We start from the raw sequence: 72,089 nt of genomic DNA on the forward strand, positions 1-72,089 counted from the left end.
GGAGCAGAGGCTCCTCGCCACCCTGCGGTACTTGGCGACGGGAGAAGCCTGCAGGACCTCAAGTTCTCGACAGGCATCTCCCCCCAGGCTCTGGGGATCATTATCCCGGAGACCTGTTCTGCCATCATACAGGTTCTGCAGAAGAAGTATATTAAGGTAAGATTTTTATCCTTTAACCTCACATTTTATTGTATTTAATGTTTGCTAATATATTGTATTTGTTTCCTCATTCCCTAATTACCATGATTCTAATATGCTGTGAATGTCCCCTTTGTCCTCATTCATGCTGGATTTTTATGTAATTATTTTTTTTCTCCTTCATACATATTTGCCTTCACTTACCTCCCCAGCATGCTCCCCTGGCCCTATATTCACCTCATGTAGTCAGATAACAATGTATTTTATCAGCTACATAGTAGTGCTTTACCCCAAACACCCCCTAAAATGTTTTTAAATGTGATTTGTGCTTTTAATTCAGGCAGAGTGCCAGAGGCTTTTTTGGGGGGTCTCCAAATCATTTGGAACCATCCCTCCCCCCAACTGCTAAGTCAGCTGATACCAATTCTCTATCTATCCTCAATCATCTATCTGCTGACTTTGCCAAACCCATACACACTATACCCATCTCTTTTGTGCTGATATTTATGGATGGATTCCCCAAAGCATGTAGTGAAAGGGCCTGCCTGTATACTTTAAAATGGTACTGTTTAAAGTTTTTTTTATCCTATTATTATCTTGATAGGTAATAGCAGAATGTCCAAATGTGCTCAAATGTGTACAATGTGTATTTATATCTTTGTATTATGACACTTCTTACCCGTCTAGTGGGCTGCCAATAGTGTAACTAAGGAGGGGCTGTTCAAAGTAATAACCATTATTTAGGCATTCATCTCTCAATGAAGTGGAGAGGGTTACTTGTCCAAGAGCTCCCCCTCTATTATGTTAGAAATGGCTCAGGAGAGGGGGGGATATGATAGGTGTACCTTATACTTTGGTGTTTAAAAATTCCCATAAATAAATGTTATCTTGATGTTGGCCAAGAATGTTTGTGTCTAATCTGCTTTCCATGTTTTTATGTGCAAAAAGACTAATTTTTTTTGTTTTCCTCAACAGTTTCCTTCCACGCCACAGGAATGGCAGACTGTTGTCTCCCACTTTGCCCAGCGGTGGGACTTTCCTAACTGCGGAGGGGCAATTGATGGGAAACATGTCCACATCATCCCACCACCCAACTCGGGGTCATACTATTGTAATTACAAGGGGTTCAATAGTATTGTGATGTTGGCGGTGGTGTTGGCTACTTATGAGTTCCTGTATGTGGACGTGGGGAAGAATGGCCGGATGTCCGATGGTGGAGTCATCGCCCAGACCGAGTTCTACAGGTGTCTCCAGAATGGCAGCTTGGACTTGCGACCTCCAGAAGACAATGTGGAAGGACTCCCATTCGTCTTCATTGTGGATGAAGCCTTTGCGCTGGGGGACCATCTTATGCGGGCATTCCCAATGAGGACCCTCACCCCGGACCAGAGGGTTTTTAATTACCGGCTGGCCAGAAGAGTGGTGGAAAACACGTTTGGAATCATGGCCAGCCGGTTCCACCTATTTCTTACACCCATACACATGGCAGAGTACAAACTGAATCATATTATCCTGGCGTCCTGTGTTCTACACAACTTTTTACGGCAACATTCTGCCAACTATGTTGGCTCAGTTGGGCCTGAGGCCGGAATTCAAAATGAAACAACCCTGATGGCGCTTGAAAGTGGCCGTCCTGACTTGCCCTCCCTGAGTGCTCATGATGTCCGGCTAAGATACCTTGAATTCTTTGTGGGTAGGGGGGCTATCAATATGCCAGACAATGTGTGAAACATTTATCAAAAAAAAAAAACATTAAGCAAATCTTTGGTGACATTTACTGCTTGTGTTTGTTTTAGCTGACCCTGACAGAAATGTGTTGAGTCCTGAAAATGGCGTGATTGTTTAACCTTATACAAAGCATTGTTGGGTGTTATTTACTAAAGGCAAAGACACTTTGCACTACAAGTGCAGTTGAAACTGCACTTGTAGTGCAAAGTGGATTTGCCCTTAGGAAATAACCCCCATTGTCACTGAAAACACCAATTAGAGCACAACAAAAGTGTTGTAACGTTGAGACAATAATCCACACATTCTTGATTAACAATCTTTTTAATACCTGCACAATCACATGTGCATTTAGAAAAGGTTTTTCAAACAAACCAACATGTTTGTTGTATAACAATTTTTGTGGTCACATTAGAAAAAGTAGAAATGTCCATTTAAGATAAAACAGGCATGTTTAACCCTTTCATGACTAAGCCTATTTTTGAAATGTGGTGTTTACAAGTTAAAATCTGTATTTTTTCCTAGAAAATTACTTAGTTCCCAAACATTATATATATTTTTTTAGCAGAGAATCTAGAGAATAAAATGCAGATTGTTGCAATATTTTATATCACACTGTATTTGTGTAGCGGTGTTTTAAACGCAAATATTTGGAAAAGGGACACTTTCATGAATTTAAAAAAATCCAAACAGTAAAGTTACCCCAATTTTTTTGTATAATGTGAAAGATGCTGAGTAAATAGATACCAAACATTTCACCCTTTATAATTGCACGCACTCGTGGAATGGCGACAAACTACAGAGGAGTTACAGAGGAGGTCTAGGGCTAGAATTATTGCTCTCGCTCTGACGATCGCGGCGATACCTCACATGTGTGATTTGAACACCATTTACATATGCGGGCGCGACTTCCGTATGCGTTTTCTTCGCTGTGCGAGCTCGCAGGGACGGGAGCGCTTTAAAATTTTTTTTTTTTTTTTTAATTTTATTTTTTTTAATATTCGTAAATTGTGTTAAAAAAAAACATTTTTTTTTTAAATTTTATTGCTGTCACAAGAAATGTAAACATCCCTTGTGACAGTAATAGGTGGTGACAGGTACTCTTTATGGAGGGATCGAGGGTCTAAAAGACTCCCGATCCCTCCTTTGCACTTCACAGTATTCAGATCACCAAAAATGGCGATTCTGAATACTGTAGATTTTTTTAAAACCGGCGCCATTGGCACCTGAGTAAACGGGAAGTGACGTCATGACGTCGCTTCCGCGTTTACAATGAGAAGACTGGAACGAAGCCACCCACAGCTTCGTTCCAGCCCGCCCCCAGCTGCTGAAGGAGGCCGATTGGACACCGGGCTTCCCGATAGCACGGGAGGCCCGGTAAGAGTGGCGGGAGGTGGCAGGAGGGGGGGTGTCCCATCCCGCTCCTCCGGTATAACAGCCGAGCGGCTTTTAGCCGCATTGGTTGTTAAAATCGGATAGCCGATCGTCCGCTCTAAACAACGGTACTGGGATGATGCCTGCAGCTGCGGGCATCATCCCGGTATAACCCCGGAAATCCGAGTACGCAGATGTGCGTACGGTCGGCGGGAAGGGGTTAAAACCAACAAGAAAGACACAAATCTTGAACTTACAAAGTTCACATTTGGTAGAACTTGAAGGCAATATCAGACATGAGTATTTAGGAACTGTGTTTGATATTGCATTCAGATGGGGTGAAGTCTCCCCCAGAAAAAGCCAAATTTTAAAGATGCAGACAAATAGCCGAATGACAACATGTGCTAGCTGCCATCATGGGGGATCAAGGGATGTGTTTTGGGGGAGCCACCCCTTCCTCACAGCTACTTTATTATTGGGGAAGGGGTTGCACCCCCAAAATGCACCCATTGATCTCCCGTGATGGCAGATAGCACATGTTGACACACTGTGTGCATCCTCAAAATTTGGCTTTTCTCCAATTAGACAAAAAATTTTAAAATTGTAGCACACGATAAGAGAAAGGACTTTGGAGGGGTTTTAAACTCTCCCCAAAACATCAATGATGTTCTTATTTTTTTGAAGAACATCATTGATGCTTTTCTTGATGTTTTCAAAGTCCCTATTACACCCCATGATCTCCCTGGTCAGGATCTGGGCACTTTCCGAGGTGAAATGCCCTGGATCCACAACATCACGATCACCTAAAAAGAGAGAAACCCCAAAAAAACATGTATTATAAATATGCAGGCATCCATCTCTTACCTGAGCCTGTGGTCGCAGACACTCACCTGTTGTGGTGCCAATTTCCAACACATCTTCCTCCTCCTGCTCTTCTTGTCTTTGGGGGATTTCCCCTTCTTCCAGAGGTGGGGGGTCTGTGGTCTCCTCAGATGAGGGGTGTCCTCCAAGTCTTTTCTCCCCTATGTAATAAAAAAATGGTATACTTAGCACACAGATATTTGATGGCAAAACTATAAATATGAAACATTGCTTGGAAGTGGGGTACAATTGTCTGTTTTGGGAGAGTTCCAAGATGTTGAATTTTTAGTGTCCTTTGTCAAGCTTCAATACTTTACCTGTTTTGTACAAGCTTCACAGATGGAGACACCCCTATAGTATAAACTGGAGCACCTGTGTGGGACCCCTAATAAAAAGGGTGTTCTTGTGTCCCACACTAGTGCTCCAGTGTCCAGATGTCTAAACAGCTGCTGAGTGTCCTCTCCTTACACAGAATCTAGTTTGCATTTCATTCTATTAACAAACACATCTACACAACCAAATTAGTTTCAGACAAGTAGGCCCTAAAAAATGTTGGCAAATGCATATGGCCCAAACAATGGTGTTTTATAGGCCGAAAGAAAAATGTTTGATACGAACGAATAATGTGCCCATGAACGTGAAAGTTGACATTTTAAACTGGATTAACAGTTAAGAAAAGCACATGGAGCAGCATGAACATAATAAAGACAAAAAGACGGGGGCGTGGCCTGACGCATGGAGGAGTAAGCCGCTCTCCTTAGGAGCTCCCGCACACGCCGGCACAAACGAGGCTCACAGCGCTCTCCAGCACCGCCATTCAGGTCTGTTATAGGGAGGAAGGGTGGGGGAGACAGGCACCGAACCCCCGATCCACATCCAGAAGGGGACATAGACCGGTTCTTCACACACTTGGGCCATAACCGCTCCGGCCCCCCCTCGTCCAAGATGGCGCCCGCCCGGACCTCAGGCTCACATGCTGCCTCACAAGGAGCTGCTTCACAGCGCTCCACACCACACATGAAAACCAGGCAAAGGGCTCGATCTCCCCCTGACTCTGAAGCTGGATCCACCCGCTCAGCCTGCCATTCCCCTGAATCCCACAGATCATACACAGGATGGGACATGGAAGCATATATCAAAGCTCTCCCCACAAGACATGATTTTGAGGCCTATGTGCAACGCTTAGAGCGCTCATATAAACAAGAGATGTCTGAGCTCCGCAGAGACATTACTCACAGAATAGAGGAGGTAGAACACACTATGGAGGAAACCGCATCCACTCTACAAACGCATGACATTATTCTACATGAGCACACTCTGCAGATACAGCAACTGATGTACCATCAGGACGACCAAGAGAACAGAGCCAGACGCAACAATATTCGCATACGCGGTCTGCCTGAGTCGGTTGAAACCAAAGACCTGGCGCCTGCTGTCACTGCCATCTTTAATGACCTTCTTCGGAAAGATAAAGATGACCCGCTGGAGCTAGACAGGGTCCATAGAGCCCTAGGCCCCAAAAATCCAAACCTGGAACACCCCAGAGATGTGATCTGCAGAGTGCACTTCTATGCAGTTAAAGATGCCATCATGCAAGCTGCACGTGCTCAAGCTGCCATCTACTTTAACGAAACCCCAGTGTCTCTCCTCCCTGATATATCCAAATTGACCCTGGACATGCGTCGAGCCCTGAAGCCTCTCACCGGGGCCCTTCAAGCCAAGCAGATTAAATATCGCTGGGGTTTCCCCTTCAACCTGTCTGCATCCCACGAAGGAAAATCTGCGACTTTCCGCACGCTAGGTGATTTACCTAAGTTTCTTGGAACTTTTGAACTGCCACAGATTTCCATCCCAGATTGGCCCCTTCATGCCGCCACTCCAGGTTTCAAAGCTGCGCCAGGTTGGCAGAAACGATCGAAGAAGAGCAAACGACCCAAGTCTGACTTCTCCTCGGCGACCGAAGGATGAACTCTCTCCTCGACTGTTCCATTTTTTCTTTACCATCTCTCCCACAGGTTCCTAATCGGTGGCGGCGTCCCCGATTACATTTGTATTGGAACATTTAAATAACCAACACAATATGTTTTTCTTCCTCACTACAGGTCTAACGTTACAGATTATGTTCCCTGTTATCTTTGAAGTGCGGTGCTCCGTTTCAAAGACACTGCCCTTCAAATCCTATGTAGTGTCCCATCCCCTTTCATCCCTCTCCCCCGAACCTCCCCCCCCTCCCTCCCCCTCATCCCTTGTTGCTGGAGTAATGGCCCTGTGTGCAATACATTTAATCTGAAACCTTTGGGGGATAATCTCTCCTATGAGGTCAGCAGTACAGTTTCTAACCTACCTAGACATACAGGGCCTTGAAATGTTATGTTCATTGTTACCAGTTTTTGTTAACATACAGAGCCATTATGTTACTCTTGTTATTGCAAACTTTATAGCCCGGCGTGTGTGGGCTCCCCCCTGTGTTGACCACTGTTCCCCCTTTTAGGTCACTCAGCGCCCTTCGGGGTATTAGCTGATTCGTTGTCGACAACACCATTAGTGGAGCCGTATTGGCTCTTTTTTCTTCTTCTCCTTTTTTCTCTCCCCTTCTTTTCTTCCTCTCTCAAGTATCTCAACTTCAATTCTTTCCTTTTTCTCACCACTAGATGTCCCCCCTCCCCTCCCCTAATCCCCTTTTATTTCTCTAGGGAGACAGCGAGCCTCCCTTCTACCTGTTTTTTTTTGTCCATTAGCACAATTTTTCTATGGCAACCGAAACCGCCTTGAAAATTTCTTCACTAAATTGTAGGGGTCTTAATGTTCCTGAGAAGAGACGACAAATTCTTTTTCATTTCCACAAAAGGCGGACTCAAATCCTGCTTCTACAGGAAACCCATTTCAGGTCAGACAAAATCCCGCAAATCCTCCATAAAAGATATCCTACTTGGTTCCATAGCTCCAATCCCTCAGCAAAATCCAAAGGGGTTTCTATAGCCTTTCATGCATCCTTTTCACCGGATGTGCTTGACTCTTATATCGACCCGCTAGGCAGATATATTTTTCTCAAATTGTCATATAAAAATGTCATATACACTGTTATTAACGTGTATTCTCCTAACCAGAACCAACAACAATTCCTCACCTCCGTCATCGCCCGTCTGAAAAAGTTTGGCACGGTCAACATGATCCTGGGAGGGGACCTGAATGCCACCTTGATACCCCGTCTTGACTCCTCAACCGGTAAGTCCTCGATCTCTCCAACCTCTCTGACCAAAATCAGAACCCTCTTTACTGACTTATCTTTGGTGGATGTGTGGCGTATGTTGCACCCTTCCACCAAAGATTACACCTTTTACTCACCCGTACACGCCACTTACGGGAGATTAGATTATCTCTTTATCTCACAATCCCTACTAGACTTCTCGCCGTCAGCATCTATCGGGATCTCTTTGTGGTCTGACCACGCCCCTATCCACATTAGCTTGGGATGCACACCAACACGCAACCGAAACTCTTCCTGGAGATTGAACGACAATCTCTTAAACGACCTGGTGTGCTCCCAGGATATATCACAGACTATTAAACACTTTGTGGCAGACCACACTCACGACCCTACGGACCCTTTCACGAAATGGGAGGCTCTTAAATGTGTGCTCAGGGGTAAATTTATGCAACACGGCTCCAGACTTAAACACGCGCGCATAGCAGACACGAAACGCCTTCTCACTACCATCGCCACCCTAGAAAATTCACACAAACAAAACCCCATCGACACGACACTCATTGACCTCACCAATGCCAGGAGAGACCTTCTGCGCATATATGCAGAGAAATCTCTTATAGCTAGGGACAAGGGCAGATTCACTTATTACTCTCAAGCCAATAAGTGCGGTAGACATCTCGCGTCCACCCTTCAACCCCGCCAAAAGAGAACACCTATCCCATTCATAAATTCTCCCACTAAAGGCAAAACCAGGCAGAACTCGGCCATTGCCGAAGAATTCCGCCAGTACTACTCAGCACTATATAACCTTACCCCCCAGACTCCGCTATCCTCATCCTCACCGCCTGACTTAGCCTCTTATATTCAAGAGACAGCCCTTCCACTTCTCCCTACATCAGATTCACAAGACTTAGAGGAGTCCTTATCCGATACGGAATTCCTCTCTGCCATTAAACACCTCAAGAATGGCAAGAGCCCTGGCCCTGATGGGTTCTCATCTCGTTTCTACAAACTTTTCGCAACGCAACTCTCTCCTTTATTAGCGAAAGCTTTTAACACTCTAGAGGATAATATTGCCCTCTCTACATCTAGTCTCCAAGCTCAAATAGTGGTCATCCCTAAGACTGGAAAAGACTCGTCCATATGTTCCAACTACAGACCGATATCTCTCTTAAACATAGATTTAAAATTATATGCCAAAATACTTGCTAACCGCCTCTCCCCCCTACTACCAAATCTAATACATAAAGATCAGGTTGGCTTTGTCCCAGGCCGAGAGGCCAGGGACAACACCACCAAGACCATACACTTAATCACCTTTGCCCAACGCCACCGTATACCAACCTGCCTTCTCTCTTGCGACGCGGAGAAAGCCTTTGATAGGGTCAGTTGGTCTTTTCTCCAGTCCACCCTTTCCCAAATAGGCCTTGGCCCGAAAATGTTGGCGCGCATTATGGCCCTTTACTCTAGACCCTCAGCCACCGTCCTGGTGAACGGCACCCAATCACAAAACTTTACGATCACTAACGGCACCAGGCAGGGCTGTCCTCTTTCCCCTCTCCTGTTTGCCCTAGTCATAGAACACCTCGCCCAAGCCATTAGATCGAACCCCAACATACAAGGCATCCAGACCCCTTCATCTCACTGTAAACTTTCTCTCTATGCTGATGACCTACTCCTGTACGTAACCAAACCCCACACATCCATACCCTCTATACTAGCAGAGATTGACAGATTCGGTCGCTTTAGTAACTATAAATTAAACATCTCTAAGACTGAGGCCCTAAACATATCTTTATCACAACCCACACTCTCAACCCTCCAATCAAACTTTTCATTTCAATGGAAACAGAACTCCATTTCCTATCTAGGCACAGCCATCCCGAAAAATTTTTCGGATATTTACGCCCTTAACTTTAGCCCCCTCCTCCTAAAGCTCAGACGTTTATCGGAAGAACGAACGGAATTAGCGGTATCCTGGATGGGCCGTATCAATACACTAAAAATGGACATTCTCCCCAAACTCCTATACTTGTTTCAAGCCCTCCCCATAGTCCTCCCCCCTGCCTTTTTCCGCTCCCTAAGATCAATGGCTATCCGTTTCGTTTGGAAGGGCAGACACCCGAGGCTGAAACATAAACTCCTGAGTTCCCCTATTACAAAAGGTGGGCTGGGTTTACCTGACTTTGAGCTATATCATACCTCTACAGTACTCTCTCGTATCCTTGAGTGGTTTCCCCGACCCATGACCAAAGCTACCACACTTGTGGAGCAAGATCTAGCAATACATGATCTCAGAGCCCTCCTATGGGGATACGACCACTCATTTAAATCGTTAGCGACATTGTCCCCCCTTACAAGAGACGCTTTGACTATCTGGTATCGTAGGAAACTCACCTACGCCCTATCCTCGGAACCCAGCCCACTCACCCCTTTGTTTGATAACCCTAAATTTCCGGAAGGTCATTCCATAAACTCCATTGACAAATACTCTAGAGAGCACTGGCCCACCGCACGACAATTTGTAGATCCCATCTTAGGTACATTTGCATCGGCCCCTCCAGATACAACCTCTAGGGTGACCTGGCTCACCCGTAGACATTTAAGCGAATACTGCAAACAACTACACAACTCTAACTTAACTCATAGACCTTTAACAGGATTTGAACAACTTTGCATCTTACCGGAAACCCCAAGACACCCTTTATCACTTATACACAAACAAATCTCAGAACACATACATGATGTCCCTCCTACCTACACAACAAAATGGTCAGCAGAGATCGGAATTGATATATCTGAGGCAGACTGGAAGAAGGCCTTTCTTTTCACAAGCAAGACCTCGATCTCGAGCTACATACAGGAGAAGAACTATAAAGTCCTTTCAAGGTGGTACCGGGTCCCCACAACACTCAGGATGATGTTCCCGGCCAATTCAGAAACGTGCTGGAGATGCAATTCCAAGAGAGGTACTTATTTGCACATCTGGTGGGAATGCGATAGGCTTTTACCATTTTGGACGCAGATTTTCCACATTTACTCAGAGATCTATGATAAACCCCTTATGCCTTCTCCCACCATTGCCCTCCTGTCTATTCTCCCCGGAGCCGTAAAATCACAGAAAAACAGTCTTTTGAAGTTTTTTATGAGTGCAGGGAGACAACTCATTCCCAGACATTGGAAATCTACCAACTCCCCCTCTATTGCAGAATGGGTCAATGAAATAAACAATGTAATGCTAATGGAGGAAATGCAGGCCAATGTCCTGGACAAACAAGCTAAATTTTCATACATCTGGAGTGTCTGGAGGCTTTACTCCACTTCAGACAAACTTAAACAGAGATTGAAGAACACAAACCCCCCCTAATGGTCACACACAGAACACCAGTAAAACGTGGGATGAATCCTATGTTTGGTTTGTTTTACAGAGTGGGGCTCGCTGTCTCCCCCCCCCCCCCCCTCTTTTCCTTATTCTTTTACTGACTGTATCTGTTCTTCCCACTTTCTCTTTTCTTTTCTTTTCTTACCTCTAATCTCATCATCCAGATTCCATAAGACCTATATAAATGCAATCTATCTCAATAACAGCTCCTCCATTAGTGGAGGTTTATTTTTGTCTTATACTTCTTACACTTTACAAGTATACGCACTTTATGGTAGATGATATATTTGCACAATCTTATTTTAGTTATTTTCCATAAGGCCCTGAGTCTGTGGAAGCAGAAGATCCCCATTGGGGCTTCCTAGACCAGGGTACCTAATGCCTTACAGACTCAAGTCTCATACTCAGTACCTACAGAAAATGAAACAATGTAAAGTATCTAAGTCTGGACGATTGATTGCACTAGTCTGAATTCTATAACTTAGTTCACTTGGGTATGCCAAGTGATTTCATGTCAGGTCTCTATTTTTGTTGTATTTCTTCTTTTGTTATAAACCTGTCTAAAATCAATAAAAACTAATTGAACCATAAAGACAAAAAGACTAGGAACACAGGACAACTACTTACTTTTTTGCAGCACTCTCCGGATCTTTCTGTACTGCTCATGCTCTCTTAATTTCAGGTCCGACCACCGCTTCCTGAGTTGATCTTTCGATCGACGTACCCCAAAATTCCAGTGCAGACTTTTGTCTACTTTCACCATGATCTTGGCCTTTCTGACATTGGGGTTTGGGTAAGGTCCATACTTCCCGTCATAGTCGGCCCTTTTCATTATGTCGACCATCTCCACCATCTCCCCAAAGGACATATTTGATGCCTTAAATCGTCTCCTTCTGGATCGGGACATTTCTGGCTCCGGGCTTTCCTCCTCTTCCTCCTCGTTGGTGTAATTATCAGACACCTGCTCTGACTTCGCCATGTGCTCTTCCCCACTGCGCTGAATGAGAAGGGGCGGGGAATAGACTAGAAAGAACATCAGGGGCGGGCGGAGTTTCACGCATGCGCAGTGTCTATAAAGCGTAACACGCGTGCGTAGTACATACGATCTGTGAGCGGAGGAAGGAGTAACGGAGGCGCCGATTGTGATAACGAAGGTAAGATTTAACATTGGGCCTATACTGCTTCTAGATTGAGGCCTGTATTTGCACAAGTTTAGAAGACTTTAGGCTGACATTAGGGTTTGTCTTGTGTTGTGTCTTGCAGTGAAAATGGATATCTTGAAAGATAATGACTTTATGCCAATCTTCATTGATATGTTCAGGGAGCTGCCTTGTCTATAAGAGATAAACCACCCTGAATATAAGAACCAAACAAAGAGGAAGGCAGCGCTGGATCAATTGCTGGAATTTGTGAAGATAGTGATCCCCACGGCAGACATCACCTATTTGAAGATCCTAATTGGTGGCCTGAGGAGCACTTATCTAAGGGAGCACAAGAAGGTCCAGGATTCCCAGAGATCCAGAGCTGCAGATGACATTTATGTACCCAGGCTGTGGTCCTATGACAGGCTGCATTTTCTGGCAGGTCAGACTGAACCCAGGTCATCACTCTCCAGTCTTCCTTCCAGGCTTCCTTCCCCCCCAGCTGAGGCTTCTGACGCCCAACCTGGGCCTTCCAGGCAGCAAGATGTGGAGGAGCACAGCTTGAGCCAGGTATAGCATTCCTCTAAATCTTCATGGTTGTCCAATCAATGATGTTAAATATATGTTAGTTTGGAGTACTAATTTATGATTGTGATTGATGATGCAAAAACTAAAACCATGTCCCTTTTTCAAACACAGGGAAATCTCAGCCAGGAGGTGGCCGGGCCAAGCAGGCTGCCTGATACCCAGGTCCCTCCCCTACACCTTCAAAGAAAAAGTGGCAGGAAGAGGAGTAACCTGAAGGAGGCTGCCATAGGCCTCTTTTAGAAGGCTACAGAGGCCCTGAGAACCCCCACACTGTGGAGAAGGACTTTGCTTGCATAACTGCCTGAAAAAAGCTGCAGATGGAGGAGGGCCAACGACTCCTGTGTGAGTCCTTAATTTTGGAAGCTCTCAATAAGGGGTTGAGGGGCCAAATAACATCTGCTACCCACATTTGTGACCTCACACATAGTCCTCCTCCTCCTCCAGGTCCTACTACTCCTCCTCCTCCTCCAGGTCCTACTCCTCCTCCTGCCACATCTCCATCACCAGAGCCACAGCCAGGAAGGAAGCGTGGAAAGAAGACCAGAAAGTGATGACCCTGGGTTCAGTCTGGTCTGGCAAAAGATGCAGCCTCTTGTAGTACCACAGCCTGGGGACACATATGTCATCTGCTGCTTTCTGGATCTTTGGGACTTCTGGACCAGACTGCACTCCTTTAGATATGGACTCCTCAGGCCACCAATTTTGATGTTAAATAATTGATGTCTGCCCTGGGGGTCCAAGGCTTCGCCAATTTCTGCTGTTTCTCTAACGTTGCCTCCCTCTTTGTTTGGTTCTGAGCCCTTAATAAAGGATTTTTTGTTTCAATTATACTCGCCTATGTGTGTTTTCCTTAAAAAAGGACAGTTTGTTTGTGAGGATTCAGGTACATTTCAAAAATACAATGTGAAATTAACAAGGGACACCAACACCAAGCAACCTTCTTGAGATTAAATAATATAAGATATCAATGGTGTTGTGGTAACTTGACACACAAAACACACACAAAAATATTAGGGAGTAGAACTAATAAAAAAATTAAACAAAGATCAGCCTTGAAAAAAATACAACCCCCCAAAAAAACAAAAAACAGCCTTTAAAAAAAAAAATAGAAAACAACCAAAAAATATTTTTGTCAGATGTGACAAATCAAAATATATGGAGGGAATCCCGATAAATAATAAAGAAAGAAGTTTGTGAGAAGTCTGTGTGAATATAAGCAGCAAAACTACTTCATTCTTCTCACATTATAAAGAAGAAGAGAGTGTGCTGTATTAAACCATTTTTTACATTGCAGCGTGATGAAAGTGCTCTATCCATTCCGAACGCTAATTTTACCAGACCGAGCTGTTCCGTCTCGGAATTTCTTCTGAGCATGCGTGGCACTTAATGCGTCGGAACTGGCCACACACGGTTGGAATTGACTCGATCGGATTTTGTTGTTGGAAAATTTTATAGTCTGCTCTCAAACTTTGTGTGTCAGAAAATCCGATGGAAAATGTCTGATGGAGCCCACACATGGTCGGAATATCCGACAACACACTCCGATCGGACATTTTCCATCGGAAAATCCGACCGTGTGTACGGAGCAATAGAGTGGTATGGACAAATATATCGGGGAGCTTCATAATGAAGCTACCTATAAAGGATTAGGTATATAAAACATGTACAAGTTTACAGTAGGGACGGAAAGTATTCAGACCCACTTAAATTTTTCACTCTTTGTTATATTGCAGGCATTTGCTAAAATCATTTAAGTTCATTTTTTTTCCTCATTAATGTACACACAGCACCCCATATTGACAGAAAAAAACAGAATTGTTGACATTTTTGCAGATTTATTAAAAAAGAAAAACTGAAATATCACAAGGTCCTAAGTATTCAGACCCTTTGCTCAGTATTTAGTAGACGCACCCTTTTGATCTAATACAGCCATGAGTCTTTTTGGGAAAGATGCAACAAGTTTTTCACACCTGGATTTGTGGAACCTCTGCCATTCCTCCTTGCAGATCCTCTCCAGTTCTGTCAGGTTGGATGGTAAACGTTGGTGGACAGCCATTTTTAGGTCTCTCCAGAGATGCTTAATTGGGTTTAAGTCAGGGCTCTGGCTGGACCATTCAAGAACAGTCACAGAGTTGTTGTGTAGCCACTCCTTCGTTATTTTAGCTGTGTGCTTAGGGTCATTGTCTTGTTGGAAGAAAAACCTTCAGCCCAGTCTGAGGTCCTGAGCACTCTGGAGAAGGTATTCGTCCAGGATATGCCTGTACTTTGGCCATATTCATCTATACCTCGATTGCAACCAGTCGTCCTGTCCCTGCAACTGAAAAACACCCCCACAGCATGATGCTGCCACCACCATGCTTCACTGTTGGGACTGTATTGGACAGGGGATGAGCAGTGCCTGGTTTTCTCCACACATACCACTTAGAATTAAGGCCAAAAAGTTCTATCTCGGTCTCATCAGACCAAAGAATCTTATTTCTCACCATCTTGGAGTCCTTCAGGTGTTTTTTACCAAACTACATGCCAGCTTTCATGTGTCTTGCACTGAGGAGACGCTTCAGTCGGGCCACTCTGCCAAAAAGCCGTGACTGGTGGAGGGCTGCAGTGATGGTTGACTTTCTACAACTTTCTCCCATTTCCGGACTGCATCTCTGGAGCTCAGTCACAGTGATCTTTGGGTTCTTCTTTTCCTCTCTCACCAAGGCTCTTCTACCCTATAGCTCAGTTTGGCCGGACTAGTTCTAGTCATCCCAAACGTCTTCCATTTAAGGATGATGGAGGCCACTGTGCTCTTAGGAACCTTAAGTGCAGCAGAAATTTTTTGTAACCTTGGCCAGCTCTGTGCCTTGCCACAATTCTGTCTCTGAGCTCTTCAGGCAGTTCCTTTGACCTCATAATTCTCATTTGCTCTGACATGCACTGTGAACTGTAAGGTCTTATATAGACAGGTGTGTGGCTTTCCTAATCAAGTCCAATCAGTATAATCAAACACAGCTGGACTCAAATGAAGGTGTAGAACCATATCAAGGATGATCAGAAGAAATGGACAGCACCTGAGTTAAATATATGATTGTCACAACAAAGGGTCTGAATACTTAGGACCATGTGATATTTCAGTTTTTCTTTTTTAATAAATCTGCAAAAATGTCAACAATTCTGTGTTTTTCTGTCAATATGGGGTGCTGTGTGTACATTAATGAGGAAAAAAATTGAACTTAAATGATTTTAGCAAGTGGCTGCCATATAACAAAGAGTGAAAAATGTAAGGGGGTCTGAATACTTTCCGTCCCCACTGTATATATATAAGAATCACACATTCCAAGAAAATGCAAATACGAAGGATGAAAAATTCCCTGAAGGCATGGATGAGAGGATTAAACTTGGGGACAGTCTCACCCCCAATGGGGGGCGGGATGTCGAAATAGTAAATAACAGAGGATGAATCAGAGGACAAGAACAATTTTTGGATACCTGAGCAGGTTTAAGCCAGGTTTCAACCAGGATGAACTCAAGAAAGAGGGAGGGAAGTGGGGAGAGGGGGTATGTGGGGGGAAGGAAGAGGAAGAAAAATGGGGGATTCTATCATGTACACTAGGGATGAGCCGAACACCCCCCGGTTCGGTTCGCACCAGAACCTGTGAACGGACCGAAAATTCACACAAACATTAGAACCCCATTGACGTCTATGGGACTCGAACGTTCGAAATCAAAAGTGCTAATTTTAAAGTCTAAATTTCATGGTATTGTCCTAAAAAGGTTTTGGGGACCCGGATCCTGCCCCAAGGGACATGTATCAATGCAAAAAAAACTTTTAAAAACAGCCGTTTTTTCGGGAGCAGTGATTTTAAAGATGCTTAAAGTAAAAAAAAAAAAAGAGTGAAATATTCCTTTAAATATCGTACCTGGGGGGTGTCTTTAGTATGCCTGTAAAGTAGCGCATGTTTCCCGTGCTTAGAACAGTCCCTGCACAAAATGACATTTTTAAAGGAAAAAAAGTCATTTAAAACTGCTTGCAGCTTTAATGTAATATCGTGTCCTGGCAATATGGATGAAAATCAGTGAGACAAACAGCATGGGTACCCACAAGTCCATTACCAGGGCCTTTGGGTCTTGTATGGGTATTAAGGGGAACCCCGCACCCAAATTAAAAACGGAAAGGTGTGTGGCCCCCAGGCCCTATATACTCTGAACAGCAGTATACAGGCAGTGCAAACAAGACAGGGACTGTAGGTTTGTTGTTAAGTAGAATCTGTTTGTAATTTTGAACTGGTACACTTTCAAAGTGTAGCTCCAGCCAAAAAATCTGTTTTTAAGCTTTTTGGAAAACATAGGGAAGGGTTATCACCCCTGTGACCTTTGATTTGCTGTCTGTGCTCCTCTTCAGAAGATTTCACCTCACTTTTTGTCCCAATGACAAATGTTTTTTGAAAATGTGGGGTTTTTAGTGAAACAAGGATTGGTGATAAAGCATCAGTGGAAAGGAGAAAAGTTTTTCCCATATTAACTCTTACAGGAGAGAATTTCCCTTCCTATGGGATAGATTTCATCTTACTTCCTGTTGTCTCCTTCCGTTTGCAAGTAGGAGTCGTTTGTAAGTTAGATGTTTGAAAGTAGGGGCCTGCCCTATACACTTAGCAGAAATTTGGACCTTAGGTGTTGTTGTGGCCACAACACTGTAAGCACTCACAGGGCCCTGCTGTGAAAATATTAGATCAAGAATTGTAATTACATGCCCCTGTTGAACAGGGTCAGAAAAAGTGGGCCTTTGGTGATGGTGGTAGTGGTGTTGGTGCCACAACACTGTAAATCCTCACAGTTACACTTGGTGGGTGCAGAAATGGGCCCTGCTGTGAAATATTAGATCAAGAATTGTAATTACATGCTCCTGTTGAACAGGGCTAGAATAATTGGGCCTTTGGAGGTGGTGGTGGTGCTGGTATCACAACACTGTAAGTCCTCACAGTTACTCTTGGTGGGCGCAGAAAAGGGCCCTGCTGTGAAATATTAGATCAAGAATTGTAATTACATGCCCCTGTTGAACAGGGCCAGAAAAATTGGGCCTTTGGTGGTGGTGGTGGTGGTGCTGGTGCCACAACACTGTAAGTCCTCACAGTTACTCTTGGTGGGTGCAGAAACGGGCCCTGCTGTGAAATATTAGATCAAGAATTCTAATTATATGTCCCTGTTGAACAGGGCCAAAAAAATTGGGCCTTTGGAGGTGGTGGTGGTGCTGGTGTCACAACACTGTAAGTCCTCACAGTTACTCTTGGTGGGCGCAGAAACGGGCCCTGCTGTGAAATATTAGATCAAGAATTGTAATTACATGCCCCTGTTGAACAGGGCCAGAAAAATTGGGCCTTTGGTGGTAGTGGTGGTGGTGCTGGTGGCACAACACTGTAAGTCCTCACAGTTACTCTTGGTGGGCGCAGAAACGGGCCCTGCTGTGAAATATTAGATCAAGAATTCTAATTATATGTCCCTGTTGAACAGGGGCTGAAAAATTGGACCTTAGGCACTGGTGCTGTTGCCACAACACTGCAACCCCTCACAGATACTCTAGTTGGAGCGCAGGAACTAGCCCTGCTGCAAAGAATTGCATCAAAAATTGTAATTACATGCCCCTGTTAACCTCCCTGGCGGTATGATTATTTCAGATTTTAGGTGCTGAAAGCGGTACAATTATTTTGCATGGAAATTTGGCGTTTTATATCGCAGGCCTGTAATTCTTAACAATAACACACTTAAATCTGTCCAAACAAGAGTCAAGTAGATATCCCGGGTATGATAAAGTTTGAAACACAAAAACATAAATTATAATATAATAAATAAATATAAATAATTTAAAAAAAAAATAATATAATAATAAAAAAAAATAATTTCTCCATAAATCACTATCGCTCAATTCTGCAAGTGTTATAATTTACTATACCTGTTTTCTAGCTGGTCTAAAGCCACTTTTGACGTAAAGGGACACTTTTTGGTTGCTATGGACAATCTCCAGTTTCCAGGCAGAAAGAACAGTATATATAACATAAAACTGCATGCAGGGCATGGGCCAAAGCACTGGGGACAAAAGGGATGTGAAATAATTTCATACAGTACGATTACAGTACTGTATGTGTTATGATTTTTACAATTTTTTGAATTTGCCTCCAGGCTCCGCCCCCATGCGTCGCGACGCTCGCAGGGAACGGAGCCTGGCACGGAGTGGCTTCGGAGGAGACAGAGCCCACGGACACTGCGGGGGACATCGCAGGATCCTGGGGACAAGGTAAGTAACGCGGCCAAGTGTGGCTCGGGGTTACCGTTAATGGGACTGAATTTTAACCCCGAGCCACAGTCTGGAAAACCGTCAGGGAGGCTACACAGGGGCTTAAAAATTGGGCCTTAGGCACTGGTGGCGGCACCCAGAACCAAAATTGTCCTTACAAGCTATCAGCATGATCATTGAGGAGGAAGAGGATAATTACTCAGCATAAAAGGATAGTCACTCAGCATCAGCATAGGCAGTCTTTGAAGGGATCTGACGTTTCCAAAAAAATTATTAAGTTACATCAGCATCAGGTGCTTGGTATCTGGTGGTGATCCAAGACTGATTCATTTTTATGAAGGTCAGTCGATCGACCGAGTCGGTGGACAGACGCACCCTGTGATCAGTTACAAAGTCTCCAGCAGCACTGAATGTGCGTTTCGAAAGCTCGCTGGATGCAGGACAGGCCAGTAGCTCAATTGCATACTGTGCAAGCTCTGGCCAGTGATCCATCCTCAAGAATCAGTAACCCAGAGGATTTTCGGTGGGAAAGGTGTCCAAGTCTGATCTTGCCCCTAGGTATTCCTGCACCATGTAAAACTGATGCTGGCGATGGTTGCTGGAACCGATCATACCTTGGGGCTGCGGACTAAAAAATTGTCTGAACGCATCGGTCAGACGGCCACCTTCTCCCCCGCTCCTTCTTTGACTGACCGAAGCCTCAGCAACACATTGTCCAGAAACAGGAGTTTAAAACCTCCCAGTCTCTGGGAACGCGTTGCACAGACCTTTCTGCAAGGCCTCCCGAAGATGTTTCATCCTCTGCTCCCTCTGCGACGCCAAGATAAGGTCCGCAACCTTACTATTGTAACGTGGATCAAGGAGGGTTGCCAGCCAGTATTGGTCCTTCTCCTTGATCCCACGAATACGAGGATCTTCCGCAGGCTTTGCAGGATCAGGAAGGCCATGCAGCGTAGGTTTGCTGAGGCATTCGGTCCGGAGTCCTCTGGGTCACTAAGGATGACATGATCCGCAGCCACCTCCTCCCAGCCACGTACAAGTCCATGTGTTTCTTGGGACTCTAAATGATCCCTTAAAGACTGCTGCTGATGCTGAGTGCCAGGCTCCACTCCATACTGACACAATCCTCCTCCTCCTCCTCCTCGTCCTCTTCCTGTGTGATCGGCGGCACGCAGGAACACTGTCTGGATAAAGGGGCCTTGAGAGCTAAGGAAGTCCTCCTCTTCCTGCCTCTGTTCTGCCTCAAGTGCCCTGTCCATTATTCCACGCAGAGTGTGCTCCAACAGGTGGACAAGGGGGACAGTGTCACTGATGCATGCACTGTCACTGCTCACCATCCTTGTGGCCTCCTCAAATGGTGACAGGACAGTGCATGCATCCCTGATCATGGCCCACTGGCGTGGGGAAAAAAAAAGGCTCCCCTGACCCTGTCCTGGTGCCATAGTCACACAGGTACTCATTGATGGCCCTCTGCTGCGTGTGCAGCCGCTGCAGCACGGCCAACGTTGAGTTCCACCTGGTGGGCATGTCACAGATTAGGCAGTTCTTGGGCAGGTTAAACTCCTTTTGGAGGTCTGCCAGCCGAGTACTGGCATTATATGACTGGCGGAAATGCACACAGACTTTCCTGCCCTACCTCAGCACATCCTGTAAGCCCTGGTACCTGCCCAAGAACCGCTGCACCACCAAGTTAAGGACGTGAGACAAACAGGGCACATGGGTCAGTTGTCCATGTCGGAGGGCGAAGAGGAGGTTGGTGCCATTGTCGCAAACCACCATTCCTGCCTTAAGTTGGCATGGCGTCAACCACCTCTGAACCTGCCCCTGCAGAGCTGACAGAACCTCTGCCCCAGTGTGGCTCCTGTCCCCCAAGCACACCAGCTTAAGCACCGCATGGCATCTTTTGGCCTGCATACTTGTGTAGCCCCTTGAACGGCTATGGAGCACCGCTGGTTCCAAGGACAAAGCACAGGAAGAGGCCATGGAGGAAGAAGAAGAAGAGGGAGTGGAGGAGAGAGGTGTGTCACAATCATTAGTAGTGGCATTTTGGAGGTGTGGTGGCAGAACAACCTCCAACACTACTGCACCTTGTCCTGCATCCTTCCCAGCTGCCAGCAGAGTGACCCAATGCGCCACGAAACTTAGGTAACATCCCTGTCCATGCCTGCTGGACCATGAGGCAGCGGTAATATGCACCTTACCACTGACCGCCCTGTCCAGCGAGGCCAAGACATTGCCTTCCACATGCTGGTAGAGAGCCGGAATCACCTTCCGTGAGAAAAAAATGGTGTTTGGGTACCTGCCACTGAGGAACCGCACATTCCACAAACTCACGGAAGGGGCAGAGTATACCAACTGAAAAGGTAGCAGTTGAAGTGCTAGCAATTTTGCCAAACTAGCATTTAACTGCTGGGCATGTGGATGGCTGGGAGTGAACTTCTTTCGGTGGTGCAGCAGCTGGGGCAGGGAAATTTGCTTGGTACAATCTGATGTCGGAGTACCGAAAGCAGATTGCCCACAAGTACTTGGCTGTGACACACCTAATTCTACACCTTCATTCCTCTCAGTGCAGGTCTCAGAGAGGACTGAAGGTATAGTGGGGTTAGAGATCTCAGCTGATGAGGAGCAAGGAGAGGTCCTCTTTGTTCTTTGGTGTGGGTCTTTTAGCTACACTTGCCAACTAACTGCATGGCAGGTCAACATATGTCTGGTCAAGCATGTGGTGCCCAAGCGGAAGATGTTTTGGCCATGCGAGATACGCTTGAGACATATGTTGCAAATAGCAGTGGTGCGATCTGGTGCACTCGTCTCAAAAAAGGCCCACACCAAAGAACTTTTGGAATAACGCGCAGAGACAGCAGCGCCCTGCACATGCGGAGCTTTGCGGTGTGATGCAGTCAGTGTGCTGCCCTTAGGCTGGCCCCTGGAGGGCATCCGGGCATCCTGCCTCATTGGTGATGTGCCTCCTCCTCCTCTCTCCTATCAGGCACCCACGTTGAGTCAGTGACCTCATCATCCCCTCCCTCCTCATCACTGGAGCAAACCTGGCAGTATGCTGTGGCAGGGGGAGCATGACTGCCAGATTGCTGTCCTTCTTGGTCACCCCCTCTGTACGTGCTCACGTTACTGCCTTCATCTAGCTCAGTATCATCATCAGAGCCTTCTAAACGCTGGGCATCCTCCTGGAGCATGTACCCAACACTGTGGTCAAACAGTTCGAGGGACTCCTCAGGAGGACATGGTGGGGCTAGGGAAGGAGTCACTGATGCCATTGAGCCGAGGGAAGAGGCCGCATTGGCAGCTGCTTTGCCAGACAAAGTACCCTGAGCATAGGTGAGGGAGGATGAGGAGGATGAGGACGGCTTGGTCACCCACTCAACCAAGTCTTCCGCATGTTGTGGCTCAACACGGCCAGCTGCCGATAAAAAGGCCAAGCGTGTCCCACGGCCACGTGCTGATGAGGATGCACCGTCTCCATGACCAGCACTGTTTCCTCTAGACACAGAGCCTGTTTGCCCTCTTATATTGGCTTGTGACTGTCTGCCTCTCCTTGTTGGCCTTCCAGACATACTAATGGCCTGTAGCTGCACTAAGCTGGAATATATATATATATATATATATATATATATATATATATATATATACTGATACTGCAGCTAGCAAAATCAACTGCCTGCCTACAATATCAGAACACCACCAACCTTCTACAGGTAGCTTTAGCTGAACACTGTGCAGAGGTTGCACTACACTAACGTGTAAATACTTTAGCTGCCTGCGGTAGTGATAGGATCAGGAAAACACCACCAACCGCTGAACACTGTGCAGAGGTCGCACTACACTAACGTGTAAATACTTTAGCTGCCTGCGGTAGTGATAGGATCAGGAAAACACCACCAACCTTCTACAGGTAGCTTTAGCTGAACAATGTGCAGAGGTCACACTACACTAACGTGTAAATACTTTAGCTGCCTACAGTAGTGATAGGATCAGGAAAACACCACCAACCTTCTACAGGTAGCTTTAGCTGAACACTGTGCAGAGGTCGCACTACACTAACGTGTAAATACTTTAGCTGCCTGCAGTAGTGATAGGATCAGGAAAACACCACCAACCTTCTACAGGTAGCTTTAGCTGAACACTGTGCAGAGGTCCCACTAAACTAACTTGTAGCTTTAGCTGAACACTGTGCAGAGGTCGCACTACACTAACTTGTAGTTTTAGCTGAACACTGTGAGGAGGACACACTACAATATCTTGTAGCTTTAGATGAACACTGTTCAGAGGACGCACTACACTAACTTGTAGCTATAGCTGAACACTGTGCAGAGGTCGCACTAAACTAACTTGTAGCTTTAGCTGAACACTGTGCAGAGGTCGCACTACACTAACTTGTAGTTTTAGCTGAACACTGTGAGGAGGACGCACTACACTAACTTGTAGCTTTAGCTGAACACTGTGCAGAGGTCACACTAAACTAACCTTTAGCTTTAGCTGAACACTGTGAGGAGGACACACTACACTAACTTGTAGCTTTAGCTGAACACTGTGCAGAGGTCACACTAAACTAACTTGTAGCTTTAGCTGAACACTGTGAGGAGGATGCACTACACTAACTTGTAGCTTTAGCTGAAAACTGTGCAGAGGTCACACTAAACTAACCTGTAAATTTAGCTGAACACTGTGAGGAGGACGCATTACACTAACTTGTAGCTTTAGCTGAACACTGTGCAGAGGTCACACTAAACTAACCTGTAGCTTTAGCTGAACACTGTGAGGAGCACGCACTACACTAACTTGTAGCTTTTGCTGAACACTGTGCAGAGGTCACACTAAACTAACTTGTAGTTTTAGCTGAACACTGTGAGGAGGACGCACTACACTAACTGTAAATAGTCTAGCTGCCTGACTGTGGTACTAATAGGATCAAAAGAACACCAGCAATTTTCTTCAGGTAGCTGTAAATACTGTAACAAGACAAGCCTGCCTGTCAGTAGGAAGATAACAGGAACGGATCTAGCTAAACTGAATACAGTATATATATATATATAAACATATATATATATATATATATATATATATATATATATATATATATATATATATATATATATATATATATATATATAATATATATATATATATATGTATATATATATATATATATATACAACACCTGGGATGCATATATATACAGAATACACTGTAAGTGCAGCTAACTGACTGAGTGTCCTGCCTAATCTAGCTAACTCAAATGAAATGACACTGTCTCTCTCTCCCTCGATCTCTCAGTACGCCGGAACACACTACACAGGGCCGCTGTGCAGGTGGCCTTATATAGTGTGGGGCGCGTTCTAAACCCCCTGAGCCATAATTGGCCAAAGCCACCCTGACTTTGGCAAATTACAGCTCTCTCTACTGACGGTGCTGTGATTGGCCAAGCATGCGGGTCATAGTGCATGCTTGGCCAATCATCAACCAGCAATGCACTGCAATGCCGCAGTGAATTATGGGCCGTGACACGCTGCATGAATTTGGCACGAACGGCCCATAGCGTTCACAATTCGACGAACGGTCGAACAGACGATGTTCACATCGAGCATGGGTTCGACTCGAACACGAAGCTCATCCCTAATGTACACACTGTATAATCAAGGAAGGGAGGAGGATAGGTGGAGGGGGCAGGGCACAAGTGAGGGGCATTGACGAGAAGGAAGTTGTATGCCCCCTGTTGGGGTGAAAGAGGGCTAATGACCAGATGCACCAGAATGGGCATCAAGTTCTTTCTGGTGGCCTTATGGTGCAGAATTAGAGACATTGAAGCATGGATGTTATTGATGCTTTCTCAGTAGATGAAGCAGTAGCATAAATGAAGGCTTGCCACTTGGAATGGAAGCGTTTGAGAGAGGAGTGTGGATTTCTGTCCAGGTCCAGCAGTTCCATGTACAGAAGTTGCATAAGACCTCTTTTAACAGCAGCTAATTGAGGAGGTGCTGGTGAGAGCCAAGTTTTCAGGATGGCTCTTCTCGCCAAAAGTAGACAAGTCAAATTCCAAGATGTATTTATCTGAGGTGCTGAGGTGCGTGTCCTCTGTGGCATTGTGTAATAGCTGTGATTTCCAAAGTAAGTAAGAAGAGTAAGAAGAGAGGTTCTCTTGGGATGGCATGATCAGTAACTATTTGGATGGATGTGCAAATATGGTCCCAGAAAGCAGAGATGGGTTGGCACATTCATAAATGATGAAAGAGGGTAGGACGAGAGGCATTGCACAGAGGGCAGAGATCTCCTTGAGCTGAGAACTTGGAGAACATGAAAGGAATGTAGGCTCTGTGCACGATCTTGAACTGAGACTCTTGCCAAACTTTGGAGGTAGCTATAGAGCAGGTTTTAATGTACCCCATAGAATATATCTTTTCCCCAGGATTGGACTGAGGGGGACTGAAGTGATTTAAAAAAAAAAAACGAGAGTTCAAGGGAAGGTAGATGTCAGAGATCTTGAACTGCTGTCGTTGGAGTAACATGTCAGTTAGTGAGGTTTGAAATTGTGAGGGTTTGTGTAGACAAACCTTGTTCACATAGTCTGCACATTTTTGCATGTGGAAAAAATGGTGCGAGGGCATCTTGTGGACCTTGGCTAAAGTTGCAAATTGGTTGCAAATTGGTTGAGAAGGCCTGAGAAGGTATCATACAGTGAGGCTGCACATGTCAGACCCAGGATTCACCATTTTTGAACCTTGTCTACTTCTCGCCAAAAGTAGACAAGTCAAATTCCAATGCCGCGTACACACGGTCGGACTTTACGGCGGACTTTGCCCGGCGGATTTTTCGACGTACTTTCCGACGGACTTTGTGAATGAACGGACTTGCCTACACACAATCCACCAAAGTCCGTCGAATTCGTACGTGATGACGTACGACCGGACTAAAACAAGGAAGTTCATAGCCAGTAGCCAATAGCTGCCCTAGCGTGCCTTTTTGTCCGTCGAACTAGCATACAGACGAGCGGACTTTTCGACCGGACTCGATTTCAACGGATAAATTTTAAACAAGTTTAAAATCTAAGTCCGTCCAACTTTTGAGAAAACAAAGTCCGCTGGAGCCCACACACATCGAATTGTCCGACGAAATCCAGTCCGCCGGGCAAAGTCCGCCGTAAAGTCCGCTCGTGTGTACGCGGCATAAGATGTATTTATCTGAGGTGCTGTGGTGCGTGTCCCTTGTAGCATTGTTTAATAGCTGTGATTTCCAAAGTAAGTAAAAAGAGTAAGAAGAGTAAGAAGAGAGGTTCTTTTGGCATGGCATGACCAGTTACTATTTGGATGAATGTGCAAATATGGTCCTAGAAAGCAGAGATGGGTTGGCACATCCAGAAATGATGAAAGAGGGTAGGACGAGAGGCATTGCACAGAGGGCAGAGATCTCCTTGAGCTGAGAACTTGGAGAACATGAAAGGAATGTAGACTCTGTGCATGATCTTGAACTGAGTCTCTTGCCAAACTTTGAAGGTAGCTATAGAGCAGGTTTTAATGTACCCCGTAGAATATATCTTTTCCCCAGGATTGGACTGAGGGGGACTGAAGTGATTTAAAAAAAAAAAAACACAAACAAGAGTTCAAGGGAAGGTAGATGTCAGAGATCTTGAACTGCTGTCATTGGAGTAACATGTCAATTAGTGAGGTTTGAAATTGTGAGGGTTTGTGTAGACAAACCTTGTTTTTTTGCATGTGGAAAAAATAGTGCGAGGGCAGCTTTTGGACCTTTTGCAAAGTTGCAAATTGGTTGAGAAGGCCTGAGAAGGTATCATACAGTGAGGCTGCACATGTCAGGCCCAGGGTTCACCATTTGTGTGTAAGGATGAGCCGAACGCCCCCGGTTCGGTTCGCACCAGAACATCCGAACAGGCAAAAAATTCTGAAGAACACACGAACACCGTTAAAGTCTATGGGACACAAACATGAAAGACCATATAAGGGGACCCCCTGATCCCGACCTCCCTATGTGAATTGGTAACAGGGTACCATTTCACAAAAAAAGTGTCAAAAGTGGTAAAAAAGACAAGAGACAGCTTGGGACAAGTCCTTTATTAAAAATAAAGAAATAAAAATGTTCAGCAATGTAAATCCACGCCGCCCAACGGACCTAAAAAGAAAAATAAAGCCGCAACAGTTACGCCTCATGGCATCAGAGGGGGCGGGGTCACCAGTTTCCATCACCGGGTGGCCCCACCTTCAGCTATATAACAGCTGTCACCCAGAAGAAGCATCACTCGACGGGAGCCTCCCATGGAACTGTTGCAGCTTTTTTTTTTTTGGTCCGTTGGGTGGTATAAATTTGGACATTTTTATTTTCTATTTTTTAATAAGGACTTGTCCAAAGCTGTCTCTTGTCTTTTTTACCATCCTTGATACTTTTTTGTGAAATGGTAGGGGTACTATGTACCCCGTTACCAATTCACACAGAGGGGCCGGGATCTGGGGGTTCCCTCCCACCCGCATACCCCCACAACCACCAGGCAAGGGTTGTGGGGATGAGGTCCTTGTCCCCATCAACATGGGGACAAGGTGCTTTGGGGTCAGACCGGTTCAGGTTCAGTTCAGGTGGGAGGCGCTCTCTCGTCCCCCCTCTTTTCCTGCGGCCTGCCATGTTGTGTGCTCGGATAAGGGTCTGGTATGGATTTTGGGGGGGACCCTATGCCATTTTTTTTATTTGGCTCAGGGTTCCCCTTAATTTCCATACCAGGCCTGAAGGTAATGGACTGGGGGGAACCCATGCCCTTTTTTTCAATTAGTTTTATCTATATTGCCGAGACCCGACAATTCATTACAGCCAAGATCAGTTTTAAATGACTTTTTTCCTTTAGAAATGTAATTTTGCTGTGGTACTGTTCTATACATGGGAAAAATGCGCCACTTTACAGGCATACTATAGACATCCCCCAGGCATGATATTAAGAGAAATATTTCATTCTTATTGTTTAAAATCACTGCTCCCGAAAAAACGTCCGTTTTTAAAACTATTTTTTGCATTGATACATGTTCCCTGACCCAGGTCCCCAAACACTTTTTACGACATTAAATTGCATATAAGCCTTTAAAATTAGCACTTTTGATTTTTCATGTTCGTGTCCCATAGGCTTTAACAGTGTTCGTGTGTCCTTCCGAATTTTTTGTTTGGATGTTCTGGTGCAAAGCGAACCGGGGGGGTGTTCAAGTCATCCTTAAACAAAAGTATCTGTGAGGGGTTACATTACAGTGTTGTGGCACCACCACCACCCAAGGCCCAATTTTTCTGCCCCTGTTTAACAGGAGCATGTCATTACAATTCGTGATATAATATTTCATAGCAGGGCTCATTCCTGCTCCCAACAAGAGTATCTGTGAGAGGTTACAGTGTTGTGGCACCACCACCCAATGCCCAATTTTTCTGCCCCTGTTTAACAGGGGCATGCAATTACAATTTTTGATATAGTATTTTGCAGCAGGGCCCGTTCCTGCGCTCACCAAGAGTAACTGTGAGGGCTTACAATGTTCTGGTACCACCAATATCTAAGGCCCAATTTTCTGCAGAGTATATAGGGCAGGCCGTATAGTATATATACTGCTGTTCAGAGTATATAGTGCCTGGGGGACCCTCATTTTTTTTTAAATTTGGGTGCATGGTTCCCCTTAATATCTATACCAGACCCAAAGGGCCTGGTAATGGACTTGGGCGGGAGGGGGGGACCCATGCCATTTTTTCAATGACTTCCATCTATATTGCCGGGACCCGACAATACATTACAGCCGCGAGCAGTTTTGAATGACTTTTTTTCTTTAGAAATGTCATTTTGCTGTTTCACTTTAAGCATTATTAAAAGCACTGCTTCCAAAAAAACGGCTGTTTTTAAAACTTTTCTTGCATTGATACATGTCCCCTGGGGCAGGACCCGGGTCCCCAAACACTTTTTATGGCAAAGAGTTGCATATACGCCTTTAAAATTAGCACTTTTGATTTTTCACGTTCGTGCCCCATAGACTTTAAAGGTGTTCGCACAAATTTTTTGCCTCTTCGCATGTTCTGCTGCGAACCGAACTGGTGGGTGTTTGTCTCATCCCTAATTTCCACCCATTGAAGTTCCCTATCCCTCCTGGACACTATCTGCAGTCTACTAGCAGACACCCGATGCTGCAATGACTAGGACAAAGAAAGATGAAACAGCAGCCCCAGAGCTCCAAAACAGCACCCAGCAGCCTCTTCCACAGTGTGTGCCTCCCAGGCTGCAGACTAGGCTAAGGATACAGTGAGTAAATTGGGTAAGTCCTCCCACCCAGCTGGGAAGGAGGCACTGCGGAATATACTCTACTATGCCCACAAGCTGCTGAGTTCTTCCGAGCAGCCACAGCCTGACAAACCTGGTTCTCTCCCTGATTAGAATGGCAGCCGAGTTATTAGACTCCCCCTAGAGAAAACTGAAGCCTTAGACTATGCAAATCACATGTTCGAGGGAGACACAGCTCAGCAGAATAATTCTGAACAGCCCACTCTTGGTGAGATACTCTCTCCTGTATACACTTGCACTGCTTCTGTACAAGTATGCTTGATCAACTAGGGGGCTTAAAGGAGGAAGTCTCCCTTATCAATCAGGACTTTAAAAAAAAAATCTGAGAGAGAACAACAGTTGTGGAAGGTTGGGTTAGTGATGTCGAGGACAGGCCTTTTCCCTTAATTCAAGATATGCGGTCTGCTATGCAAATGGAAAAGAGGTAATGATTTGCGCAATGAGGACAACTTTAGGATTGTGGGTGTTCCTGAACAATCGGAGGGTCAGGAGCTCTTTGGTAAGGACTCCTTTACTCTCTTTTCAGTGGAAAGAGCTCACTGGGGCCCCATACAGGATAGGGAAATTGTCTTATGTCTTGCTAGAAATCAGCCAGATATTCAGTATAATGGGGTGAAAGTGTCCTTTTTTTCCCGATTACTCCGCTGAGATGCAGCGTAAGCATGCCCAGTTTCAAGAAGTTAAGAAGTGTTTGCAGCGTCTCAAGATTTCCTATGCTGTGTTGTATCTAGCCTACCTACAGGTCATGGCCGGATGTCGGGCACATTTCTCTGAAACGGCTCGAGATGCTGCTGACTGGCTTGATGCCAATGAGGCCTGTCTTCGACCTCCCAACCAGGCTCCTGAGGACTGATGATTCATGGTTTGTTTACTAGCCGCCTTTCATGTTCTCAGGTTGCATCTTCAGAGGTATAATGTACCACCAGAGTCCTCATTTTTTCTACACCATTCAAATGCTTCCATTACTGTAATATCTCTTGCAGACTCTCAATACAAAACCTTCCCTCTACTGTTTGCAGTTCTACATTACAGAATCTCTTGGGGAGGTCCCTCTGTGAGGAAACCACCTGGTTACTTGTGAAGGCTCTAGTTGCCCAGCATTCCTGGAGCCCATAATATTTGCCACCCTGTTGGGAACTTTTTTTGGTGCACCGTTGTGCTTCTTTGTACTTTTGTTCATCTACCTGTCATCCTGGAGCTCAACAGTCTAAAATTATTTTCAGCTAATGCACTTACCTTGGCAGTGGAACCTGCTGGAGTCTTCTGACTTCACTGGCATAGTGTTTACCCTACTACTTTATCATCCTCTTACTGTGTGGCAGACATACCAGTAATCTCCTGGAATGTGTGAAGTATGCACAGTCCCTTAAAAAGAACCATGATAATGTTCACCCTCCGCAAATATCACCCTGCTATTTGTGGACTTCAAGAAACCCACCTTACAAAGGACACGCTGAATAGTCTGCAATATTGATGGCTGGGCTCCGTGTATCACTCAGCTCACACCTCCTATTCCAGGGTGGTGAGCATTTTGATTCACAGGTCCATTGACTTTCAAGAATATACCTCAGTTGTAGATTCTGAGGGTAGATATGTTTTTCTGTATTGTCAATTTTTATGCTTACCTGTGTGTTGGCTATGGTTTACATACCTCTGCCCTTCTCCACAATAATTCTGAGATGGCTCCTATCATTTTTGGTAGTAAAACCTGATGTCGCCCTGGTACTCATGGGTGACTTTAATGGCTATCTATGTCCCTAACTGGACAAACATCAATCTCCAACTGTGGGTCACACTACAGTGGTACTACCCTCTCAAAATGTATCCTGGAGGTTGGGTGGATGGACATATGGAGACATAGATACCCACAGGAGTGATCATTTTCATGCTTTTCCAAATCCTGCATGTAATTGTCTAGAAGTGATCTGTATTTGACAAACTCACCTTGCATTCCTGTACTTACTAAAGTGTTTTATGGTCCTAGAGGGGTCTCCGACCATCCCCCCGTGTAGCCTGGCTAACCGCTAAACCTCGCACTACACTATCTAAGGCTCCTTGGAAATGAAATGCCTTCTGGCTAAACCTTTTTACACCCATGAGATCATCCGAGCTTAAATTGCAGAATATTTTGCTCTGCATACCTACTCTCAGGATGTGCTGGGTACGAGGGAGGCCTTTAAATGTTTTTTAAAAGATATTTTTATTTCCGAGATAATAGCGGTCATGAGAGCCACTAGGGACTAGTAATCTCAACTGGCCTTCCAAGTGCAAAAACTGGAAAGGGATTATACTGTATCTCTGATCCCTCTGAGACTACCAAGGGAGAATGGTTGTCAACTCAACATGTTTATAACCTTGTTACCACCTCTACAGCAGAACGTAAGCAGTTTATTCAAAAGCAAGTGTTCTACGAGGAGGGAAAGCACCTTTGCAAAAGTTCAAAAAAGGCCAAAAGTTCCCGAACCCAAAATTCATCTTAGGTGATTGGGGCTTTAAAAACAGCTTCTGGTGCTTTGGTTAACTCTCCAGGATGAATTATGACTGAATTAGTCCAGTTCTATACAGATCTGTATCAATCTAAGGTGCACCCCTCTGAAGCCAGTCTGAGCCACATTGACCTGCCTACTCCTAAGCCTTCTCAGAAATGTTTATTAGACTCTCCTATCTCTCTGGAGGAGATACAGAAGGCAAGTAGCTCCTTTCCCACCTTCAAGGCTCCTGGGACAAATAATTACCCATAGAGGTTTATTAAAAATATGAGAAATGGGGTGTGGCTTGGCACCTGACTAGAATGGCTGCCTGAACCCCTGGCTCCCGCTGACCAAGGACTGTTCGAACACCAAAAAGAGGAACCGAAGCTAGCCATAATGGGCAAGGGAGACAGGAGCACCTCCGCAACAAGATCCCGCTGCCCGTGAGATGATGAGACTCAGCTGAGCCGTAACATTCCCATGATCTTCAAGACACAGCAGCGGGGCACTCAGCTCTCATCACAGGCCTCCTCCTGAACCATGAGGTTTGCTAGCTACAGCCCGGACCATGACAGGCACAACCTACCAGCCCGCTCTCCCTCAGCTAACCATACACGACCTTTATGTCTGGGGGACATGCAAACCATAGCATCAGACATAAAAAAACACACTGTCTGCTGCTATAGCTGATCTCTGATTTGACATACAGTTAGTGGCAACACGTCTAGAGGGAGTGGAAGCCATCACAAACGGACAGGAGGTCGCCATTACCCATATTCAGCAAGTGACTGACACTCATTCTTTTCAGCTATGAGAGATGCATAGGCACCTGAAGGATCTTGATAACAGGGGCCACAGACACAATATAAGAGTGAGAGGCCTTACTGAAAATATAGAACCTGGCAACCTTCATAAATGTGTTCAGGCTATATTTAATGGCTTGCTAGCAGACCACACGACTCCCCAATTGAAGTGGAACGCATGCACAGGGCTCTACCTCCCAGGGGCAGGGGTAATGCCCCCCCCCCCACGCAACGTGATCTGCTGTGTGGTGAACTTTCCTTTGAAAGAAGAAATTCTCAAACAGGCCAGGGAGAGATGCCAGCTCCTACATGAAGATACAGAACTCTTTCAGGAACTCTCACCCATCACTCTACAGCACAGGAAAGATCTTCACCCTCTCCTAGACCTCCTCTGTTCAAGGAACATAGCATACAGGTGAAAATTCCCCTTCTGCCTCTCTGCCTCTCTGACTCTACAATAGGCTGCTCTGCCTTGCTCCGAGTTCCGGAAGACCTACCACAATTCTGCGCAACCATGGATATCCCAATACCAGCTCTACCTAACTGGTACAGCAACCATTGCGTCACTGCAGATCACTGAGCAGACCCTATGGATTGGACCATCCAGAGTCCATGATGACAAAGATTTCCTCCGGCAACTCCTTTGCCTCCAGCGCACCACCATTCAGTGGGCGGGAGCCACTCACCCTCATCGGCACACAGGAGATCCTGCCGTGATCGGTATAAGCTGCACTCATCCTCCTCACCACGGGATTCCTCCTCTCCCAACACACTTCAAGGTCCTGTAAGTTCTAAGTTCTTTGTTTGCCTTGCACAGTTACGCTTAAGTTTTTGTTCCTGTCCAAACCGTTCTTTAAACCTAACTGAGTAAAACTCATGTATTTGATGATACATACTTCAGAGAAACCCTGGTCCATACTGTCTGTGGAACCCTAAATTTATCACCTATGTGCCACTACCTACTTGGGGTGATGTATATACTGCTACAACAAACCTTGACTGAGTTACATAGCTGTATACCTATATGGCCCGCCGATGTGTATGAGCCTAGTCCCATACCCACCATGTTAACCAATCTAACCAGGACCAACAAAATGCTTTTGAAATTAATTCCTGCCCCCTCATTCGCTTATGATCCTGTCTGACTGTTATGGGTCTTCTATTGACCAAGGGGAGCCGCCCAAAAGAAAAATATCCCCACTTGAAATACAATCCCACTTCTGGGCTGTGGAAACAAGTTCTTGCCTGACTTTCTCCCCGCCTGCTAACCCAAACTGCCTAGCTGAGAGACCACAACAACACCTACTCTATTAACCTGGCTGTGAACAATCTTGCACAACCTGTGGCCTGGAGAACCGATTTTCTAACAATGTGCTTAACCCCATTCAGGCTGCAGATAACATATTACAACGTCCAATATTATCTACATGAGACTTCTACAGGATACCATGGGTACTCCCGAATCTGATAACCCGATATCCTACAATGAAACAATTCCCATCTATGCAGCCAAATAATGAGCATCAACACACTCCCACCTTCCTCTTGGGAAACACATGGATTTGACACTGGACACACCTTCGACCCCTGAACTCATTAAGCCCACACAATCACTCTCCAATCATGCTCTATCCACCAAGGAACCTGCTCTACCAACTGTAGCTATGAAGTGAACCGACATCAAATGTCAATCGATGGCGACATTTGCGTTCAGATTAATGCTATATAGATTGTTTATGTTGCTATTAACACTGTTGCTAGCAATACAGGTATTGCACTAAAGGTGAAGCTCAATAGAAAATTCTAATTGGCCAAATGCTATCTGTAGATGTGATATTTCTCATTCTTATTATATTCGTCCAATCAAGATACGAGGGATGGAATAGGGAATCGATACCGCCCCACACCATATCTTAAACTATACCAATGACCGGGATAGCCTCCTATACATACACAGGTAACATGACCTAGCTGGAGGTTCAATTTTCACCCCCTACCATGGCACTCACTTCAGTAACTGCCAAATTGGATCATAATATCTCTTGCTGCTAATATTCCATCACATGACCTATATCCCTCATATCCTGCCTGGATCTCGAATATCTGAAAAAGATGATTGACAATATTGAACTTATTTACATGCTCACTATCTTTATGCCCATTAACTCTATACCCTTAATAATTATAATGATTCATGAAGCCACACATGTGAATTTGATAATGTATAAATAACCTCAAAAAAAGGAATTTTATGGGCAATAAAAATATACAAGAATATATGCAAAATATTGTATTTATTTATAGAAAATTGGTTAAAAAAATCTCTCATGTTGAAAATACAACACATCGTTGAAACACTGTAAACATGACACACTGAACTAATAAAAATTGCAGATATTGCACAAGACTATTTTGAACCATAAAGTGGTAGTCCCAGTCTACTTGCTACTCACTTTAATTGTGATTTCTAATAAGGAACGCTGCAGAGAGGTATATCCAACACGTTTCAAAATGATGTTATGAATCTTCTTCAGGGAATAATACCACTATCTGAAAAAACAGCCCATATTAGTAAAACATCAATGCAAGTTCATACCTATAAATGTGCAACCATTCATCATCAAACAAACTTGCAAAAAATATGCATGTTTGGCAGAAGCATTCCTCCATGGAAAATGCATATCCTGTCAAGGCCTTTGAAAGCCTGCCCCATGTGAATGCCCAATATGCCCATCCAAAGAAGACCAACCATGGATAACCTATAGGGCAAGGAAACCGTAGTGCTAGGGGCTACAAGAAAGCAAAAAGAAAAAAGGGTGCTAAATTCCCCGGGAAGAAAATGAGTCTCGTTCCTGAGGAGTGGGATCAGTCTGGGGTGTTATTCCCCATAAGGCTGGCCCCACATTAAATAAAAATTGTATATGCTTACTTCAGTTGTCTTGTGTATCAAAAACCCAAACAAGGTCCCATATTTAAAAGTTGGAAATCTCCCAAGGAAAATCCAAGGTCGGCAATTCAGGGGGAGTGAACGCGTGTCTTCACAGTACATCAACCCAGAAAAAATGGCGATGAGAGACGCGATGGCGTGCCTATTAAATGTGCATGCACAGGAGGAAGTGGCGCAATATGCATCATGGCGCGCAATCAGGTCAACGTCACTTCTGCGCAAAGGGTACACCCATGCGGAGGTAACGCAGCACACGTCATCCGGACATGGCTGCGCATCCTCCAAACCGACCGAACATCCGGTCCCATAGAAAACAACATCTGGGGATCGGAACGGCCATTGAATTTGGTGATTTTTGAAAAGAGTCAATTAACAGGGGGAGAACATCCATATTGAGTGGAAAGGAATGCATATGCCATTACAAGTTATACAATTTACAATACAATATGGACTAACAAAAGCCATAAGCAATATTTAAAATAAACTCAAAAAGATGAATCATCTCATCCAAAATACAAAGTCCATTACCAGGGGATCCTGATTATAGTACAGAATAGAAAAATAGAAATACCATTCCAGGATCCAGAATGCAAGTCATTTGTAGACAAAGACATTTGAGTTTGTAATAAAGACAAAGAGAAGAGAGAAAAGAGAGGAAAAGGGAATACCGCATAACAAAGGGGCCCCAAGAAAGATTTAATTATTAATTAATCAGCCTTTCCAGACGAAAAACCATCCAAGAAGGGTCTGTAGTAGGGATGAGCCGAACACCCCCCTGTTCGGTTCGCACCAGAACATGCGAACAGGAAAAAAGTTCGTTCGAACATGCGAACACCGTTAAAGTCTATGGGACACGAACATGAATAATCAAAAGTGCTAATTTTAAAGGCTAATATGCAAGTTATTGTCATAAAAAGTGTTTGGGGACCCGGGTCCTGCCCCAGGGAACATGGATCAATGCAAAAAAAAGTTTTAAAAACGGCCGTTTTTTCAGGAGCAGTGATTTTAATAATGCTTAAAGTCAAACAATAAAAGTGTAATATCCCTTTAAATTTCGTACCTGTGGGTGTCTATAGTATGCCTGTAAAGGGGCGCATGTTTCCTGTGTTTAAAACAGTCTGACAGCAAAATGACATTTTGAAGGAAAAAACTCATTTAAAACTACCCGCGGCTATTGCATTGCCGACAATACACATAGAAGTTCATTGATAAAAACGGCATGGGAATTCCCCAAAGGGGAACCCCGAACCAAAATTAAAAAAAAAAAATGACGTGGGAGTCCCCCTAAATTCCATACCAGACCCTTCAGGTCTGGTATGGATATTAAGGGGAACCCCGGCCAAAATTAAAAAAAAAAATGACGTGGGGTTCCCCCTAAATTCCATACCAGACCCTTCAGGTCTGGTATGGATTTTAAGGGGAACCCCGCGCCAAAAAAAAAAAAAAAAAACGGAGTGGGGTCCCCCCAAAAATCCATACCAGACCCTTATCCGAGCACGCAACCTGGCAGGCCGCAGGAAAAGAGGGGGGGACGAGAGTGCGGCCCCCCCCTCCTGAACCGTACCAGGCCACATGCCCTCAACATTGGGAGGGTGCTTTGGGGTAGCCCCTCAAAACACCTTGTCCCCATGTTGATGAGGACAAGGGCCTCATCCCCACAACCCTGGCCGGTGGTTGTGGGGGTCTGCGGGCGGGGGGCTTATCGGAATCTGGAAGCCCCCTTTAACAAGGGGACCCCCAGATCCCGGCCCCCCCCTGTGTGAAATGGTAAGGGGGTACAAAAGTACCCCTACCATTTCACTAAAAAACTGTCAAAAATGTTAAAAATGACAAGAGACAGTTTTTGACAATTCCTTTATTTAAATACTTCTTCTTTCTTCTATCTTCCTTCATCTTCTGGTTCTTCTGGTTCTTCTGGCTCTTCTGGTTCTTCCTCCGGCGTTCTCGTCCAGCATCTCCTCCGCGGCGTCTTCTATCTTCTTCTCCTCGGGCCGCTCCGCACCCATGGCATGGGGGGAGGCTCCCGCTCTTCTCTTCATCTTCTTCATCTTCTTCTCTTCTTCTTTTCTTCTCTTCTTCTCTTCTTCTCTTCTTCATTTTCTTCTCCGGGCCGCTCCGCACCCATGCTGGCATGGAGGGAGGCTCCCGCTGTGTGACGGCGCTCCTCGTCTGACAGTTCTTAAATAACGGGGGGCGGGGCCACCCTGTGACCCCGCCCCCTCTGACGCACGGGACATGACGGGACTTCCCTGTGGCATTCCCCGTGACATCACAGGGAAGTCCCGTCAAGTCACCGTGCGTCAGAGGGGGGCGGGGTCACCGGGTGGCCCCGCCCCCCGTTATTTAAGAACTGTCAGACGAGGAGCGCCGTCACACAGCGGGAGCCTCCCTCCATGCCAGCATGGGTGCGGAGTGGCCCGGAGAAGAAAATGAAGAAGAGAAGAAAAGAAGAAGAGAAGAAGAGAAGAGCGGGAGCCTCCCCCCATGCCATGGGTGCGGAGCGGCCCGAGGAGAAGAAGATAGAAGACGCCGCGGAGGAGATGCTGGATGAGAATGCCGGAGGAAGAACCAGAAGAGCCAGAAGAACCAGAAGAACCAGAAGATGAAGGAAGATAGAAGAAAGAAGAAGTATTTAAATAAAGGAATTGTCAAAAACTGTCTCTTGTCATTTTTAACATTTTTGACAGTTTTTTAGTGAAATGGTAGGGGTAAGTACCCCCTTACCATTTCACACAGGGGGGGGGCGGGATCTGGGGGTCCCCTTGTTAAAGGGGGCTTCCAGATTCCGATAAGCCCCCCGCCCGCAGACCCCCACAACCACCGGCCAGGGTTGTGGGGATGAGGCCCTTGTCCTCATCAACATGGGGACAAGGTGTTTTGGGGGGCTACCCCAAAGCACCCTCCCAATGTTGAGGGCATGTGGCCTGGTACGGTTCAGGAGGGGGGGTGCACTCTCATCCCCCCCTCTTTTCCTGCGGCCTGCCAGGTTGCGTGCTCGGATAAGGGTCTGGCATGGATTTTTGGGGGGACCCCACGCCGTTTTTTTTTTTTTTTTGGCGCGGGGTTCCCCTTAAAATCCATACCAGACCTGAAGGGTCTGGTATGGAATTTAGGGGGAACCCCACGTCATTTTTTTTTTAAATTTTGGCCGGGGTTCCCCTTAATATCCATATCAGACCTGAAGGGCCTGGTATGGAATTTAGGGGGACTCCCACGTCATTTTTTTTTTAAATTTTGATTCGGGGTTCCCCTTTGGGGAATTCCCATGCCGTTTTTATCAATGAACTTCTATGTGTATTGTCGGCAATGCAATAGCCGCGGGTAGTTTTAAATGAGTTTTTTCCTTCAAAATGTCATTTTGCTGTCAGACTGTTCTAAACACAGGAAACATGCGCCCCTTTACAGGCATACTATAGACACCCCCCAGGTACGAAATTTAAAGGGATATTACACTTTTATTGTTTGACTTTAAGCATTATTAAAATCACTGTTACTGAAAAAACGGCCGTTTTTAAAACTTTTTTTTGCATTGATCCATGTCCCCTGGGGCAGGACCTGGGTCCCCAAACACTTTTTATGACAATAACTTGCATATTAGCCTTTAAAATTAGCACTTTTGAATTCTCCCATAGACTTTTAAAGGGTGTTCCGCGGCATTCGAATTTGCCGCGAACACCCCAAATTGTTCGCTGTTCGGCGAACTTGCGAATAGCCAATGTTCGAGTCGAACATGAGTTCGACTCGAACTCGAAGCTCATCCCTAGTCTGTAGCTTTCGCATTCATTAAGACCAGGAGGCATGGTTGCCCCAAGGGACCTGATCCAACGCATTTCTCGCTGGAGCAGTATCTTTTTTCAATCCCCCCTGCGGGTCGGAATGTGTACTCTATCCAAAACAGTAAAATTGACCGTTGGCATCCTATAGTTATGCTCCCTGGCCACATGACGTCCAAGTGGCAAATAAAGGATACCAATACTCATACTATGCATGTGCTTGGCCACCCATTGACGTAATTCTTGTTTTGTCTTACCTACATAAAAGACCCCACACTGGCACTGCATAAGGTACACAACCCCTTGCGTTTTACAGTTGGCAAAATGTTTCGTCTGGAAAAGATCACCATTAGGCAAATAAAATTGTGTCCTTCTTCCAATCGTCAGGCATTGAGAACAAAACCCACATGGAAATGTTCTCCAGGTCTTACAGTGGTCTCCTCTTGAGTCCCCTTTGTATTCACTTTGGACAAGTTTTCCACCAATCGAACCTGCCTTTTTGAAGGTGATTTGTGGATTTGTTGTAACTAGGCACCCCAGAATGAGATCCTCAGCTAGAATTGGCCAGTATTTGGTGAGAATTTTCCTGAAATTTTTGTGTTCATTTGAGTATCGTAGGATTATCCTAGTTATGTTAGTCTCTTCCATATTTTTTTAATATTATCCTTTTTGTTTTTTTTTAATACAAGATCATGTCTTTCATCCTCGCTTCGGCAGGACATATACTAAAATTGGAATGGTACAGAGAAGATTGACATGCAAATTCATGAAGCGTTCCATATTTTTAAAAAAGAATGGTTTCGCAGAATAAACAATATAGAAAGTATAGACGAACTCATAAGCATATCTCAGGAGAAAATAACTAATTTTGCTTCAACATGGTATAAATGGATAGAATTTAAAAACTCTCAGGCCTACAAAGCAATTAATATTTAATAACAAAAACCACTGTCAATAAACAAACTTTACAAGAAGGTCTAAGAAAATTCTATGGAAACTATATTCCATTTGCCTACTTCCATCTCCCTCCCTTTTTCCTCCCCCCCCTTCCCTCTCCATCATGACACATTTCAAGTTAATAATTACTACTTCAATACAAGAATGCCTTGCTGCTACTTGAATATATGCATTAACATAAAACTTTGATATTGTATATAACCATACTGCCTCCATATACTTTCCTAAAATGTATTAAATCCAAATGTCATATGTACTATTTTTATGCAAATGTACCATTACGACGGTGTTATATGATCACTTGTTCAATCAATAAAAATTTTTGTGAAACAAAAAAGATCATGTCTTTCAATTTTTGAAACATGATTGAAAGCTTTTGCTCCATTTGGAAATCAGTTTCTGTAGTACAATTAGGTTTACGTAAATACTGGCTGAAAGGTATAGATTTTTTCAAAGCCGAAGGATGGAAACTGTTGGCATGCAATAAAGTGTTGCTGGCAGCGTCCTTCCTGAATAATTTGCTGGTAATTTTACCGTCTGTATTTTTAAGAATACTGACGTCCAAAAAATCAACCTTATATGAATCATATTTCATGGTAAAAAAAAAATTTAAATTATTTTTATTCATATGGTTGAGACAACTCACCAGTTTGCTCTCAGGACCATCCCATATCAACAGCAGATCGTCAAAGTATCTTTGCCACATGATGATATGCTGTGTATACATCACATTCTCTTCATTGGCCAAAAAGTCCTTCTCCCACTCAGGTTGGTGTAGGTACATGTTGTGCCCGCTCCTACGCCAACCTGTACCTTCTCCCCCAGGTACAGGTTGGCGTAGGAGGGGGCACAACATGTCCCCATAGCCACACCCTGTACCTGGAGGTAGTGGGAGCCCTTGTAGAGAAAAACATTATGTTTCAAAATAAATTACAACATGGTTAGTATGAATTTATTATATTTCCATTAATGTGTTGATCTTTGCTGAAGAACTCTCCCAACAGCCAACACACCCAAATCATGCGGAATACTGTTATAGAGAGATTCAACATCGATCATGACCAACAATGCTGAACTGGGATGTAGCTTCTTTCTTACAGACACTTTTTATGCATGACCTTATCTGGAGGTGTTCCCCCATCTCCCTAGAAACACAATCTTCTTCTTCCTGGAAGATGTCAGAGGAGAATGTATTTGGAGAGTGAAGGAGACACAGCGGCCTGCTTTGTGAGGATCCACTGCTGGATTGTGAACCTGCTGGGGGGATTCCTGAAATCTGACTTGTATCTTAGCATAGACTTCTGGGAATATCAGTGAGCCAATCACACAAGCAGAAGATTGTGTTTCTGGGGAGATGGGGGAACACCTCCAGATAAGGTCATGCATAAAAAGTGTCTGTAAGAAAGAAGCTACAATCAATGCTTTTGAGTGATGCTCTTCTAAATCATATATACGCTTCCTCCACACAGCACTATTGGTTCCCCAAACCTGCTTCTCTTCACCAGTCCTATATTGTAAGTGAGAACAGCAAAGGTCCAAAAACATCCTGGAGGTATCAGAGTGCCAGGTGCCATGAGAACGAGGAATGATATCAAACGGCAGTATATTATACATTTTTAGAGGAATAAATTCAATCATTCTATCAATAAAATATATGCAGCCTTAATACTAGATGTATGATGGTCTGATCAGCCGGGAGGGGGCTGCCTAGTACCTGTGACTGTGTTTGCTGTTCCTTGGAGCCAAGCAGTGTTTCCTTGCACGCATTCCCTGATCCTCTGTTATGGGGGATCATGGAACACTGGTAAGAGTTTATTTCTGCTGATTTGGTGGTGGATTCAACACAGCTTCCTACTCACAGTATTCTGAGGACGGCTTGTTCACAATTCATGAACTTTTATTTCACATTGCACTGGTGATTTTCATTCGTTTGTTCACCAGATCCTGTTTTTTCATTTTAACCCATTTTTTTCACAATTTAAAGACTTATAATTTATCTACACTGATGTATATTTTTATTAACTGATCACTTATGGACTTATTGATTTTGGTTTTTATTGATTAAGTTGTATGTGCGCTATACAATTTTATGGCAATTTTCTGATTTTCATTATTTTCAAGGTATACACATGATTCTCCACAATTATTTGGTATATTTATGACACTGGTTTGATTCTTGGTCAGAATCTTATGGATAGCGCAAGTCTATTTTTTCTAATCTTTGTTTCTGTATTGATGTCATACATGAGAATTGCAGCTCCCGAGGGATTGCATTCTTGGAAGTAATTTCTCCCAATTTTTATTTATTTTCTATGTTAGCGCAGTTTTTTAATATTTTTTATACTCCTGTTGTCAATGCCTGACGATTGGAAGAAGGACACAATTTTATTTGCCTAATGGTGATCTTTTCCAGATGAAACATTTTGCCAACTGTAAAACACAAGGGGTTGTGTACCTTATGCAGTGCCAGTGCGGGGCCTTTTATGTAGGCAGGGCTTTTTTTCTCAGAAAATAGGTGCAGGAACTCACCTTCCCCTCCCAAATACCTGCCCACAACCACGCCCAAACTCCACCCCCAACCATGCCCAAACTCCACCCCCAGAAACACCTTCCTTAAAGGAGAGAAGTACAGTGGTGCCAAATAATTGTAATAAGTGAAGGCTTAGAACTTGCGTATCACACAAGCCGCATGGTTCAGGAATGTGTAACATACAAAGTACAGGACTCTGGACTTCAGAACACACAGGGCTCAGGAGTGTGTAGTGTGTGGGAGTGAGCTTCGAGTTCGAGTCGAACTCATGTTCGACTCGAACATCGGCTGTTCGCCAGTTCACCGAACAGCGAACAATTTGGGGTGTTCGCGGCAAATTCGAAAGCCGCGGAACACCCTTTAAAAGTCTATGGGAGAAATCAAAAGTGCTAATTTTAAAGGCTTATATTCATGGTATTGTCATAAAAAGTGTTTGGGGACCTGGGTCCTGCCCCAGGGGACAAGGATCAATGCAAAAAAAGTTTTAAAAACGGCCATTTTTTCGGGAGCAGTGATTTTTAATAATGCTTAAAGTGAAACAATAAAAGTGTAATATTCCTTTAAATTTCGTACCTGGTTGGTGTCTATAGTATGCCTGTAAAGGGGCGCATGTTTCCCGTGTTTAGAACAGTCTGACAGCATAAGGACATTTCAAAGGAAAAAAGTCATTTAAAACTACTCGCGGCTATTAATGAATTGCCGGTCCGACAATACACATAAAAGTTCATTGATAAAAACGGCATGGGAATTCCCCACAGGGGAACCCCGAACCAAAAAAAAAATGACGTGGGGGTCCCCCTAAATTCCATGCCAGGCCCTTCAGGTCTGGTATGGATTTTAAGGGGAACCCCGCGCCAAGATTTTTTTTAAAAATGGCGTGGGTCCCCCCAAAAATCCATACCAGACCCTTATCCGAGCATGCAACCTGGCAGGCCACAGGAAATGAGGGGGGATGAGAGAGCGCCCCCCCTCCTGAACCGTACCAGGCCACATGCCCTCAACATTGGGAGGGTGCTTTGGGGTAGCCCCCAAAACACCTTCTCCCCATGTTGATTGGGACAAGGGCCTCATCCCCACAACCCTTGCCCGGTGATTGTGGGGGTCTGTGGGCGGGGGGCTTATTGGAATCTGGAAGCCCCCTTTAACAAGGGGACCCCCAGATCACGGCCCTCCCCCCTGTGTGAAATGGTAAGGGGGTAAAAAAGTACCCCTACCATTTCACAAAAAAAGTGTAAAAAATGTTAAAAATGACAAGAGACAGTTTTTGACAATTCCTTTATTTAAATGCTTCTTCTTTCTTCTGTCTTCTGTCTTCTATCTTTTATCTTCTATCTTCTTTCTTCTATCTTCTATCTTCCTTCGGTTTCTTCCTCCATCTTTCCCCGTGACGTCATAAGGGGGAGGGGTTACGTAACGGGTGACCCCGCCCCCTCTCCCTCCATGCCATCATCAAGAAGGGAAGAAGACGCCGATGCCGAGGAGGAAGATGCCGGACGAGAACACTGGAGGAAGAACCAGAAGAACCAGAAGTAGCAGAAGAAGAAGAAGATGGAGGAAGAAACTGAAGGAAGATAGAAGATAGAAGAAAGAAGATAGAAGATAGAAGAAAGAAGAAGCATTTAAATAAAGGAATTGTCAAAAACTGTCTCTTGTCATTTTTAACATTTTTGACACTTTTTTTGTGAAATGGTAGGGGTACTTTTATACCCCCTTACCATTTCACACAGGGGGAAGGGCCGGGATCTGGGGGTCCCCTTGTTAAAGGGGGCTTCCAGATTCCGATAAGCCCTCCACCCACAGACCCCCACAACCACCGGGCAAGGGTTGTGGGGATGAGGCCCTTGTCCCCATCAACATGGGGACAAGGTGTTTTGGGGGGCTACCCCAAAGCACCCTCCCAATGTTGAGGGCATGTGGCCTGGTACGGTTCAGGAGGGGGGGCAATCTCTCATCCCCCCCTCTTTTCCTGCGGCCTGCCAGGTTGCGTGCTCGGATAAGGGTCTGGTATAGATTTTTGGGGGGACCCCACGCCATTTTTTAAAAATTTTGCCACGGGGTTCCCCTTAAAATCCATACCAGACCTGAAGGGTCTGGTATAGATTTTGAGGGGGACCCCACACCATTTTTTTTTATGTTGGCCGGTGTTCCCCTTAATATCCATACCAGACCTGAAGGGCCTGGTATGGAATTTAGGGGGACCCCCACGTCATTTTTTTTAAATTTTGGTTCGGGGGTTCCCCTGTGGGGAATTACCATGCCATTTTTATCAATTACCTTTTATGTGTATTGTCAGACCGGCAATTCATTAATAGCCGCGAGTAGTTTTAAATGACTTTTTTCCTTTGAAATGTCATTTTGCTGTCAGACTGTTCTAAACACAGGAAACATGCGCCCCTTTACAGGCATACTATAGACACCCCCCAGGTACGAAATTGAAAGGGATATTACACTTTTATTGTTTCACTTTAAGCATTATTAAAATCACTGCTCCCGAAAAACGTCCGTTTTAAAAACTTTTTTTGCATTGATCCATGTCCCCTGGGGCAGGACCTGGGTCCCCAAACACTTTTTATGACAATAACTTGCATATAAGCCTTTAAAATTAGCACTTTTGATTATTCATGTTCGTGTCCCATAGACTTTAACGATGTTCGCGTGTTCGAACACATTTTTTGCCTATTCGCAAGTTCTGGTGCAAACCGAACAGGGGGGTGTTCGGCTCATCCCTAGTAGTGTGCAGTTGTGAGCAGTGCATATCACACAAGGTGCAAAACAAAAATAATTCAGCAAACAAGATAGTACTTACATTGAATGCAATGCGTCCCTTGTTCTCAGAAATATGGAGCATATAGCCCCGTGTACAGAGTGCAGGGGTCAGGAATATGCAAAGTAGAGCCCAGCACACAGAGCAGTGGTAAAGCTTTTGTAATATGCAGTCTTGCATACAGAGTGGGTCAGGGGTATCTAATGCAAAACCCATTGTGCAGAGTACAGCATTAATAAGGAGTACCATACAGAGGCCTTTAATATGTAACATACAGCACAGCAAACAGAGTATAGCAGTTCTAAGTATGTAATGTACAAGGGGTTACAAAATTCTCACCACTGGACCCTGCACGCTGTGCCATACATTACGTACTCTTGGTCACCAACTCTGTATGCTTTACTGTCCCCCAGCAAATTTCCCTGGTCTTCCCCCTCAAGTATCCCCCCAAAAGCAACTATCAAATCTTCACTTCTGCTTATGTCTTTGCTTACCTCTGTGTCCCCCATCCACACCTAATCTCTGCAACCCTCATCCACAGCTCACCTCTTCTTTCCCTGTCCACACCTCCACTCTGCACCCCTATCTACAATTCACCTATGCCCCCCTCATAAATATATTACCTCTGCACCCCTCTAACTACAGCTTACACCCCCTAGTCCACAACTTGCCACTGCACCCCCATCCATATTATCTCTGCACCCCTTCTACACTCCTATCTAAAGCTCAGCCCAATCCACAGCTCTCACCTTTCACCTCTACACCCCCAGCTTCCCCTACAGCTCTCACCTCTGCACAACCTTCCCCACAGCTCTCATTTTCCACAACCTGCCTTCTGCCCTCTGCAGCTCTTACCTCTGTACAAAGCCCCCCCCTTTCCAGTTCTCCTCTCTGGACAAATTGTGTCAGTAAAGCAGTGGATGGTGTCAGTAGGGCAGTGGACAGTGTCAGTAGGGCAGTGGACGGTGTCAGTAGGGCAGTGGACGGTGTCAGCAGAGCAGTGGACAGTGTCAGCAGACCAGTGGACAGTGTCAGCAGAGCAGTGGATGGTGTCAGTAGAGCAGTGGACGGTGTCAGTAGAGCAGTGGATGATGTCAGTAGAGCAGTGGACGGTGTCAGCAGAGCAGTGGAGGTGTCAGCAGAGCAGTGGACGGTGTCAGCAGACCAGTGGACAGTGTCAGCAGAGCAGTGGACGATGTCAGTAGAGCAGTGGACGGTGTCAGTAGAGAAGTGGATGGTGTCAGTAGAGCAGTGGACAGTGTCAGTAGGGCAGTGGACGGTGCCAGTAGGGCAGTGGTCGTGTCAGTAGAGCAGTGGATGGTGTCAGTAGAGCAGTGGACGGTGTCAGCAGAGCAGTGGATGGTGTCAGCAGGGCAGTGGATGGTGTCAGCAGAGCAGTGGATGGTGTCAGCAGAGCAGTGGACAGTGTCAGTAGGGCAGTGGATGGTGTCAGTAGGGCAGTGGACGGTGTCAGTAGGGCAGTGGGTGGTGTCAGTGGGGCAGTGGATGGTGTCAGTAGGGCAGTGAACAGTGTCAGTAGGGCAGTGGATGGTGTCAGTAGGGCAGTGGATGGTGTCAGTAGAGCAGTGGATGGTGTCAGTAGGGCAGTGGATGGTGTCAGTAGGGCAGTGAATGGTGTCAGTAGAGCAGTGGATGGTGTCAGCAGGGCAGCGTACCTCCATCTAAAAACCTGAATCAGCTCTACTGAACCCAACCCCATCCAAACTGTTAACAAAGCGGAATTTTACAGCCCTTTCAAGCACCTTTTAATTACAAAAAAAAGCCAAAAAAATCCAAAGTAATCCACAGGCACCCCACAAATAAAGAAGAAAAGGGCTACTGAGTGAGCACAGGACAATATAATAAATAGGCCAGGATGGGACTGCAGGGGGAACTAGACTACGATCTTCAATCAGCAGCCATGTCCCTGGAATGACCAGCATGACAAGTTCCATGCTGGAAAGCTTGTGGACTGTGAACTTCAGGAAAGTAAAGCAATGAGGAGGAAAGGAAGGATCCTCAGCTCTGCACTCACCCAGCAGTCGTGTCCCTTAGCTTGTGTGGCAGGCAGGCTCTGTCTGTACAACAGCTCTGTGTCTGTGCCGCCCGCACTTAGGACAGGTCACATACACGGCTTGAGGAGGGGGAGAGCCTGGGGCTGTGTGTCTGCAGGCTCTGCACTGAGCAGGCACTGGCATGCTTCCCCCCTCACAGCACACTGTGTGCTGCACACAACACCGCACAACTCACACAGCGCCATGGACTTGGGCAGATCACCGAACAGCACAGGCAGGGGAGGGAGACATCTGCACAGGAAACCCCATACAAAACCTGTACTATCCAGATAAAGAGGGCTGCCATAGGTGCCGGTACGGCATTCTGCCACGTTCCGTCAGAAAAAAAGCCTTGTATGTAGGTGAAATAAAACTAAAATTACGTCAACGGGTTGCCAAGCACATGCGTAGCATGAGTATTGGTAACCTTTATTTGCCACTTAGACGTCATGTGACCAGGGAGCATAATTATAGGATGCCACAGGTCAATTTTACTGTTTTGGATAGAGTACACATTTTGACCAGCGGGGGGGATTGGAATAAAATACTGCTTCAGCGAGAAATGTGTTGGATCAGGTCCCTTGGGGTAACCATGCCTCCTGGTCTTAATGAATGCGAAAGCTACAGACACTTCTTTTATGGTTTTTCATCTGGAAAGGCTGATTAATTAATAGTTAAATTTTTCTTGGGGCCCCTTTGTTATGCAGTTTTCCCCTTTTTCTCTTTTTTCTCTCTTCTCTTTGTCTTTATTACAAACTCAAATGCCTTTGTCTACAAATGATTTGCATTCTGGATCCTGGAATGGTATTTCTATTTTTCTATTCTGTACTATAATCAGGATCCCCTGGTAATGGACGTTGTATTTTGGACGAGATGATTCATCTTTTTGTGTTTATATTAAATATTGCTTATTGCTTTTATTAGTTCATATTGAGTTGTATAACTTGTAATGGCATATGCTTTCCTTTCCACTCAATATGGATGTTCTCCCCCTGTTAATTGGCTCTTTTCAAAAATTTCCAAATTCAATGGCCGTTCCGACCCCCGGATGTTGTTTTCCTTGGGACCGGATGTTCGGTCGATTTGGAGGATGCGCAGCCACGTCTGGATGAAGTGTGCTGTGTTACCCCCGAATGGGTGTACCCTTTGCGCAAAAGCGGAAGTGACGCTGAAGCGATTGTGCACCATGACGCATAACACATCATTTCCTCCCGCGCATTCAATAGGGACACCATCACGTCTCTCATCGCCATTCTTTCCGGGTTGATGTACCGTGAAGCCAAGCATTCCCTCCTCCTGGGTTGCCGACCTTGGATTTTCCTTGGGAGATTTCCAACTTTTAAATATGGGACCTTGTTTGGGTTTTTGATACACAAGACAACTGAAGTAAGCATATACAGTTTTTATTTAATGTGGGGCCAGCCTTATGGGGAATAACACCCCAGATTGACCCCACTCCCCTGGAATGAGACTAATTTTCTTCCTGGGTATTTAGCATCCTTTTTTCTTTTTGCTTTCTTGTAGCCCCTAGCTCTATGGTTTCCTTGCCCTATAGGTTATCCATGGTTGGTCTTCTTTGGATGAGAATATTGGGCATTCACATGGGGCAGGCTTTTAACGGCCTTGACAGGATATCAATTTTCCATGGAGGAATGCTTCTGCCAAACATGCATATTTTTTGTAAGTTTGATGATGAATGGATGCACTTTTATAGGTATGAATTTGCATTGATGTTTTACTAATATGGGCTGTTTTTTAAGAAAGTGTTATTATTCCCTGAAGAAGATTCATAACATAATTTTGAAACGAGTTAGGGTATCCCTCTCTGCAGCGTTCCTTTTTAGAAATCACAATTAAAGGGAGCAGCAAGTAGACTGGGACTACCACTTTATGGTTCAAAATAGTCTTGTGCAATGTCTGCAATTTTTATTCGTTCAGTGTGTCATGTTTACAATGTTTCAATGAAATGTTGTATTTTCAATATGAGAGATTTTTTAACCAATTTTCTATAATTAAATACGATCTTTTGCATATATTCTTGTATATTTTTATTGCCCATAAAATCCAATTTTTTGAGGTTATTTAAACTCTATACCCTTTTCCTAAGAAGGCAAAGTTATACTATACTATACCATATCTCTCCTTATCACCTTCACCTAACATGTCCAATAAATAAACCCCACCTCAACACTCTCAATAGACCTCATTTTCCAAATTACACTCCTAGAAGAGAAGAGTCTAGAGGAGGGTAGACCCCTAACGTTATCCCCATACTATGCATTACCAATACATCTCTTTTATAAGTTCCTGAGATTCTCTAAACCAGCACATCAGAACCATAGGGTCACCCTCCATACTCAGGGTTACTAATCCCCAGACACATCACTCATCAATAATGTGTAAGCTCAGCAGCTCATATAGCTTAAACGCGTCCCCCCTAGCCTGAACCCCAACAAGTACGGCGACCCTCCTCTCCATTGGTTCCCCTATCCACCATCCTGACACTATCAAATTTCTAATAATCTCATGTATCAAACTTCCAGACCGCACACAAAGGGTTTTCCTAATCCAACACACCTCTCATACCTATGGGTTTAGAGCAGTATTTTATTTTATGAAGCACTTGATAGCACATATGTTAAAGCAACACTAGAGTAATCTTTCATATGATATATCTCTTAATTGTTATGTATTAAATGTCTCGAGCTGTTTTCCTGTAACCGTATTATTCAGCAATGACTTGCTCAACATCTCCTCTTCCTTAAAACAGATCTTCCTTATCCTCTAACATAAGATTCTTGGTCCTGCACAATGGGACTATGTCAATCTCGTCCAGTCCTCCTAATTCCCCATTCAGCAGATTCATTGAATCTCTGCTGACTACTTCCGGACTTCCTTTGTATCTCCAGGTAAGGTAGCTGGCCTATTTTTACCTCCAATTTGATCCCCTCCCCAACATCGCAACACTCTCTCACCTACATTCACACCACTACCCATCATCACCATCCCCATCCTCCCCCTTTATATACTCCCCCCTCCTCTCCCCCCTTTCCTATTACCCCGCTCCTTTATCAACTCTATTGTCGTCCTACAGGGTCTGAACCCATGCTGCAAATCCTCCCCCTTGCACCAGGCAATCTTAATCCACATTAAATCCCACACAACACAATGCCTTTCAAAACTTCAGAGGTTCCTCTCATGGTTAAACTTCTCTCCCTAAACGCTAAGGGACTTAACATCCCGGAAAAACATTCACAGGTACTCGCTACAATGAAAAACCATAATGCAGATGTAATAAACTTACAAGAGACTCACTTTAGGACCATCTCTTCCTCAAAGGACGTCTAGGGAACAGGCCAGTTATTCTGGCCAAAGTTTATGCAGAAGATGTGAAACAAGTACTCTTCTTCTGTAAGATAGTTACTCTTTTATCCTCATTTCAATCTGGGATCCTGATCTTAGGGGGGGACTTCAATATCCCCCCTCAACCCCATTATAGACTCTTCCACAGGCACCTCCTCCCTTACCTTCCGAGCTCTACGCCAGATACATTCTCAGATCCATGATCTATTACTTCATGACACATGGCGTGCCCTACACCCGAAAGAAAAAGATTATTCATACTTCTCAGCCCCGCATAACAGATACTCCAGAATTTTGTATTTCTTCCTAACCCCACAAGCCACGATTGAGCCCTTGTTCCTGTCGGACCGTCATCCTATCTCTATTCTACTAACCTTCCCTGAGACGGTTGAAAAATTGAAAATATGGCGTCTAGACTCCTCACTTCTGACAAATAAAGCTAATCTAGAACACACTCACTCTTGCCTCAGATCCTTTTTTCAAACAAACAACACCCCTGACGTTCATCATTTAACCCAATGGGAAGCACACAAATGCACCATTAGAGGAGAACTCCTAGCCCTCGCAGCCAAAGGCAAATGACAGAAGCTAGAGCATATACGAGAGCTGACTAACCAAATCAGAAATCTAGAAGCGTCACATAAAAAAACTCAGGCCCTACAAACCCTACAAGAACTTACACATGTTAGATCTCTTTTATTATTCAAATGAAATCAAATGATAAAACGCAAATTTACCCTGTCCCGTAAACTGTTCTTTGAACACAGCAATAAAAGCGGTGCCCTACTGGCCAGAGCCCTGCAAGCCAAAATAGCACACAAAGCCGACAAATTCAGAATCCTGATGGCACACATTCCACAAGCAACAAAGATATAGCCCCATGTTTTGAACAATACTACTCCAAACGATATAACATAACCCACTCAAAACAGCCTATAGATCCTCCTACTCCCAGAACCACGATCATCAGAGACTTTTTGAAACAGTACTCCCCCAGCTCTTTACCTCAAAACAGAGCTCAGTCCCTGGAGTTCCCTATTTCAGCAGAAGAGCTAATGCAAGTGATCAAACATTTAAAAGCAGGAAAGAGCCCTGGTCCAGATGGCTTCACAGCCACATACCTTTAAAACATTTACAGATACTCTTGCCACTCCCTACCTTTCCGCATTTAACTCTCTCACATCCACAACACTTTCCCCACACCATCTACTAGAAGCCCACATAACCATTCTACCCAAAGATGGTAAAGACCACACTTTAGTCTCTAACTACCGTCCTATCTCCCTTCTCAATGTAGACACCAAACTCTTTGCGAAAATACTATCCAACTGCCTTCTCCCACTTATCCCGTCACTAGCGTCCACAGACCATGTGGGCTTCCTCCTTGGCTGAAAAGCCAGGGACAACACCATCAAAGCCATCAATCTCCACTCCTGGCTAAACTCCTCCAAAAAAAAGCGGCTTCTTTCTCTCATTGGATGCGGAGAAGGCATTCGACAGAGTAGCCTGGTACTACATAGAAGAAATTCTCAGAGACATTGGCCTGAAGGACAACATGCTCCACGTGATCCTGGCTCTGTAGACAAACCCTACTGCAAAAGTAAGAGCCAATGGCTGCCTGTCGAATGCCTTTTCTATCCATAATGGAACATGCCAGGGTTGCCCCTTATCCCCTCTTCTCTACGTCCTTACCCTGGAGCCCTTTCTCAACCGTCTCAGGGATAACCCAAATATTAGAGGACTGTCGGTCTCAGGACATTAATTTACAATTGCTGCCTTTGCAGATGATATTTTATTATTGTTATCGGTTCCCCACATTACCCTCCCAAACCTGCTAAGGGACTTCGCTCACTTTCAAAAAGTCTCCAACCTCAAAATCAATTTTGATAAATCCTACACTCTGAACATTTCCCCATCAAAATACACATTAACCCAATGTCAAAACAATTTCCCATTTATCTGGAAATCCAAGGCAATTACATACCTAGGTATCTAACTCCCAGCCCACCTTTCTGACCAATATGCAATAAACTTTGCACCAATCCTAGCATCAATAAAAACAGATCTACAAAAGTGGGATGTCCCCTCCTTCTCTTGGTTTGGAAGAGCTGCAATACTGAAATTTAACGTTCTCTCTAGATTACTATACATCATGCAAGCTATTCCCATCCACCTACCCCCTACATTCTTCTCTATGAACAAAGATATATGCACAAAATTTCTATAGCACAACAAATGCCCACGCATCAAATACGAACACCTCACACTCCCCTAATCCAAAGGGGGTATAGGCCTCCTTGATCTACGCAACTACTATAGAGCCTGCCTTCTTACAAGGATAGTGGATTGGAACACCCATGCATCCACAAAACAATGCGTTACACTGGAAGAATCCCTCCCCTCTATCCCCCTAGCCTCAGCACCTTGGTTACACCCCTAAAATATTCTTACCACTATGACTATCATGTTCTTATAGGCCCCACTTTACGCTGCTTTCACAAAGTGAATAACAAAATTTCCCTATCATCCACACCAGGTCCCTTGACCCCTCTCCGTCTCAATTCTGCGACAATTTCTCTCTAATTCATGGCCTCATAAACACATCCTAGCCACTAGGGATGAGCTTCGAGTTCGAGTCGAACTCATGTTCGACTCGAACATCGGCTGCTCGCCAGTTCGCCGAACAGCGAACAATTTGGGGTGTTCGCAACAAATTCAAAAGCCGTGGAACACCCTTTAAAAGTCTATGGGAGAAATCAAAAATTTATATTAAAATGATAATTTTAAAGGCTTATATGCATGGTATTGTCATAAAAAGTGTTTGGGGACCTGGGTCCTGCCCCAGGGGACATGAATTAATGCAAAAAAAGTTTTAAAAACAGACGTTTTTTCGGGAGTAGTGATCTTAATAATGCTTAAAGTGAAACAATAAAAGTGTAATATTCCTTTAAATTTTGTACCTGGGGGTGTCTATAGTATGCCTGCAAAGGGGCGCATGTTTCCGTGTTTAGAACAGTCTGACAGCAAAATGACATTTCAAAGGAAAAAAAGTATTTTAAAATTACTTGTGGCTATTAATGAATTGTCAGTCCAACAATACACATAAAAGTTCATTGATAAAAATGGCATGGGATTTCCCCACAGGAACCCCGAACCAAAATTAAAAAAAAAAAAGGCGTGGGGGTCCCCCTAAATTCCATACCAGGCCCTTCAGGTCTGGTATGGATATTAAGGGGAACCCCAGCCAAAATTAAAAAAAAAATGGTGTGGGGGACCCTTCAGGTCTGGTATGGATTTTAAGGGGAACCCCATGCCAAAATAAAACAAATGGTGTGGGGTCCCCCCAAAAATCTACACCAGACCCTTATCCAAGCTGCAGGAAAAGAGGGGGGATGAGAGAGCGCCCCCCTGAACCGTACCAGGCCATATGCCCTCAACATTGGGAGGGTGCTTTGGGGTAGCCCCCCAAAGCACCTTGTCCCCATGTTGATGGGGACAAGGGCCTCATCCCCACAACCCTTGCCCGGTGGTTGTGGGGGTCTGCGGGCAGGGGGGCTTATCGGAATCTGGAAGCCCCCTTTAACAAGGGGACCCCCAGATCCCGCCCCCCAGTGTGAAATGGTAAGGGGGTACAAAAGTACCCCTACCATTTCACAAAAAACTGTCAAAAATGTTAAAAATTACAACAGACAGCTTTTGACAATTCCTTTATTTAAAGTCTTCTTTTTTCCGTCTTCTTTCTTCTATCTTTTTCTTCTATCTTCCTTCGGTTTCTTCCTCCATCTTTTTCTGGTTCTTCCTCCGGTGTTCTTGTCCGGCATCTTCCTCTGCGGCGTCTTCTTCCCTTCTTCTTCTCGGGCCGCTCCGCATCCATGATGGGAGGCTACCGCTGTGTGACGCTTCTCGTCTTCTGACGGTTCTTAAATAACAGATGGCAGGGTCACCCGGTGACCCCGCCCCCTCTGACACACGGGGACTTCCCTGTGGCATTCCCCGTGAGGTCAGAAGGGGGCGGGGTCAAATAGAAGCATAGTCAGTAAACAAGCCAAAGGTTAGTAGTGAGTAGTTGCAGGCTGATATCAGGCAGAAGCGTAGTCGAAGTAGCAAAGTAAGGATGACAGCAGGGAAGACAGGAGTGAGATACTGGCTGGAGAGAGCACAATAATCTGGCAAACAGGAAGTACAGAGACATGGCTTAAATCAGGAAGTCCACGGGAGGAGTAAAGAGTTCAAGATTCAAGACAAACAAGGTTCAAGACAGGATCATTTAAGGAATTGTCTCAGGAACTGTCCAGCATTCCAGGTAGCTCAGCAAGAAGAGACATTGCCTGACATAGCAGAGGTTCCAGATTCAAACCCAGGCCTTGACATTTTCTTTTAAAGCTTGGCAAGTCTCCCACAGACCAGATTCCTACAGGCCCATTTCGTTTATACAGGCAGATGTCAAAATACTAGCCAAGGTTTCAGATGAAGAACAGCAAACGAAGGAACAACAGTTTATTAAAGCACAGGTTTTTGGAAGTCTGGTAAGTAGTTTGGAGTGTCTGAGCTGAAGTGTAGAAATGGGCCGAACACCCCACACAGTCCCGAACAGGGGCAATGTTCTAACCTGAACGGCGAACCCCATTGAAGTCTATGAGAGCCGAACAGGAAAAAAAAAGTACCCATTGTAAAGGCTTACACAGTATGCTTACAAAGGCTTAAAAAATAGGTAATAAAATCCTTATAAAAGGGGTATGGGGGTCTGGGTATTGCCCTGGGGGACATGTATCTGCCCTGGGGATATCAATAAAAATTAAAAAATAAAAATTAAACACAATCATTTTTTCAGGAACAATGATCTTAATTATGCTTAAAGTGCAACAATAAAAATGAAAAATTCCTTCAAATATGGTGCCTGGGGGGTCCCTTAACCACTTCAGCTCCGAAAGGATTTACCCCCTTCCTGACCAGAGTACTTTTTGCAATAAGGCACTGCGTCGCTTTAACTGACAATTGTGCGGTTGTACATCGAGTCCACGAGACCCACGGGCACGGTCACGGTCAGAGACCACAATGCCGGGATTTAAAGGGGACGTACCTGTAGGCTCATTTGCTCAGCCATGCCATTGTGCCGACGTACATCGTCGTGCACTGGTTGGCTAGTGGTTATTGTACCTGTAAAGTGGATGCATAAAACTTGCTGCAGCAAAAATGACATTTCTAAAGAGAAAAAATAAGTCAAATCCCATTTAAAATGACTTGCGGCTACAACTGCTGTCACCCAGTTATTGAAAAAATAAATGCCAAAATTAATTAAAAAAAACTGGCGTGGGGTCCTCCAAAATCCATACCAGACCCTTTACCAAGCATGCAGGCCGGCAGGTCAGCAAAGGGGAGGGGACGAGCGAATGCCCCACCGAACCATTCCAGGCCACATGTCTTCAACATGGGGGGTGGGTGCTTTGGGACACAAGGGGCTCTGCCCCCCCACCCCAAAGCACCTTCTCCTCATGTTGATTGGGACAAGTGCCTCTTCCCGACAACCCGTGGCTGTGGTTGTCGGGGTCTGTGGACGGGGGGCTTATCAGGATCTGGAAGCCTCCTTTAATAAGTATATCGTACCCCTACCCATTCACCCAAAAAGTGTCAAAAAGTAATAACCACAAGAAACAGTTTTTGACAAGTCCTTTATTAAAAAAATAAATACAGTGTCCCTCGATGTAAATCCATCATCAATCGCAATGCCAACCGGACCTGAAAAGTAGAAAAAAAATAAAACGCCCCACCCTATATAAGAACTGTCAAAGCGCAGAGCGGGCAGACGGCAGGAAGCCTCCCAGGAGGCGAAGCATTTTTATTTTTTCTATTTTTCGGGTCGTGATTGACAATGGATTTACATTGAGGGAAACTATTTTTTTATTTTTTAATAAAGGACTTGTCAAAAACTGTTTCTTGAGGAGCGCAGCCGGTCGTGGACTGAGATGGCAGTGTGAGAGCTGACCTCTGCTTCTCAGGGACAGATAACGGCACAAAATGGCTTTCCAGGGGGATTTTGTAACCCACCAATGGAGCGATCTACACCCCACCAACCTGTGGATCATGTCGAGGAAAAGGAAAGAACACATGAAGCCTCAGAAGCTGACTGAATTCTTTACACAGTGGCCGCATGGAGGTAGGCAAGATGGCGCCAGATTAACATGCGCCCCAGCCCATAGCTCACACTCCTTACCAGCTAAATCCATCAGCAGAAATAGTGGATCCCCCACTAGCCCACAGTCCTATCCTAATACACCTCAGTCAGCTAGCCCTGCCAAAGCTAAATTCAGGATGGATGGCTCTGGATGCAGCCCAGCTGTCAGCCCTAGCACTGGTTCTGGGGAGGACACCAGGGAACTGCCTGATAGCATAGAGGTATTCCCCACCATGAATCAGCCTATAATGGACACTGTTTTAAAAGATATGCTCTTATCATTGTGGAGCTTACTCTAGACTGACATGATGTCCTGTATGCAGAAATTCAATAAGGTGATACAGGCAGTTGAATCCAGAGTGGATCATATTGAAACTAAGATGGGGGAGTTTGCATCAACTGTTAATGACCTGGTAGATGCCCATGATGGGAGGGAGGATGACATAGAATGGCCTAAAATGAAAATGGCAAACATGAAAGATAGAGCCAGAAGGAATAATATGAAAATTAGAGGAATTCCTGAATCTATCCAGCAAGGGGATCTGCGTGCTTATTCTGTCACTCTATTCAAAGAAATCCTCCCTGAGCTCACAGAGCTGGATGTCACTATAGATAGGATCCATCGCCTGCCTAAACCAGCATATCTCCCTGACCAGATACTGAGAGATGTTATATTAGGTTTGCACTTTTACTACACCAAAGAGAAATTAATGGCAGTAATGCTTTGTAAGGAGCACATTCCTCCACAGTACCAAAACCTGCAATTCTTTGTAGACCTATCTCAACACACTCTCCAAAAGAGGAAAAGCCTTACCATTATTACTAAAGCCCTCAGGAATCACATGATTAACTACAGGTGGGGATAGCCCACAAAAATCACTATTACTAAAGAAGGGACCGCCTTTATCGTGGACTCACTAGAAAAAGGCCTAACCCTACTCAAGGAGTGGCAGATCATGCCAGAACCTGATGGCAACTCAAATTTTCCCAGGAATGTTACATATGTGGAACCTGAATGGAAAAAGGTCACAGCAAAAAAATGCCAAAAAACACTAATGACCCTGGAGAGCAGAAATTAAAACTTCCAATCCCTGGGGAGAGGGGCATCTCTCCCACATGAACTTCCCCCTCAGAGTTTAACTGAGCAGCAATGTGCTGCATTCGAGTACAAATTACCCATATCTGGTTTTGACCATTAGTTCATAATGTTAATGCCTTTTCGGGTAACTGGAGAACTGTTGTTAACACTGCAATTTTTACTTTTTTTCTCTAATTTTTGTCATTTTTTTTTCCTTTTTATTACAATCAGAATTTATTGTTTTGCCACAGCCTCCTAAATATTTTCTACAGGTACCATTTTACAGCCAAAATTCATCTTGGAGACTTTACCAGAGCACTCCGAGAAGCAAACAACATCACACTCCGGAGAGCCAAGTACCACTGTATAAATGGAAATCCACCATAGGACGGATACTTCAGCACGAAGGTCTCTATCAGAATGCCTTTCATCCGGGGGGCGTGGCCTGGCGAGCAATGGAGTAGGTCGCAGGTTGAGAGAGCTCTGCTGACCCAAACTCCGTTTTCAACATCCTGATAGCATCCTAACCATCCGACACTCTACACTGCATCTGGGGACAAAATCCATCTTCTCCCCTGCTTTTGGAGCCTGCAGCCTTGCTGGAACGCTGAAGCACCACCCAGAGCCTCCAGACCGGTACTACACATAGGAAAGGCCACGGCTTCGGCCTAGCCTCCGGAGCGGCGGCCATCTTGCTGCACTCGGCGGCGGCCTGGACAGGTGTTTCGGGCCTCCCTGGTAGCCTAGCACTAACCCAGCTCCTAGAACCACCTCTGGACTGCCTGAGGCCCTGATTGCTGTACATCCATGTTCTCTGGTGCCCCCAGGACAGGCCGCGGCTTCGGCCTACTCCCCGGAGCGGCGGCCATCTTGCTACACCCGGCGGTGGCCACAGTGTGTTCTCCTGACTTTCTTATCCAGGCTGTGCTCCGCTCCATCTTAGAGGGGCCTTCAGATTGTCTGCACCCACAGCCTAGACATACCCACAGTCTGTAAATGTCTTGGAAGCAGAGCGTGGCTCCAGCTTAACCTCCGGACCAGCGGCCATCTTGCTCCACCTGGGGAGGGCCTGGGGATACACATTCCGGAGCAGAGAGGAAGCATGTCTCCACCAAAAAGGACCTCCGAATCGGTGGATAAGTTAGCAAAATACCGCCATCAAGATCAAGACCCACAGGCCAAGGATGGCGACGGCACGTGCTCAGCAACGGACCATCAAAGCGCAGACACAGCTAAGGTCTTGGATGCTATAGGGACGCTGCAGGGGACACTCACCGCCAAAATAGATGAGGTCAAGATTGACATTTCCCTGCTGCGACAGGACTTATCTAAGGTAAAAGACAGGATAACCGAGGCCGAGACATGCATTGGAGCAGCAGAGGATATCCTGCATCCGCTGAGCCACACCACGGAGGACCTGCAGCGCCAGATCCACCAACTACACGCTCACCAAGATGATATGGAGAATCGTTTGAGAAGATGCAACCTCCGTTTCATCGGTTTACCTGAAAAGGCTGAAGGTACCAACCCTGTTGAATATTTGGAATCCCTCCTGATCCAACATTTTGGAAGAGAAGCCTTCTCAGTCATGTTCGCAGTGGAACGGGCACACCGCATCCCAGCTAAACCTCCCCCAGTGGGAGCCCCCCCAGGACCTTCATTGCCAAGTTCCTCAACTTTAAAGATAGACATAAAATCCTGACCAGAGAGAAAGGTAACATCACCCTGGGCAACGGCCATGTTGCGTTGTTCCCTGACTTCTCTAATGAAGTTCAAAGAAAGCGAGCACAGTTCCAAGATGTCAAGAGACTACTCAGGGTGGCACACCTTAAATATGCTATGTTGTTCCCGGCCAGACTGAGAGTGGAGGAGGATGGCAAGGCCTTATTCTTTGAAGACCCGAAGGCGGCAGCACACTGGTTGGACCGGCGCGGAAACCCGGATGGATGATCGGATACACAGCCGGATACTGTGATTACTGTTGCCATTGGCAGAAGATATCAGGCTCCATTTTTCTTCTAACTGTCCCCCTTGCTGTGGGGGGGTAAATTCACCTCATCCTTTTTTTTTCACACAAAAGATTTAAAGCCTCCCCCTCCCTCTGTTTTTCACCCCTCCCCCCATCCTTACGACCCACGCATTACTGAATGTGAAACTGGAGACTCTCTCTCCTGAAGATAGAGGGTCCATTCCCCTTATGACATCTCTGGGGGGAAGGGGGAAACCCTCAGTTTGCTGATATTCCTGTGTACACGGCTTTGGTCCTGCAGATACTTTAACCACAGGGAGTATCACCCTGTCTATTGTACTGCCCCCACAGCGCATTTATGTAGATACTATAGGGCTGTGGCTCCAAATATCTAGCACACCAGGATGACTACATATTCTTGCAGCGGGAGTCTCTCTCAGACAGAGCAAGAGACACATAGGACATCCCTTGTGCCCTATCCATGCCTCACACAGTGAATAATTGCCCCGTTATGCAACCTCCTATTTTTTTCTTCTCTTTTTTATATTGAACTTTCCAGCTTGTAATACCCGAAGTACTGCACCTCCAGCCAACGTTGACTGCTGGACGCTAAATCATACAAAGGTTGCTGGTTTAAGTAGAACACCTCCAGTCAGTTCGGAAGACTGGAAGAAAATTCAAACACTGGTTCATGGGTACAGTATGCTTTCACCAAGTTGGGGAGGTGAAAAGCTGGGCGGGAAGGAAAATGCCAGATCAGTAGATCAGAGCATTGGGAAATGTTGCACCGTTGTGCGCAAGTTATTGTGTTGGAAAAAGAGCCCGAAATTATACGGTTATTGTGTAAATTGTAGAGATATTCTTAAAATGAATAGGCAATATGTGTTAATAGGATACGCTACCCTGCCGGTATATGTACCCCCAGTAGGTTATAACCAACGGGACAGATATTAAATTTATGACATGGAATGTGCTAGGTATGCAAGATAAAATTAAACGAACAGCTATACTAACATTTCTTAAAAGACAAAAGGCAGATATTGTTGCACTGGTGGAGACACATGTTACTGGGCATTTGCAGGCAGCGCTGAGGCACCCCTGGGTGGGATGGGCATATCACAGCACCCATACGAACTTTTCCAGGGGGGTCACGGTGTTAGTGGCTAAATCCACCCCATTTGAATTAATTGCTCTGGAGACTGACCGGCAGGGTAGATATATCTTTATGCATGCACTTGTTGGAGAAACTCCCTTGCTAATCATAGCCAGCTACATCCCCCCTCCATATAAATCTGATGTAGTTACAGAGGGCCTAGCGTTTATAGCGCAGCACCCAACAATACCAGCAATTTGGATGGGAGACTTTAACAGGACAATGTCTCCATATCTAGACAGACCGACACAAATAGGGGATCCCCTAGGAGCACCCATGCAGACCAGACTATCTTGCACCATAACAGAGTTTGCCCTAGTAGATGTGTGGAGGCACAACAACCCTACAACCAGAGCCTATACATGCCATTCCACTAGCCATAATACCATGTCTAGAATAGACTTTATATTGGTGTCATAAGTTCTACTGCCTAAAGTCACAGGGTCAGGGATTGCACCAAGGATGTTATCGGATCATTCCCCATGTTGGGTGACAGTATCTCTGGGGAATGCCCCCCCTATACGCACATGGAGATTGAACCCCCACTGGCTGTCGGCCCTTACAGACCATGACTCCATTGCAAGAGAGCTTAAATACTTCCTGGATAGACCTAGAAACCCACCCTCCCTCAATACATTCTGGGATGACTTTAAGGAACAGGCCCGATGGATTCTTACCACCAGAATAAATAGACTAAAACAGTCATCCAATCTAACACTACAACTAACATCGGATAAGTTACAAGAGCTGGAAACAACTTATAACTCCAATCCCACCCCTGAAAACCTAGACAGGGTAAAAATACAGTCCCGCTTGGTAACGCAATTATGCACTGAAAAGGCCAAGCAAAGTATATTTTTCTGTAAGCAAAGAGTTTATAAACAAGGGGAGAGGGCAGGCAGGTTATTAGCCTATCTAGCTCATATGGATGATAGGCCCCCGGTAGTAGTCTCCCTAAAAGACACTGAGGGAAATATCATTACAGACCCCTCTCAAGTAGCATCCCAGTTCTTACAATTCTATAAAAACTTATATAAATCCCATATGACATATACACAAACGGAACTTCAGGTGTACTTAAACACCATCCAATTCCCTAGATTGAAACCAGAACAAGTAAAATTGCTAGATGCACCCATAACTACACAGGATATTATCGATGCGATTGCCCAACTGGCCAAGTCCAAAGCTCCAGGACTAGATGGACTACCCCTGGAGTTCTATGCAACATATTTGGATACACTCATACTTAAACTTAAGGATCTCTATCAATCCATATTTGACACAAATTCGCTCCCTTTATCCATGCAAGAGGCCCAAATAATTGTACTCCCTAAACCGGGCAAGGACCCCCATTACCCTGATTCATATAGGCCTATATCACTCCTACAGGTGGATATAAAGGTACTAGCTAACTCCACTCATCAAACTTCAACTTTAATGACTATGTATTCGCTATATACATTTGTTACAGAATGACACTGGTTACTGCACTATGTACTAAACTATGTAACCTTGCTATTACATCAACCGTCTGTACTGATACCCTGTGAAAAATTCAATAAACATATTGTTAAAATAAAAAAAAGATACTAGCTAAAATACTGGCCAATCGATTGAACACAGTTATACTTACATTAATACATCCTGACAAAACAGGCTTTATGCCAGGGAAAAACACTGCCATGAACATTAGGAGACTATATATGAACACACAGGCTCAACATGACGGTTCCGGAACTAGGGTGGTAGTAGCACTTGACACCGCCAAAGCCTTTGATTCCGTTGAATGGCCGTATCTGTGGGAGTGCTTGCACAACTATGGCTTTGGTCCCCAGTTTATACAGTGGATTAAGCTTCTTTACCAGACACCTAAAACAAGGGTATTTGTTAATGGCTGGCTTTCAGAGCAATTCCCTCTGGAAAGTGGTACAAGACAGGGACACCCCCTGTCCCCCCTCCTATATGCCCTGGCAGCAGAGCCACTGGCAATTGCCATCAGAGCAGACACTAATATAAAGGGACTGAGAAAAGGTCATACGGTAGATAAAATAGGTCTATATGCTGACGACACAATTTTGTACCTGGCAGACCAAGGACCTTCACTACAGGCAGCACTTGAAATTATTGAAAAAATGGGTGGCTACTCGGGATTGCGTATTAACTGGGACAAATCTCAAATCCTCTCACTGGACATCTTCCCCCCCCTAAAACAAACCCAACTCTTCCATTATCCAGAGTATCCAAAATTAAGTATCTGGGAGTGGAGATCACCAGGACCTTGACGGACTACACACACCTAAATGTCACACCCCTATTTGACTTGATAAAGTCCAAAACACAGACATGGTCCAGGCTGCCACTGGGAGTAATGGGACGAAAAAATATAATAAAAATGATTTTGTTACCCCAGATACTATATATGGTTTGGAATGCCCCTCTCTATATCCCTTTAAAAGTTTTTAAACAAATGGAAGTCATTCTAAACTCATTTGTATGGGGTAATGGCAGACACAAACTGGCTTGGCATGTTTTAAAGAACCCCACAGACAGGGGAGGAGTGTCCCTTCCTGATCTACAAGATTATTACCTGGCAGCTCAACTCTCCCATATATATCACTTTAATAAAGAGGAAATGCAATGGTATACAGTGCCTTGCAAAAGTATTCACCCCCCTTGGCATTTTTTGTGTTTTGTTGCCTCACAACCTGGAATTAATATGGATTGTTTGAGGATTTGCATCATTTAATTTACAGAACATGTCCACAGCTTTGAAGATTTTTTTTTATTTTTATTGTGAAGCAAACAACAAATAGGACAAAATAACAGAAAAAAGTCAATGTGCATAACTATTCACCCCCCTAAAGTCAATACTTTGTAGAGCCACCTTTTGCGGCTATCACAGCTCCAAGTCACTTTGGATAAGTCTCTATGAGCTTGCCACATCTTACCACTGGGATTTTTGCCCATTGCTCCTTGCAAAACTGCTCCAGCTCCTTTAAGTTGGATGGTTTGCGCTTGTGAACAGCAATCTTTAAGTCTGACCACAGATTTTCTATTGGATTGAGGTCTGAGCTTTGACTAGGCCATTCCAACACATTTACATGTTTCCTCTTAAACCACTGAAGTGTTGTTTTAGCAGTGTGTTTGGGGTCATTGTCCTGCTGGAAGGTGAACCTCCGTCCTAGCCTCAAATCACACACAGAGTGGTACAGGTTTTGCTCAAGAATATCCCTATATTTAGCACCATCCATCTTTCCCTCAACTCTGAATAGTTTCCCAGTCCCGACTGCTGAAAACATCCCTACAGCATGATGCTGCCACCACCGTGTTTCACTGTGGGGATGGAGTTCTTTGGGTGATGTGATGTGTTGGGTTTGTGCCAGACATAGCATTTTCGTTGATGGCCAAAAAGTTCAATTCTAGTCTCATCAGACCAGAGCACCTTCATGCCTTTTCGCAAACTCAAAACATGCCATTTTGTTTTTTGCTGAAAGTAATGGCTTTCTTCTGGCCACTCTGCCATAAAGCCCAACTCTATGGAGCGTACGACTTATTGTCGTCCTATGTACAGATACTCCAGTCTCTGCTGTGGAACTCTTCAGCTCCTCCAGGGTTACCTTAGGTCTCTTTGCTGCCTCTCTGATTAATGCCCTCCTTGCCCGGTCTGTGAGTTTTGGTGTGCGGCCGTCTCTTGGCAGGTTTGCTGTTGTGCCATGTTCTTTCCATCTGGTTATGATAGATTTGATGGTGCTCCTAGGGATCATCAAAGTTTTTTATATTTTTTTTATAACCTAAGCCTGACTTGTACTTCTCAACAACATTGTCCCTTACTTGTTTGGAGAGTTCCTTGGTCTTCATGGCAGTGTTTGGTTAGTGGTGCCTCTTGCTTAGGTGTTGCAGTCTCTGGGGCCTTTCAAAAAGGTGTGTATATGTAATGACAGATCATGTGACACTTAGATTGCACACAGGTGGACATCAATTCACTAATTATGTGACTTCTAAAGGTAATTGGTTGCACCAGAGCTTTTTATGGGCTTCATAACAAAGGGGGTGAATACATACTTACATGCCAATTATCATTTTTTTATTTCTGAAAAATTGTTTTATGTATGTATTTTTCTAATTTTACTTCACCAACTTAGACTATTGTGTTCTGATCCATCACATATAATTCAGATTAAAAAAACATTGAACTAAAGGCTGTAATGTAACAAAATAGGTAAAAAGCCCAGGGGGGGTGAATACTTTTGCAAGGCACTGTAGATCCCTAGTATGTAACAAACCGGGTCACCCAGCATTTACCCCGCTTCAAGCTATCCTTAGAGGGAAACAAATTACTAAAAAAACCCCAAGGTATAATATGGGAATGCTGCTCCATCATCAAAGAATATGGGAAATCACGCTGAAAAAGCAAAACACTGGAAAAATTCACACCCACACCCCACTATGGTTTAACAAACACCTACCAGAGTTAGAATACCTCTCAGACTGGACAGTATGGGCTACATATGGCATAATATACATTCATCAGGTGCTATCTGACTCCAGACAGTTTCAGGTGCTTAAGGAAGAATATACACTCGCTAACCAGATGGCCTTTAAGTACTTGCAACTTCGTCATGCATTAAAAACACAAATACCAAATATGGAAGTGGTGTCAGATTCTCCCCCAGTCCTGGATGTAATACTGGGAGAAGAACCCTTTAAACTTATATCGACTCTATACCTAGAGATTAGAAACTGTAGGTCAAACGCCACTGCACAAAAGGCAAAAATGGAATGGGAAAAAGACATAGGCCCCATAGGGGAGGAAGACTGGGATGAAATATTAGAAGGGACCAGATTGATGTCCCCTAAGTTATCAGACAGACTGACACAAATATACATTATACACAAAGCCCACTTGACTCCCCTAAAAAAGGCAAAATTTCTCCGTACATATGACCCGACATGCCATTTGTGTCATGCAGCACCAGGTACATTCTTTCATCTCATATGGAGCTGCCCAAATATTCAGACATATTGGACGCAGATTGTCCAATTCTTACATGACAATATGGGATCCCCGGTGGTATTGGACCCCAAATTATGTCTTCTGGGACTTCTGCCAGATGTAGAAATTGACAAATACCAAGCTACATTTCTAAATGAAACTCTGTTTATGGCGCGTAAGGGCATAGCCAAGGTATGGATGCATGCTCAGCCTCCCTCCATACGTCAATGGAAGTGGGATGTTAATGATGCACTGTCATTTAAAAAGTTAGTCCATGCCCATAGAAAATGCGCACATAAGTACTCAAAGGTGTGGGATAGATGGTTAGAGGATGGAGAAACATTTGCTTATAACAGCCCAATGCCTCGCAGACAGACCTACTTAGATAAAAGTAGAAGGTGACTGTCCTAATGGAGGTTTAAACCAGTCAAATCTTATTCAGAAATATATTGGTAGTAGAAAGACATGAAGTCTCTTATAAACTGGATGTATTCACCATCATAACCTTGTACCTTAACGTGTATGTATGAAGAATCTCACACAAAATGACTGTTAAAATGTACCGTTTATTATCTTACATATGTAACTACATTGTAAATTGACTTTCATTCAAATAAAGTTGGCTTTTTCCAATTAAAAAAAAAAGAATGCCTTTCATCCCACCATGACACCAAATGGACTTCATACTGTGAGTACTAATGATGCATGGTCTATACACTAGTTCCACAACAAAACCAATTGCAAATTTGACCAGGGGAGGGAGCTCTATACACATTAACAGCTTTACAGTAACACAGATAATCAAGCTAGCATACCTTCTTTGTCCACATGGGGGTGACATTTCTCTCTATTAACACAAAAGGCCTTAACCATCCTGCCAAAAAGAAAAACAATGTGAAAAAAGAAGCCTTGCAATTTAAATGTGATGTCATGTGTGCTCAGGAGATACACTTTAACAGCTTAGCACCTCCCAAGTGCTCTAATAGAAACTTCCCATATGTTTTCTCCGCCAATGCGGACTTAAAGAAAAGGGGTGTTCTCACTGCAATTAGAGATACTGTCTCCTTTAAGCCCCATGAAGAAATTAGAGACTCACAAGGACGGTATATAATACTAATTTGTGATATTAACTCCACAACCTATACCATTGCCAATATATACGCTCCAAATTCCAATCAAATTCACTTTGATGATTTGTGGAGACTTTATTCTTATCCCAGATCCGGCCATAGACTCAACTTCCTCATCCAACCGGATGGAACCAACACTTCATAGCATAATACACCAAAACAATCTGTTCGATGCATGGCGGTGTCTCCATGCAGGAGAGAAGGTCTTCACCTTTTTCTCTGCACCCCACTGGTCCTACACACGTATAGACTTTTTTTAGTGGACCAATGGCTCCTGGCAAGGATAACTTCATCTTCAATCAACACCATCACATGGTCAGACCACGTGTCAGTGGTAACAATCAAGGACTCATTCTCCTCTAACTTAGTCCCAATATGGAGAGTTAACCCACTTCTCTTACAAAGAGAAGACACCAAAAAACACTGGAGCAGCACCTATTACAGTACTTTGAAGATAACAAAGCTTCTGTAGATAACCACGTCACATTATGGAACGCCCATAAGGTGTTTATGAGAGGTATCTTTATTAAATTGGGGGCAAGGATGAAGAGGCAGCCTCAAAAGCAGTTACAGGAACTTATAGGTAAAATACACAACTTAGAAATTCAAAATAAACAAAACCCCACATCCCCAACCTCTTGCCAACTAACCCAGTTCCGCCTCCCACCTCTGATAACTTCTTTTGGGACACTTTGAAAAATCTTTTAGAAGATTAAAAATGATTTATTATGCCAATGGCAATAGAGCAGGGAAAGTTCCGGCACAACACCTTTGTGGCTGTAGATACACATCTAAAATCCCATTTATTATACACCCACTTACCAAGGACAAATGCTACCATCCTAAAGATATAGCGGATGCCTTCAGCCACTATTATGGATCATTGTACAACCTAGAAAATGATCCACATACATACCAACCCACTCCTGAATCAATTAGCAACTTCCTAAAAAAATTGTGCCTCCCCCAGCTAATCCCAATTCAGCTGCTCCAACTAAATTGACCCTTCACAAATCAAGAAGTGCTCCAAGCAAATGATACATTGCCACTAAACAAATCCCCAGGCCCATATGGATATATTGGGATATACTACAAGACTTTCAAACAGGTACTATCACCCTACTTAGTCAACATATATAACACTGCAACTGCCTCCCCCCCCCCCCAGAAATGTTAAAAGCATTAATTATAACCTTACCCAAGCCAGGGAAAGAACCATCTACTCCTCAGAATTTTAGACCTATATCACTCCTTAATAACGACCTAAAACTATATGCCAAACGAATTGCTCTGCGATTAATCAATATTCTCCCTCAGCTTATACACCCCTGACCAATCGGGGTTTACCAAGGGACGCCAGACCACTGATGCAACAAGATGCCTAATAAACATCATTCACCATGCAAGAATAAACGGAATGCCTTCTCTGCCTCTACCCCTAGACGCAGAGAAGGCCTTTGACCGGATTCATTGGGGATACTTGGCCAAGGTATTGGCAGCTTTTGGCTTTACGAGTCCAATATTCTCAGCAATTATGGCCTTATATACTAAACCTTCCGCCAGGTTTACATTTCTTTCCACCCCATTTAACATCACAAATATAACTCGCCAGGGATGCTCACTTTCGCCACTAATCTTTAATTTACTTATGGAACCTCTGGCGAGTTACATTCACAACCATATTCACATTACAGGCTTTATGTTCCATAATTCATCACGTACCATCAGCTTGTTTGCTGATGACATCATTCTCATGCTCACAGATGTGGAGACTTCCTTGGCTTTGGTACACCAGGTATTAAAAATGTTTAACTGCCTTTCTTACCACAAAGTAAATGAAACCAAATCGTACATTCTAGGACTTAATGTCCCTCTTTCCATACAACATAAACTCACAGAATTGTATCCCTATACGTGGAATGCCACAGGGATAACTTATTTAGGCATCACACTAACACCAAAAGTGGAAGAGCTATTCAAAGCAAATTATTCCCCATTCCTAGACAAATTACGCTCCAAACTTCAAGACCTAGAGAAAACTGAACTCCCCTGGTCAGGTCGGCTGGCAGCCTTTAAGATGACCCTTCTTCCCCAATTCCTGTACTTATTCATAATGCTCCCTATTCCTGTACCTAACTCCTTTTTTGCTAATGCCCAATCGATAATTAACTGCTATCTATGGCAAGGCAGGAAGGCGAGGTGTGCATTCTCTAGACTAACTACAACTAGCAAAGCAGGGGGACTGGGACTAGCAATACTTAAGGATTATTACATCGCGTCAATCCTAGCACAACTAAAAACATGGTTTCCTCAAAGTAACAGTACTAGATGGGAAGAACTTGAAAATACCCAAATGCAGGGAAACAATCTTTATCACTTGCTTCTTGCTAGACATGTGCGCCGTCAATAAATTCATTTTGTTTCGTTCCATTTCGTTTAGCTGTTAATTCGTATTTCATCATTTGTGTCCGAAATTTAATTTGGATTCATACGAAATACGAATTTTCATTCATTAACTTTTCATAACAATTACAAACGTTCATTATGATGAATTTAGAAAGCAAATAATACCTTTTTCAATATGGCAGTCATTGACTCATTATGCTCATTATGAGGGGCTCCCACCATCCCTGTGCTGTGCTGACTTCCTCCTAGGGCTGTACCCCTGCTGTGCTCATTATGAGGGGTTCCCACCATCCTTGTGCTGTGCTGACTTCCTGGGTTTGTACCCCTGCTGTGCTCATTATGAGGGGCTTCCGCCATCCTTGTGCTGTGCTGACTTCCTGGGTTTGTACCCCTGCTGTGCTCATTATGAGGGGCTCCCACCATCCCTGTGCTGTGCTCATTATGAGGGGCTCCCACCATCCCTGTGCTGACTTTCTGGGTTTTTACCTCCATCATAACAAATAATCGTAATTATTATGACAATAATAAAACAATATTAACGAACATTCTTATTTTGTCCAATTCTGAATCCCCCATCGACTACCAGTACCAGTCTCCCACTCCCATATTAAAAAAGGTAATTTTCCCAACCCTCACTCAGCAGCAGAAGAAAACCTCTGATTGGTCAACAAAACACCAGTCACGTTTCCATTGTAACGGAATTTGGATCCGAAAATTCGTCAACGAAATTTTGTATTTCATATACAATTTGGAAGTTTAGAAATTCGTATTTCGAATGCTTCCTAATGTATGAATTTTTGGAAATTCATACGAATTTTCGGGCATTCGTACAAATTTTCGATTCGTACAATACAAACCGCAAATGTCTACTGCTTGTTAGTCAACACATCTCCCTACAATCTACATCACCATCCCCTACCATAAGGGCCTCTCTTCAGGCTTGGAAAGCATTCCTAACTACTTCCTTTCAGGATTCCACACCTACTTCACTCCCTCTGCCGTTCCTAAGTTTACCTACCATTATACCTGACTTAAATGTAACTAGATGGGTGGAAAAAGGGATACAGGGATTAGATGACCTAATGATAGGATCAGCTCCCAAAACCTTTAGCTCCCTACAGATAGAATATGGCCTATCCAACTCAGAATATTACACTTATCTACAGATAAAACACTTCATTCTTTCCAACTTAAATACCAACATAACATTACCATGGAGAGTAACTCAATATTATACTAAGCCTAATGCCATGACAGAAGGAATATCATTATTTTACAATCTGCTTAATAATAAAGATATAACTACCAAAACTTCCCACATACAAGCATAGGACAAAGACCTAGGCACAAATTACTCCTCTGAACAGTGGCAAAGGGCGCTCTACATCACATACGCAGCAACCAAAAGTGTAAATCTATGGGAACTTACACAAAAAATGTTGCTTAGGTGGTACCTAATGCCCTACAGGATTGCAAAATTTTCTCCACGTACTCCTTATACATGCTGGAGGAACTGCGGAGCAGTGGGAACACTATACCACATATTTTGGTCCTGTCCTGCTATCACCACCTTTTGGACAGGGGTATTTAGACTATTTACGCAAGTTTTGAGGATAAAGAAACCTCTGTCACCAGGGTTTGCACTTCTGCCATTAGACATAGAATCATTATTATTAGACACCAGAAACATAGCCGTCCACATTCTTTTAAGCACAAGACTAGTGTTGGTACGCCATTGGAGAAACCAGGTGGCTCCTTCTATCCAAGAAGTTATAATGACAATTAACACTCACGCTGCATATGAGATGATGTTCGCCTCAGCACAAAATAGACACCAAAAGGCTAACCATCTGTGGAAGATGTGGTTAGAATGGTACAAAACAGCATCTATGAACTAAATATGATCTTTACTAAGACTTACAATAAATTCAAACTCCTTGACTGTACTATACTTGTTTAACCTGGTTACTCAGTTAAGTTTTTTCTTTATCTTCCTTATTTTTCTTCTCTTTCCTAAACACAGCTCAGTCCTGGCTGTTAGTATTAGGATTGATTGTGGACATCTGTAGACAACATAAATAGACCAGTAGTGGTCTTTTGTGACATTAATGCTGAAGATCTTACTCTGTACTTATATCATTACCTATGAATCTAAATAAATTTGAATGTAAAAAAAAACAGTTTCTTGTGATCATTACTCTTTGACACTTTTTTGGTTTATGGGTAGTGGTACAATGTACCTGATACCCATTCACGTGGGGGGGACACATCTGGGGGCCCCCTTGTTAAATGTGGCTTCCAGATTCCGATAAGCTCCCCGCCCGCAGACCCTGACAACCACAGTCCAGGGTTATTGGGAAGAGGCCCTTGTCCCCATCAACATGGGGACAAGGTGCTTTGGGGTGGGAGGCAGAGCCCCCCTGCCCCAAAGTACCCACCCCCCATGTTGAGGACATGTGGCCTGGTATGGTTCAGAGGGGGGGCTCGCTCGTCCCCTCCCCTTTCCTGACCTGCTGGAC

Source organism: Aquarana catesbeiana, linkage group LG09, assembly GCF_042186555.1.
Source record: "Aquarana catesbeiana isolate 2022-GZ linkage group LG09, ASM4218655v1, whole genome shotgun sequence".
In the NCBI taxonomy this organism is placed as follows: Eukaryota; Metazoa; Chordata; class Amphibia; order Anura; family Ranidae; genus Aquarana; species Aquarana catesbeiana.